Raw genomic sequence first — 60,948 nt, 5'->3', positions numbered from 1 at the left:
AAAAAAACTCAGTGACACTATTTCATGTTTTGCACAAAGATGAAAAAACTATGACATTTCTGAGTAACACTTTTATGGTGACAATTATACAAGATGATTCAAAAATGCAAATGACAGGAACATGCACACCTGGCTAGAGCCATAAGTTTTATCCCAAAAAGATATCTGTGAGTAAAATTATGAAACTTTAACACTTCTACTGACTGGTGTACTACTTCATTTTTTTTTTTTTTTAATTGAGGCATACATGCCAACTACCATGAAACTTGAAAGAAATAAGGTTTTTGGTGTTTGTTGTTGTTTTTTCTTGAGAAGAGCTTTGTCTTTCCAGAGTCCACTGCATGTTTGCAAAATCATAATGCTGGGTTTATAATTCTGCTACTTCTTAGCACATTTTTGCTTCCCATCTCTCCACAATCCCCACCCTCAAAAAACTAAAACACTTCAGAAGTTACCAGTGCAAACACTTTCTATCAGCGTATATTATACATTTGACTTTAAGCCTTTGTGCAATTTATGAATTTCTGTTAAAAACTCTTTAAAAACTCCTTGGCACAAAAGCTGAAAAATATTCTGCTCCATTTGAACTGTCAAATACAAGGTGATGTAGAGTGTAAATCGTGGTAGAATAAAATAATAATAAAAATAATAAAAAAAAACAGAACTGCAGCTTTTATTAGCCAGCTTTACAGTCTCTTGTATACAGTACATTGCACAATTCCGCCTTCACAATAACGCTTCCTGTATTAATATTGTGCCTTCCATGATGCTGTATAATCAAGGCAAGTTACAGAACACTGCTGAGTTTATATCAAAATAAACAGAAGATGTAACTTTGGTTTATAATGAACATCCAAATTACCAAGTACAATTTGCAGTAGACTGTAATGAGCTTGATATATAAGCTAGATGACAGTGAAGGGGGGAAAATAGTTTAAACTATCAAGTTTCCTCTTGAAATGTCTTTTCCCAAGGCACTGTGAACAAGACTGTTAGCAATTATCAATCACTAGAAACACCAATGGGAATATAAATATTTCACACAACAACCACCATCATATCATTCTTTATTCTCTTCTTCTTTTGCTTAAACAACGTCCCTAGAATTTGTTTGGTCCTTTGAGAGGGTAACCAAATTATCTTCTGAAACATCATGTATTTTTATTTAATACGACTATAAATCAAAGCTTTGATAGATTATTTAACCCTTTCACTGTAAAAACCAAAGGTTTTACCTCACTGTTTCTCAATGAATCTGATTTGCAAATTCAACTTGATTGTTTAAAAAAAAAAAAAAAAAAAAAAAAAAAGAAAGGGTTCAAAATCAAGCAAAGCCCTGTATTTTTCAAGAGGAAACCATGCAGGAGTACATAAGAAGGCAAAATTGGCTATTTGAAATCCAAGAATTATTTTTAATGCATTGGCCAAGGAAAATAAATCGCAAAAGTTCTGTGAGGTTTTCTAAAAATTTACAAGAAAAACTGATGGGCAGTTCTAGTCAATCCAGATGTTCTTTTTTCCTGTTTTAAATGACAACGAATACAGTCTCACACAATACAATTTCATCTTGACTGCAAGAGACACTCCTGTGTGAAGCCTTCAGCATGACAAAATTACTGGGCAAAAAGAAAATTGGCATTCATTTCTTCATGGGCTGATAAACGGAGGCATTGGGATCAAGTCCAGAAGGGCTGGTCTCCACAAATTTGGAAGAGTAATGTGGGGAAACAGGACTCAGAGTGCTGGTGGCTGCAGTGTATGTTATGCTGGGCATTACTGCCATAACTTCTGCAATCTTCTGTTTTAGGTCCTTGATTTCCTGATCTTTTTGAATGATTTGCCCTGAAACAACAAATTGCATCACTTAGAACCAGCTGTATGTTTTTGCCCTCCACCATTTATCTAAAACACCCAGAAGACATTCATTTTTTTGATATTATATACCAGTGAAAGCACAACTCTTGCAACTGCCAGTGTGTGTTGGTGAGTTATGTTTAATTATCTCTAGTTACCACATAATGCAAGTAGACACGGCACTTATATTAGATATTGCATTGTTTGGATTCACAGCTGCACAATACCAAAATGTTATTTCTGTGGCTCACTTTTTTCTGCACTTTCCAGTTCATATTTTACAAGCAGAAGCTTATTAAATGTGTTATTTTCCTTATTTTCAAAACTGTCCTATTCTCACCATTTTTCAAAACTCCCTTTGTAGACACTCATAAAATTATTACATCAATTTCTGTAACTATGTAAAGAGAAACACCAATGAAATGAAAACAAAAGACATTCTTACTCTAATCAGATTTTCCTGCAACCAAACAAGCTTCTGCAAGGAAATCAAATGGATGCTAAATCAAAACGTTATTTAATTTTCCTTCAGGGTTTGCACGGCTGAACAAAGGACAGTCTGGCAAGAGCTTTTATACTGGCTTAACGCTCCCTCTGGTGGCTGCAACGGCAGCCAAAGACAGACGCCAGCGTCAGCTGCTTACCCCATGGCATGAAGTGTAAGACACCGTTTTATTTGTGTGTTGTTTTTTTTTTTTTTTCCCCACATTTAGGCTGAATTTATTTCAGGAGTATCAACATGCTATTAAGATTCCATGCAAGGGCTTAATAGATGGCAACTACTGTTTTATCTTCTAGCTCTTTAAAAGAAGTTCTTCAGGCTTTAGGGTTCATGAAAATGCAGAAAAATCATCAAAAAATAAATTAAAACACTGTCTTGATATTTATCAGCCTAGTTCAATAACCTGGGGAAATTAAATCAATTGGAAAGCTTAGGCTCACATTCAAAATGATTTATAAGACAAAATCCCACTGCAAGCTTTCCTGAGTGTGGACTGCAGCACAACCCTACATAAAAAGGCAGGATGTTCTGTCATGTTTTCACCATTCCAGTCTATACTACTGAGTTGAATTAAACTATCCCATATTACCTTGGGCAATCTCCAGCTGCCGTTTTGCATCTCCTAATGCAGAGAACAGATCCAACTTGATTCTTGTCTCTGCGCTCAGGCTGTTCTCTAAGTGCTGTGTTTTATCCTGCATGGCTGAAAGAGCTGACATTAACACCTCCGTATCCTTCTCATTTTCCTTGTACTTCCGCAGTTCCTGTAGGAGTAATTGGGACAAATGTTATTCATATAGACTTCACACATGAGATATACCGAGAAGTCTTTCTCTTCCTCACAGCACACCACTACTGGGCTTGGTATTAATACTGTAAAATTAAGATGACAGTTAATTGAGGACACTGTAATATTACCTCCAGTAACACATGACCATCACATAAGTGATTAAAGCCATATTGTACAAAGAATAATTTCAGCACAGTGATCAAGTACCACTCATTCTGCTTCTCAGCCCTCTATGATCTGTATCATCAAGACACCCCCCCCCCCCGCCCGAAATCCACCTCATCAGTTCCAAGAGCCAGCTGTGAAGCTGTACGGTACTCTCGTGGAAGCACAAAGAGCTAAGTTGTGGAATATGAAAACATTTCACACAAGGAAAATGGCTAGAATGGGGACTAACCTCTTGCTAGAGAGTTAAAAGTGATACTAAACAAGCACCACATTTTAAGCTATTTTGACTGTGTCATGAGAGGCATTTCTTTATCTCAGCATACCTCCCACACTGAACCTAACTGTGCTGAATATCCAAACACCTTCACCAAAAAATCCAAGCCTGGCTAGTGATTATGACTACATTGAGTAAGCAATCCTACTTGCCAACAATGAAATTTATAATGATGTAGACTGGCTACAAGTTCCTCACATTATAGGAAAGATGTTGTGGAAATTACATGTATATTCTCCTCAGTCTATCCAGACCATTGGTTCTGAGAAAAGAAAAATCTAAATCATTCAAATAATTGAGTGGTATGGAAATGAGACGATTAACACTTCTCATACCCATATTCTTACAAACCCTGATGTAAGACAAGGAAGAAAAACATCTGAAGAGATTAATACTTAAAGGTGTTGATTGCCTCTTATGGATATTCACCAGTTTCAGGGGTCTGAAAGCACTCATTGTGAGCTGACCTAAGCCCCTGGTACTTTCTTTTTACCTGAACTTTCATTTCTAGTTCTCGTATCTGATCTTCTTTCAGCTTTATGTCAATTGTTAGCTTCTTGCACTCTGTCTCCAGCTCTCGGATACGATTCCGTAAAGTTTCAGTACATTCTCCTCTGTAGGAAAAACAATAAAAGGGAAGATTGTGAAAAAAAAATAATGTGGCTGACAATCCTGAATTGTTTATAACATGAAAAATTAATATAAATATTGAAGGATAAAAAGAGGAAACGAACTTTGTTATTTTCAGCAAGTGAATTTCCCTTATGGCAACAATGCAACAAGCTGCAAGGAGTTACCTAATGTTATGCCTCAAGTACTAGGAAATTGCTTGGAACATTTATGAACTATGGAGAATAGAAAAGCAGAAATAATTATTTTTAGACATTAGGAACACTGCAGTCATCTGTACTTCTGCCATGCTTTCATCTTGAAAAGCTTTACATCTATGCACCTACATTACTACTGAAACATCACTGTGCTGAGCACTGGTAGTCACTGGCTAGATTAGAATATTTTTGAGATTTGAGATAAAGACAGAATTTTTGCCAAAAGGACACAGCACACAACTTTGATTCACAGTCCCCACGTGAAATGGGATATTCCTCATAAGAGGACTAATCCACAGGGCACAATAGCCCTCTGCTAATACAATCAACGTAGAACCAATAATTTAGAGTGTATTCATCATCCTGCATTTAACGGATATGAGTACTTAGACTGAACTTAATGGAAGGTGACCTCCCCATCCTCCCACTGTCTTAACACAAACAAACCTCAACAAAAATAAAGCTTTTTTTAAAAAAAAAGAAAAAGGTTGAATACAAACTACTCCTTTATGTACACAATGGTAAAAAGTGCATCTTAGTGACAACAGCTCCATTTCAAACATTTTCTGGAGCTGAGGTTGCTTCTACATTAGAACCAACTACCTTGTAGCAGCAGCAAATGCAACAGCACGTGCAGCTGTTGCTTCTTCCAACTTCTTTCTTTTCTTTTCTTCCATTAATTGTTTTTCTACAAAGGCTCTTGCCTCTTGCTCTGCCTTTAGTTTCTTCTCCAACTGGCTGATCATTTGCTTGTCTTTTTGTTTCATTTGTACAGCGTTGTGCAATCTGGAAGGTAGCAGGTATAGAATTTAACAGAGGAGTTCATTTACTAAACATAAATTCCAGTCACTAGTCTCAATTAGGTCTTGCTTTACTTGCAGGCAAGCACCTTAAATTTTGTAGAGTTTTAACATAATACTTCCCTTCTAGTAAACTACAGTCATCAGCAACTAATTTACACAGATTTGCAGAAACACGTACTTGTTCTGGAGCAGTTCATTTTCTTGCCGTAGCTGTCCAATTTCAGACCGAATTCCCCGCTCTGTGTTAGTCAAAGAACTGATCTGACTACGTAGCTCCTGTTCGATCTGCCTGCTTGCTTGCAGGTCAGCCTTTAACTTTTTAATATCTTGTTCCAACCTAAGATAGACAATTTTAGAAGACAATTTCAACTTCCCAGATACACAAAGGTTCAAGCACATTATATAAAAATAAGCGCAGAGTAAACATCATACTATCTGCCTCCCTAAACCCTCCTTACTTGAACAACTAAGAAATTACGTCTCTCTTTGTTGAATAATCTGTGTTACTATATATATATAACTCTATGTACAGCTATACACACAATTTATAACTCCCCACAGGAATTTAGCTTTTCTCCACGCACTGCACTGCAGCATTGTAAAACATCCTATGGAACTACATTTTCCACTCAAAGTAGAAATAAAACTGATAGTAAATTGAAATTGAGAAACTGTAAATGCTGACAGATGAACAGATGAACTCGTTTTACGTTTCTCAAATTGTTAGCAATAGCTGAGCTATGGAGTGCACTTGTGAGTTCTCACTAAACATTTTTGTCTTTCTTGAAGTACAAGATGTACACTTTAAACAAAAAGTACGTGTTAAGTTATCCACAATTCAGGAGTCAGCAAATTTAGTTTTAATTCCTCCTGAACACAGACCATCTGCTACACAGTTATTGTAGCCTTGGAAAGTTTTGAAGACTCATGGAAGCTTATTAATTAAAATATTTTCATCTAGAATTGGTTAAACAAAGCACCAGTTTCTGAAGAGTCACCCAGCTCACCTTCATTTTTCCCCACATTTTTTAAAATGAGATTATTGCTTCTTAGAATTAAAAAAATACATCAATCAAATCATGTTCTGCAAGCACTGTCAATAACTCTTTTTGTGTGCCTCTCAGTCATTCGCGTGCTATCCTCATTTGCCCTGTCAGTTATCAATTTAAGTTTTTAAATGGTTATAAAGAAGAAAGATGTTTTTATTTCCTGAAGTTCCATAGACTTAATGCTAGTTGAACATTACGATTTGGGGAAAATAGTCACAAAAGCCAGAATGAACTGCTCTTAGTGACATTCAATACTCCAGATTAAAGGTTATAGCTCTTTGTCTTCATAATGAGACACTTTACTTTTTTGGGCTTCGATGCAAGAAAATCTCAACCTAAAATGCCAGTGTGCGATGTGACAGCACAAGGCATGATGTCATCCTGTTTGAACAAATCAAGAGGTTAAATGTGGAATCACTGAACTTTTGGAATTTCATAGAAGAGTATCTGTAACAGGCTGAAACTCAACCAAAGAAGTCTACTGGGATGAACTAACAGCAAAAAACTCAGATGCTCAGATCCTACATTCTGCAGCTGTACTACACTGTTCTTTGAGCTTACCTCTAGGGCCGTAGAACTAGAAAGTATAGACAAATTTCTTTTAATATAGTATAAATCAGGGTCAAAGGTATATGTAAAAACCAAACAAACAAAAAAACCTTACTAGGCAAATAGTAATCGTACTAAGCAAATGAACATTTCATAATGAAGACCACAAATCACTTCAACATCTTGCACTCTGTTGTAGGAGAAAAAGAATTTGAAAACATTACCAAAGATTCATTCATCCATTTAACCATCACACACAAGCCAAAAATGGAAAATCCATCAGCAGATGATATTAAGTATGAATTTTCATGGGGGTCTGTGTGTTCAGTGTGTTAGGTGGTAGAGCTGGACAGTCACTGGCTGACAATGTAAGAGTCCAATTAAAATCTTCTAATAAACAGAGACTAAGTGTTTTGCAAAGAGCAAAATTATTAACGTTGTCAGAAGCGTTAACTGTTGCATATCAACAACTGATTGGTTTTAACATACATTTTCATAAATATTAACAACAGTTCATAAAAGCTATGCACATAAATCACATGCACACACTTCATATTGACAAGCATTCATAAACAATTTCAATATACCACTCTACAATAAAGTGGTACCAGTGAAAGAAAGACAGCTGTAAACACTGTTCTGCCTATATCTACAACTATGTTAAACTTGCTCAAATATGATACATCTGGATTTATTACAGATATTTAGAAACCCAGAAAAAGAGGCCCTGATTAAGTAATGCCTGAGTAAGTCAGGAGCTGGCACACTACAAGCTGAATTAGTATTTTTGGTAACAGGGTATTCACAACTATTCCAACTTAAGTCATCTGGTTCACAGCTTTTGTGGCAGTTTCAGCGAGGGCTCTGTACCTGCAAAGCTCGCAGGACTGGTCCAGACTGCACTGTAAAGAAAGTGGAAGCCTCTATGATCTGTGGAGTGCACACAAAGGTGAGCAGAAAGGATGCCTACTCTCAGAAATACAATCCAATACTATAGCAGACATTTTCCTGCAATTTATAGAGCAAACGAATTTTCCTGGCTATCCAAAATGAATTAGGAAGTTAGTAATCCGTCAGAATGTAAGAACCAAATGTGTCCTAGTTGGCTTTTCTCGTCAGGACACCAGACCTGCCAAAATTAGATACAATTTCATTAAAAAAAAGTCGTAATTTCCCCTCCAAAATATGTACTTTTTGCATTCTCTGTACTTTTTACATCTCTAACTGTATGCTCACCCATCTTATGAAGTCTAGGCAAATATTTTTAGCCTAAATTTCTGCTGTAAAAGAGGAGTTAAAAGCTCTTCTCTGTATATAGAGGTCATCCATCATTTTCAGGACAATACAAGGAGATTAAAAGAAAAACAAAACAAAAAAAAGCCACTTCTCTGTTGCCCCATTTCTAAAGTGGAAGTACTTCATCAGAGTAAACCGATACAATTTCTTAAAAAAAAAAAAAAAAAAGCTTTGCTGCTGCAAGCACAGATTGGTGAGAGTTTTCCTTCCTCCTCCCTGTAACGGTCTGTATGACTTGCTATAGTGAGAAATGACACAATAAGTGACACAAAATGACAAAATAATACTATTATTGTTTCTACTATTTCATTTTCTGCTTAAGTCTCTTATTTCCAGGCTTATTGGAAAAATATTTTTTCCTATTTACAAAGGGGGACAATTTGAGTTCTAGAAGAAATTTTCTCTGTTGCTGTACAAACTTCAAGTAATTTTGAAACACAATTGTTTTTAAAATGAAGATTTAGCTGTGGATTATTACATTGGGCTGCTTATACAACCAAGGTCAATTTCTTTCAGTTTGTCATCAGTATAAGCAGAAATTTAGGGATTTTCTTTCTTTTAGCACCACTGCCTACCTTTACTGATCTCAGTAACAGAGAAGATCAATGAACAATCACCTGCAAGACAGAGCATTTTTCCAAGTGCTTCTTGGAAGACTGACAGACCAACTTAGTGACAACTCAGGCTGAGTTAATACTTCTAAGTATTGGTAACTGTTTGATGAATAGCACGCCCTTGCTTACTCAATTAATTCATCTCCATAATCATCTGGTAATTGCACACAAATTAAAAACAATCTATATTATTCACCTAAAGTTTTAAATCACCCAGAGGGCACTTGAGAGCTTCTCCAAGAGACACGTTTTTTTTTAAATTTGTTCTCTTCTTGCCCAATCTGTTGGCATAAGCCACAGGCATCCATCCCCTGAAGGGAACCTACTTCTTTGAAGCTGCCAATGCAATCACACAGCACTGAGGCTCTCCCACTCTCAGTACCAGACTACTGCCAGCAGTTCCGCAGAGCATTTTTTATTACCAAAATGACAATAATGCATAGGCAAGAAGCTGAGTTACTTATTTTTCTTCTGCACAGAATTGTTTGAAGTAGTTGGCATTTTGAAAGGTTACTCTGTTTCTGAACAGTCTATGCACTATATTGACAATGGCCTGAAAAAGGCTTGGAGGAAGAGATCTCACAGATTTCTGCCTTACATTCCCAATGCTTTTTATTTTCTGTTCTCCACTTTCCTCAGTCCCATCGTATCACTTGTAAAATGAAGTGTACTTGTAAAATTAAGATTAAACCAAATGCCAAACACTTCGGAGGGGTAAAACGGCATCACCACCAAAGTAAAAACCAAAACTAGTTCAGGCATGAAAACCCACCGAATTCCCCGGAGATGTAAAGGTCACTCCTAGGAACATTTGTCAAGAACACATCCACTGAGCTCTAAAATAATGATTCTCCATGTTTTTCTCACACCTTCTATCAAATGACTGTCACAGATACTAAGACTCATGACACCCTTGTGAGGTAGGCCAGTATCACACACTGAGGTAGAAAGCAAGCAATTTGCTCAAGGTTGCATAGCAAACCACAGGCAAAAGTCAGGAACAGAACCCAAGAGGACTATCTCCTTGCTATCTTATTTCATTCCTAGAAAATTCTGTTTTCTTTACGAGATCATAAATTACATTTTCCAAAGACAAACAATAAAAAAGCATATCCAATGTACTTGCACCCAGAGAGGTTGAAGAAGGCTGTTATAAAATGCTCAAATCAAACTTACCTCACCAATGCATCTGGTTTGCTTAGCTGGTTATTAGGAATACAATTTTCCATTAAGTCCTTATGTGCACTTGGGCTCTTGCTTGGACATTTCTGTTTTTTCTCATTTTTAGTAGATGATGAAGGGATGCTCCCATTAGTTGCACTGTGACTGCGAGGCGAGGAGTTCACAACTCCACTAACATTTTTGTAATTTTTGGATGAGGCAGTGCATGAGTCCTCTTTTAAGAGGTTTTCTGTACTTCCTACAAGATCATTATTTAATCTTTTACTATTGATATGGTTTTCCATATATTCAATTTCCTGTATTTTAGAGTCTACAGGTTGCAAAATATTATTATTTATTCCAAGGTTGTGTTTCTTAGCATCCTTGTCCTTTTCTTTTCCCTTTTCTCTATATTCTAGCTCTGGCAATGTTGCAGATACTTTTTTATTGGTTGGAATGCCTCCATTGTGCTGCAAAAGTATTGAGGAATCCATCTCAGATAATCCTTTGGCTGTAATACCAAAATAAAAAAATAGTTTATTAGAATCCATCAACATCACGACATAGAAAAATATGCAGATGATAATCATTAGAGTCTATTTAGCAAAACAAAACAAAACAACAACAACAAAAAACAATAGAAGCCATGTGACAATTTCAGATTTTTTTCCACTTTACAGACAGCAAAGAGTAACCTAGATGTTTAATAATAATAATTCCATCTTCATAGAGCGCTGCCTACTAGATTGATGTTGTTCCTAGTAAGAAACTAATTAGAATATAATTCGTTTCTACTGTCATATTAACCACTGCCAAAAGTTTAATTTCTGTCTCCTCTAAACTCACAACACTCACATCATAACAACACGGACTAGAGAAGCTGTTCTTCAGCAGGCTTTTTGTGTTGTTTTTTTTTTTTTAATTGCAGGTGATAATAGCAAATATTAAGTAATAAGTACAGTTTACCTTCCTCTGCCTCCCTCTCTTGCCTTTGTAGCATCTGCTGTTCTGGGGGCAGAGCTTGCTGGAGAAGCTGCATGTAGAACTCATTCTCTTTCTGAACTTCTTTTTGTTTTCTTAAACGCATTTTGTAGCTGACATAACTTTTAAAGCCAAAGCCCAAAGTCACAACAGGGTAGCCAATACTAGGAAAAAGCAACTTTGTTATTCAAAATGTAATCATAATAGCAAATAAACAAACCCAAAAGCTGCGAATACATATGGATTACAACTTTTCATAGGAAGCAATATATGAAACTTTTTTGTTGTACTACAATAAAGATATATTTTAAAGTGTAGAGATGACATTACCAAGATAAAATTATGGTTTGTTACAGACAGCAATTAACTGTAGCATAGATTAAAAGGTTATAACAATGTAGCTGCACTATGCATAGCAAAGACAGCTCTCAGACAAGTACAAATTACACAGCCGTTACGGAGATAACAGCCAACTACAACAGAAGTTCCTAAGTTCCCCTAAAGGGACATTTAATATATATTAAGCTGGGAAATGCATAATAAACATCTAACCAGAAGACTGAAAGGAGAAACTGATTCTTAGTCCCATCCCTTCACACTCGAAATTAAGAACATATATGCCTTTTCCACCGCCCTGTAGAGACAAAGCAATGGTTTTGCAAAAGATTGCTTCTGCAACAGGCCCTGTGATACCTTCTTACTGCAACACAGGCTGAGAAATAGGAGCTGACAAAGATGCTGGAACATACAGCTCTGGGGCTACTGCACTTCTGGTGGGGACCAAGTCTGTGAGCTAGAGCACCCTTCCATCACCCAGCCCTGCCACAGCTAGAAGGATCCCTGGAGGTACAGCCTCAACAACCACCTGGCGCTGTTGAGGGTGACCACAATTAAGACACCTCTTGTGGGCAGTGAATGGCTTTTGAGAATTCCTGGTTTAGAAGACTGACCTTAAAGGTAGAAGTAAACAACTTCTAATCTCTAATTTATTTCTCCCACTTATCTTACTGACAGGTAAGGTATGAAAAAAATCCTCACTTTCAGCCAGGCTCTGCCTTTCCAGTTGTTTACGAGGATGACAGAAGGGTGGCAGAACTTTGGAATTATTTATACCAGCTTCACCACGTAGAATTAAATATTCTTATTTTCTGCAGTTTTCACAAGCAATACAGAATGCCAACAAATCATGCTAGTTTACTTATTAACAGGGATACTTGAGGAGTGAACAACCATCCCTGTATATAAATACATACATCTCTGGCAAATATTTTAACAAAGCACCATGAATTTGCATTCTGAACACTGAAGGTGTCCTAGATCAGGGCAAAACTCAGATGCAGATGACTGTATTAAGTATTGGAGTCTTCTCACTCTTTGCTCAGTATTGGCTTTGTGCAAATTGCATTTCTAAGTATGCTTCCAGAATGCAGGAATCATGTGCACATGCACCTGATATGATCTCTGCAAACACTTCTATGTAATACTGGGTAAAGTCAGCTGCAGCTACGATTTTAAAACACTGATGACAATCCGAAATGTTTGCATCCAGCTCAGCAACAGAAAGACCTTTTTTCACAGTTCCTAAACTGCTTTTGTAGGCTGATATAGAATTAACTTAGTGTTTAAGGGACTTGTTGCGCGATGCAGATAATATAAATTAAAATGACAGATGCCTAATTTATTGAAGACTGTATCACAGCAAACTGGACCGAATGACCCCAAGAACACGTCTTAAACCTAATATGATTGATGCACACTATGTTAAAAACATATGGAGTTAAAAGTGCATTTCTTCTAGGTATGGATACTCTGTAGTTATGTCTTCTGCCTGAAGTCACTCTTTTCAGTTACAAGGAACTATTGTAGTAAGTAGGGTTTCTTTGATTGTTTTGCTTTCTGACAACACTTTCAAGCTGAAGCTTATTCACCTTCTCTGGTAAATTATGAAATTAGACAGTCATGAGAACCATTATCATTGTAGGGGGACAGAGGAGTGCTTTGTCACTGGAAAAAAAATAAAATTCTTAATGGAATGCATAAATTATCAGTGAAATTATTGTTATGCTACTTTTATCATATATTCGTTATCATCTATATAAAATTTATAAATGAATAGCAAGAACTTTCAAAAAATGCTAGGAATATCCATGCTACAAATTCCCTACAGTTCACAAGAACTGTATTTTCAGAACAACTGTGCTTGGTTAGTGTTTACATTTTGCATGGAATATTTAATGACAGCTGTGAGAGGGGTGAATTAAACTGTCAAACCCTGAACATCAAATTTTCTGGCAAAATAAAAGTTAAAAAAAAAAAAAAAAAGGAGAAAAAAAAATACAACTTACCAGTGTGCTGCAAATGGACGACAAAGATCTACATGGAAGTTTTTTAAATCTTTAAATCTAATTGCCGCTTCGATATAAACGAAAAGTATCCACAGTGATACTGTTGGTAAACACACACCCCTCTCTATTGAGCGGAGGGGGGAAGAAGAGGAACATCTTAGTAACATTACAAGCAGCAGATATTTCAAAGTTATTTTTAAAAGATTCCAAAAGTCAAGGAAAATTTCCAGACATATATAAATAGAATTGCAAGAGTTTGTTTTTTTTTGCATAATAAAGTATCTAAGATGTCTTTATTTTAAAACAACTCTAAACTTTTGTCTCCTTATCTTGCTTTATTACTTTTACAAGTCACCAGTGAAAAATAACAGATGTACAGCTAATGAAATAGCTTGGCACAACGCTGTATACAGACAAGGAACACAAGTGGAAGAATCTGCAGAAGATGAGGTAATGTTACAGCTTATGATCTTTGAGTCAGAAGTGGTGTGCTTGGACTACTTTTGCACTCCAAGTTAGGTATAGCTTAGTACCAGCAGCGAGCGAGTCAGCTGAGAAAACAGGAGCGAGGAAGCATGGTACTGGTTACTCCATAAACAGCAGTGCAGACAACGGTATCTGACTCAGACCTCTACAGCACAGAGACACTGAGGACACTACTGATTTCCAGATTTCTCTCTCTAGCACTACTGGTAACAACATAAAACAGTAGCCAAAGCTAAGGTCATAGTCCTCTTGGCCAATGGAAACCAACACTGTTGCCTGTAATATAGCCACTATAAAATTCAACAATTCAATTCCACTTGCATGCCACAAGCTTCAGAAAAATAAATGAAGTCTTTGATTATGCACTGATATCAACATACTTTGTACTTATTTGGAAACAAGTCTCAAATGCAAAAGAGTATTTTTTTGAGGACCTGATGCTTTGGTCTCTCCTGAATAACCTTCTACATGAGTTAGAAACCCATAGTAAAAACTCTCAGCTAATCAGGACTGAATGTTTCAACTAGGTAGACCTACCACCTAAAAAGATCATAACTTCAGTAAAAAAAGAAGACCAAATCCCCCTTAATTTAGATGAGCATTGAAAAAGATTAATTCCTAAGGTTGCAGCAAAATATTAAAAGAGCTAAATAACTAGAGTTAGAACTGGCCCACCACGTTTTTCCCTTATGGTTTCTAAACATCTGCTCTGAGAACAACTTCAGATATCATTTTAATGTCTTAATATAACCCTAAGAAGAACTCCAGGGTTGGTTTGTTGTTGTTGTTTAAATTAAATTTTCTTTATGTTGGACAGCAACTGGTTCATAGTCTCTCCCACTAGCTCCCATGCTGTCATTATTATAAATGACTAACTTGTCAAAAAGATGACTGCTTTCACCTGTAAGCTGAGAAATGATCCATGCTATCCTGCAACTTTTTTTGACCAAGGAAAGACAGATACATAACTCATGTCAAGTACTAACACTCATGTAAACTAAACCATCTCCCAAATCCAACTGCTGCACCAGAACTCCAGGATTTCTAAAAACAATCAACAATGACAACCTTAAGGATGAGAAAAAAAAGTCAGGGAAGAAAATTTCTCCATGTGTCTCAGACTGTTCGAGCAATCATTATCACAACCGCAGTAAGAGTTAATAACAAAATTGGTATTAGAAACCTTTTTGATCTGAAGCTGAATCCACATGGCACAAAGATTTGATAAAGAAGAACTGAAAATGTGGTAATTTTCCTTTATTTGACTAACATGCTGTCTGATTGGAATGAGTGTTACGTCATTTCACTTTTTTTTTTGCATTTGATCAGTATTTGTAGAGCTGCTACAGAAGTGTTTTGAAGTTGGAAAAAAATATTTTTTATTAGTCTGGAATTCCTGCTTCTATACCATCAACTCCATCAGTCAGTCATTAAATGACTTCTAGAAGATGCACCCAGAGAAGTATCAATTGCACATAAGCATACTAAAGATAACAACACCAACAAAATTACTATAACAAAAGTACATTAAAGCAAATGTGTTAACAAATAGAAGAGAGTTTCCACATGCTACTGAAGACTGTAAGATATATATTCAAATTAGTAAATTTTAGTTAAAGAATAGTGACCTACCTGTGTGCCAGACATACTGTACCCATACATACGTGCTGGCAGCAAAAAACAGCCATTGTATTGGTATGAAGAGCAGACATATTATATTTGATGTGAATGCTACACAGACAAAAAATACTGAAAAGGCCTAAAAGAAAGGAAGGGTAGGGGAGAAGAATAGTGTTTCAGTTTATTCCAGCAAACATCATTTTATTTTTTAATGGTGACACCACAGTGATTTCAACATGGAAACACTAGTGTTGTTTATAACTGGGGTAAAGAAGTGGGGCAGTCTAGGTGATGACAATACAAACTTATCCAATGAAAGGACAACATGTAGAACTCGAGAATACTTGTTTCCTGCCTGCTCTTCCAAAAAGTCTCCAAACAGCTATATTCATTCCTTACTACTTCGTTTGAAGACTATATTTACAACTGTTCACGTAGTATTATCGTTACTATAACCTCCTGGCAAAATATTAAATTTAAAAAAAAAAAAAAAAATCAAAATCAGCAGTGTAATTTACTCTCTGAAAGTAATAAGTATTTTAAAAGTCTTTTGTATTCTATTAAAGAAAATCTGTTATACAGGGATCTCAATAAATTCGTTGATCTCATAAATTCAAACAATATTTGCCTATAGCAAGTAGTTTGATAGCTATGTATTTCACTTCCACCTGCCACAGATGAAAAAGGAAGTCTGAGAGAGACAAGAGTTGAGCACAGATCATTTAGTCACTTGAAAATTCCTCTTCTTGTTAAAGTGATCAAAACTACTAATAAGTTAGTTGTGTAACATGGCATTTACGCTGAAACATCACAGTAATTCTACGTTATACTTACCAAACCTTGGTATCTGAAAGAATCATAAACACTCCTGATGAAGAGCCAGAATGGCCACAGATACTCAAATCTGAACTCCAGGACAAAATCTGCTAGCAGTACTAGTGCCCACACTACTAGGAACTTCAGATACAGAAAGGTACTGTAAAGCAAAAGAAAAGTAATTTCAATCAGTGTTTCAATAGAAAGAATAAAACAGAATAACTTTTTTATTATTTTTTTAATTAAATGTTCAGGAATAAGAACTGGAGGCAACTGTAATACAGGTAAGAAAATTTCATTCAAAATTACTTTACAAAACAGGTAGCTTTATTTCGTTAAAATTGAGCCCCGTCTAATGAAGTTATTTATATTTTTATTTTAGAAGAGCCTTTATAGAAGGCTTGTTGCTCTTACAAGACATTCAGCGACAACCTCTCTTTAGCTTTGCACTGTATTTTTACAAAGCAATCCTGCAAATAGGGATGCTGTCACAGCTGAAACACCTCCCTTTCAGTTCGTAGTCTCTTGTACCTGCAGCTTAGAAGATTCTGTATTCCCTTCCTCAGACTATTCATTTTCCACATTTAACATAAACTGCATTATCAACAAATTTGGATATAATCTAAACCTGTAACTATAGCAGTTAGTGTGTTGACACTGAATTGTCAAAGGGTTATATATGACAATATCCATATTCAAGTAGATAGATCCATTTAAAAAAAATGGAGGCACATGAGTCTTGAGACCACTTTTTTGTTTTTCTTTTGATTATTTTAAAGCTACACTCCCTTATTCTTAATCCATGATTATGAACCATTAATGATCTATCTTGGCTACAAAGGTCAAATTATTTTGAGATCATCACTAATACAGGAGCACTTGAGGGATAAGCCCAATCCATTCTGCTACAAAGGAGCAAGCAAAAACCCTTTTCCACCAAAGCCCAGAGACCTAGTGTACCACTGCAGTTCATCAAAAAGCAACCTTCTTGCACTACACTGGCTCATAACAAAGTTATTTTTGCTTTGTTTTTAATATATATATTTAAAACTAAGGACAGTTTTTCCTTTTAGTAACTTATTGTTCCCTCTGTATCACACTTCCAACATAACCAGCAGAACTTTGCCCTGGGACAGTTATTGCTATGTTGCCAAGAGTCAGCACACGCTATGCCAGGTAGGGTCCACGAGGAGCGCAGAAATTTGACGTGGCTTTTTGAGGAAGGAATTCAGAGCATCAGAGAAGATACACAACAGGGGACTTCTGTGAAAAGTGTTCTCTACCTCCCACCAGATCAGGTAGAACAACCTGCTCGATGCACTTCAGATAAAGTTTCGTCTCAAGATGATGAAGGAAAACACAGAAAGAAAGGCTATTATCAGGGAAACTTTTTTTTTTTTTTAATTTTATTTTTACTGGTCTTATTGCTAAACTGTTGCACGTACTTTTGCTCCGTGCATGATGTAGAGCTATTCTGAATGTTTCTCCTTAGGAAACCTTTAATAAGATCCAGTCCTCTCTGTATTTCACAAACCTTTCCAATCCTTCAAATGATAGTGACGAAGTTTCAAACTCATACAACTGATATGATTTTTGCAAGAAGTTGCAATTTATTTTTCATCTGCCAACACCAAGGAAATGCTTGCAAATCATTTCCTCCATCAAAGATTAACTGCATGTCCCTGAAAAAGACATTTATCAACTGACCTGGCCTTACCTCTTTACCCACCAAAAAAAGCTTTTGCTTAGCTACTCTCACTTACTGTGTGCCATCAGGCTGTCCCCCAAAGAGCCCAGTTCCAAGGTTTTCACTGTGACTAGAGCCCCTGAGAAGAATTTCTGAGGTGGAACCTAATATATGCTACAATAACACATACATGCTCTCTGGTGTACTTGCAAGTACACGCTTTAAATTCGTACTAATTCTTAACAACAGTCTAGAGAAAATGCATTTCAGAAGTCTAGGACGCAGTAAGTACATATTCCTACACTTAACCTACCTCTGCCCCCCCCCCCCCCCCCCTTTTTGAAGGTGTTTTCTCCACTTGTAGTGGAACCTGAAAAACAATATATCTGGAGCTTAACATAGTGGGACTGAAATGAATACGCAAAGAAGTTGAAGTGCTTCCTGTAGCCTCTTGAATGGCACGGAAATTAATGACGTGCACACCTAGGAAAGTCAGACTCAGCTTTTTTCAGTGTTTACGGAACCAGTCCCAGGCATTTAGTTGAAAACTGCTCTTGTAGAGGAACGAAGCTACATGAGACTACAACAAGGTATGTATGAAAGCCACAGCAAAAACCCCGTCCCGGTGGGCTGTGCTTGCACACACTGCCGTCCTCCGCCCAGCCAACGCTCCGACTGCGCTGCGGCTTAACCCCGCAGCACCGCACCGCTGGAAGAAAGGCACAGCCCGCGGGCTGAGCAGGGCAGAAAAGGCAGCGGGCTTGCGGCGAGGCCCGCGGCCGGCAGGGGCTGCTGCCGACACAGCCCCCGGGCAGGCTCCGAGCAGCGGCCGCCCCCCAGCGACCTCGTCCCGCTGCGGGCCTGGGGCCCGGCCGCCCCCCGGCACCGGCACCCCCCCGCCTCTCGCTTTGGCCACGTTGCCGAACCGCACGAGTGCGGCTCCGAGCACAAGCAGAAGGGCGGCTCGTGTGGGCAATCACCATTTTGGCTGCTCGGCTGGCAGAGCAGCTGTGCAGGCGCTTTTTCCCGGGTTCAAGTGCTGGCTGTTGCACGCTTTTCTGCCACTGAAATCCGCAGAGACTGGATTTTTCTTAGCAACACAGAATTGTCGGAACTAATTCAGCTGTTAGGTGCCAATCCAAGTTAAAGCACGTGCTGAATAAGATTACGGTTACATTCCACTCCTATCAAACCCAGAGGCCATGCTGAGGCTCCCCCCGTTTCAAAGTGGAATTGTAACAATGCAATGATTGCAGTAAGGCTCGCCCAGCAGTACAGATCCTGCTTCTTGGCCATCTGAAGGGCTCAAAAGCAATGAAGAGTTTCGTGAGAATAAGACTGAAGACGCATGAAAGTTTCTTCCTTTTATAAAAACCTTCATCCACTTCTGTTATCTCAACAATGAAGCTCACTGCTGTGCAAGACATTCTGTTCACGTCTTCACCTGCACGGGCCCGCGTGCAGACACGCACACTAAAACATTTCAAGGGACTGCACTCAGACTACTCCAGTGACTCCTGACAACGGGGCACGCTGCCCCCCGTCCATCCAGAGGGCTGCATCCACATCAGCCTGCAGCCCAGAATTCAACCCAAGCTTTAAACCCGGGACTGGTGGCAGGCTGCAGGCATCAGCTCCCCACTCCGGGTGGGCCAGCTCCGCGAACCGTGCTGAGCTCCGGCACAGCCACCTACACCGCCAGGCTAAAACCAGCTCGGGTGTCCCTGCGGCACACTGGGGGCTGCAGGCAGCAGTGGCTCTTAGGAGGAGGAAGAAAGGAGCAAAAATCTCGACTTCCCTTCTTCTATAAAGGGCTGGTGCACACCAAGACTTGCTGTTACTGACTAGCACGCAGTTTAAAGGTTAATTTACAAGTGCTTAATGAAAAGCCCCCCCTCTGGTGAACACTTCAATTAGTGATAGCTCAGAAACGTCCACCAAGGATGCAACCCTAGAGAAAAACAGGTAGCAAAGCTCTCATTTTGACAGGCTGATCACTCTTCTGTTCTTTTGCTTAATATGACAGACCCTTCAAATGAGATTGCACAAATAAAAGACAAACAATCTAGCCATAGCCCTCTTCCCTTTCTCTGCTTTCTTCTAGCCACTCCTACTTCACCGTTGCTCTTCAGTCTCCCAATTCCTTCCAGACACCATTTCTCCTTTCTCTGCTTTCCTATTGGTATGTAGTCGCTGTCCCCAGTGTGCCTCCCTTCCAACATGCTCATCCTACACCCCAGCCAGCCAGTGCTCCTCTGGAATCCAGCACCAGCCGTTTAGTGCCTGTGAACCTCGGATATTCACTGATCTTTCTGGGCACATCCACACCTTTTTCCAATTTTTATAGCTGCTGTGTCAGTGTCCTCACTGAGAAGCACCATTCGTTAGGTAGAGGTGCCTTCTAACCTCATGAGCCCTCACGCCACTAGGAAGGCTCAAACATATTCCATGATGCCAGTTATAGTTCTGAGTTGGTTCTCAGTACAGGGGGAGGAAGGTTGTACGCCTAAATTGGTTGCAAAGAAATGCCTAAAATCTGGATGATTAATTTTCTGACACATCAAAAAAGCTGATTTCAGTGATCTGTCTGAGGCTTAAGGACAAGGCTTCCCCTATAAAACTAGCATATCGTATCAAGTCTTGTAACGTAATACAAGGTGGGGGCTAAGGGGGAAGGATGAACACATTGATGAGGAGAACAGGGTACTGAACTGGACAGAGCAGTGGTAACAGTACTGCAAATTCCATTAAAAGGTCAATTCTCCCTCTTTGAATTTTCAAATAACTATTTGTCCGCCTTACTTTTCCTCCATCCTCCCCACTCAAGTGCCAGATGGCATTTCCTCTTTATTTTTTTTCCATTCTTCTTGTTCTTTCCTCTCTTTTCACTGCCCCATAGAATTAGATACTGTTCTTGCTGTAATGTCAAAGCATTAAAAAAAAAACAAATGAACAAAAACCAACGATGGAAGTAAAAACAATTAGGTACCCCAAATCCAAACTGATAGCAAATGAAGCCTCTGTTCCATCCCACTAGTATCTGAAGCCCTGCCCCACATACTGCAAAGTGAATCTCAGCTGAGCTGATGGAACACTTCATTTTGCAGCCTGACTCATGATATAATTACAGTGCCGTAGACTGCATCTTGAGACCAGCAGGACACTGAATGCAGAGGCAGACTTTGCAAAGGTGAAGTTTAACACACATATGAAATTACCAAACGGTCAGCAACCACAGTCTCAGGGTTACCGATCCGATGCCAGACAGAACATTTGGGATGCCTGGGATGCTTACTGAACATCCACAGTGAGGGAGGTTCAAGACCACCTAAGGAACCTGAACGTGCACATGTTGATTGAGCCTGATGCGATGCATCCACTGCTCATGAGCGAGCTGGCGGATGTAGTTGCTAAGCCACTGCCCGTCACATTTGAGAAGTTGTGGCAGTCCTGTGAAGTTCCCAGTGACTGGAAAAGAGGAAACACCACCCCCATTTTGAAAAGAGAAAAAGAGAAGACGCAGGGAACTACAGGCCGGGCAGTCTCACCTCTGTGCTGGGCAAGATCAGGGAGCAGATCCTCCTAGAAACAACGCTAAGGCACGTGGAAAATAAGGCTGTGCCCAGTGACAGCCAGCATGGCCTTGCTAAGGGCAGATCATGCCTGACAAATCTGGTGGCCTTCTGTGATGGGGTCACTGCACGGGGATAAGGGGAGAGCAACTGACATCATCTACCTGGACAGGCATAATGGCTTTAAAATAAAAGAGGGTAGGTTTAGATTAGCTATAAGGAAGAAACTCTTCACTATGAGGGCAGTGAGGCCCTGTCCCAGGCTACCCCGAGCTGCTGTGGCTGCCCCACACCTGGCAGTGCCCAAAGCCAAGCTGGTGGGAGGTGTCCCTGCCCACGGCAGGGGCATTGGAACTAGATGGTCTTTAAAGGCCTTCCAACCCAAACCATTCCGTAATTCTATGATGAATACCAGTGGAAATTTTCAAAGGAAAAAGCATTATACATATGCGTGTGTTTACATACACACACAACTATCATTAGTGGATAGAAAAGCAGTGCGGAATGAGCACGGCATGTATGCAAGAGGGAAAACATGACTGCTGGGACGTGGTATGCATACTGGAAACTATTATGCAAAATACTTGCCAAGTCAGTTTTCCAAAAGGAAAGAATCCCAGGAAGTCTCCCCAACTACTTATTCAGTATCTCGATACAGTACAGAACACACAAATCACTGAACCATGGAAATGTAAGTGTTGGTAGACAAAACAGAGAACTCTTTTCAGTAATTCTGGAAGCAAGTGTATCAGTCTGGCTGAACCACATGTATATAATCAGCAATCAGTATTGTAGTGCTGGAACAAGAGAAGCTATCAGCCCACTGTGGTAACTCAGCTGAAAACACCAGTCCAGAACATATGAAATAAATCAAGAGGACCTGCAGTGTGCATGGAATGAAAGTTACTGGCAGAACGAAGAGGTAACACACGTACCATTATGGTTTACATAACAGAATACGTTTAAACGTAAACTAACTTAAATTCAGTTCTCAAGTCTAAAGCCACAAAAGGTAGCGCTGTTTGTTTGTTACAGACCTCAGGGGCAGTTTAGAAATAACTTTTTTTTTTTTTAATAAGCTTTCTACATGAGGGAAAAAAAAAAAAAAAAAAAAAAAAAAAAGTGCCAGAATAAATCAGTAGGAAGAATCATCATGGGTTTAAAAATAAAGCCTAAGAAGAGGCCACGGTTAGTAGTGAACTGTTTCTTCCTTACAGTTTATTTAGCTGTTGGCAGAATCCAAAATCAGGTCCTTGGAAATAAGCTATATCAGAAGTTAGGCAGTATGCAGAACCACGTCAGTATCTTAGCACAGACATCCCGATATCAAGAAATGCCACCCCATTAGATGCTATTAGATGCCCGGGGGCATGAACTGCCCTTATCCCACGAGCAGGTATCTCAGTCACCACTGAGAGATGACAGACACATACACATTCTCCTATGCATTCACTTGGCTGCCAGCCCAGGTAATGCGTGTGATAAAAAGCAATATACATAGGGCTAAAAAAAAATCCCAGCACTAAAGGAACACAGAGCATTTAAGGACCACAGTCTGAAAATCCACGACAGGGAGCAGAAGTCAGCTGATGTGGAAGTTAGGCCAATTGCAAGTGGGATTGCTCTCAAAACGTAATCAGCTACCAAATTGGTACGAACTGCCAACATGACTGTGTAGAGACAAAACAAGCAGCACCAAAATAAAGGCAGAGGATTTCAAATAGATCCGGTATGAGGACTGGGATACATAGAAAGAAGCAGTAACAAGCAAACTTTAATTGCTTAACCGATGACAAGCTGCAATGAACACTTCAATTAACAACTGTAGTATTAATGTGTGAGCAGTGTCAAAGGCATAAGATGTTAGGCACTCACATGTTATAGAACAATAGCAACAGACAGCTTGAGAAGCACAAAGGCAAAATTTTGAACATGAACTAAGGAAACGAAAGATCTGGTGATCCCTGCCTACCAACCATTTGTTACTTCGGGAGATCTACTGAAGGCACAGTAAGGTTTTAATGATAACAACACTCTTTCTGCGGAAAAGTATCACAGTACAGTACAGTATTCCACTGTACAATGCTACAGTTCTCTAGTACTTCTAAACGGCCTAAGTCTTTATCACGGCTGCACATAATATTGTGCAGCTGTTGAAAATTTGATGGAGAAGGTAGAGGTGGGGAACGGAAGATTATTCACAAATAACTTTGGAAGTCTTTATGAAGGGCTGAGGCCATTAAATTTACAGAGTGAACACTGAGGAAAGTAAGAACTACAGCTGTGTAATTCCAAGTAAGAAAGGCAGTGAGCCCTTAGAAAAGCTTGTTTAAAAGGATACAGCAGAAGCTGGTATAAAAGCAATGTGGAAAGAGCCAGGATATTAATTTTTCAATGCAACCCAGTATTTTACGTTTCTGACTGTTTTGTGATTAGAAAATATTTTTCTATCACTTCTTGTACACTGTTACAGATTAGCACCTGTAGTGAAGCCTGCCATCAGAGTCCAGTTCTCTCATTCCTTCAACTGCTCCAAAACTCTCCAGCTTTGCAACTCTGTTACGTTCGCATGTGTCTGCCTGGGACAGTTGTGACTAGCTCTGCACTGAAAGACTGGACCAGGGGAACTGCACCACGGAACAAGGATGGGAAGATTCCTCTTAATTTAAAAAAACAAACAAAAATCCTAAAAGATTCAAGTATCCCAATCATGCTATTTGTTCAGCCTGGCTGTGTTGTTTGTATCACTATGATGCTCCCTACTGATAACTGCATTTACTGGGATTGTACAAACGGAGGGTAGCAATTAAGATAAATTGAGTAAATGGCTATAGTATCTAGAGTAATTTCACTAATTTAGAAATCTATAGGTGCACGGGACGCTACCTGTGCACAACATCTCTGAATTACAGGCTCAAGTTCCCAGCAGCTGCACGGATAACCCAAACTCAAAGCAGAGCGGGGACCCTGTCCTTACCACAGCTGCCAAAGGTCCCCTCGCTGCCCTCCACGGCAACAAACTCCTCGTTCCTCAGAAACGCGTTACGATCGCGTTGCTACCCGACTCGCCCTCCTGGCTCAGGCCGGCAGAGCCCCCGGACAGCCCCCTCACAACCGCCCCGAACGGGCCCACGGGCAGGCAGCGCCGGGGGCCCCGGGCCGGGCTCCGCACGCACGAAGCCGCCGGCCCGGCCCGCTCCGCTCCGCGCCCGGCGAGCCCTCAGCGGCGCCTGGCCCCCGCCCGTGCCAGCGCCACGCCGCCGGGAGCCTCGGCCGAGCGCCTGGGGCTGCCCGCGGGGGCCGCCATAGGGCTCCCGGCCGGCCCGGCGCAGGGCACCGCGGACATGGGGGGGCCCCAGCCCCAGCCCCAGCCCCCCCCCCCCCCCGGGGGCGGCGGCAGGACCCTGGCCAGCAGCTCCGGGCCGCGGCGGGGCGGGGCGCGGGGCGCTGTCCCCCCGCCGCTCGGTACCTGCCGTAGATGCCCTCGGCGATGCGGTTCCGCTTCAGCGGCCGCCGCAGTTTGCTGCACTCGGCGCTGCGCCGCTTCATGCCGCCGGCCCGGGCCCGGCCCCGCTCACGGCTGCAGCATCCGGGCCCCGCGGGGCGCCTCCCTGCGCGGGGTGGGGGCGGGGCGGCTCCGGTTTTTGGTGTTTTTTTTTGTTTGTTTGTTTGTTTTTGCCTTTTTTCTTTTTCTTTTTTTTTTTTTTTTTCTTCCCCCCCTGGAAACAAAGAAATAAAAATAATTCCGGGCCCGTCCCTCCCCGCCGCGTCCCCCCGCGCAGCCGCCGCGCGACGCCCCCACCTCCCCCGCTGCCGTCCAATCGGCGGGCTGACGGCGCCGGAATGACGGCGCGCCCGGCCAATCGGCGGCGGGCAGGGGCAGACGGACGGCCGAAGAGGCCCATCAGAGCGTCAGGAAGTTGGTCCCGCCCCCGCGAGGTCAGGTCGCCCGCCCGCGCGTTTGATTGACGGCCAGGAGAGCCAGTCGCAGAAAAGGGGCTCGCGAACTGATGGCTTTTAGACCAATCCCTGAGCGGGGTTTGTTCTGCTCCCGCCTACTGTCGTCTCGCGCTAGTTCCCGCCCCGCGCCGCGATTGACAGTGGTGCTGCCCAATAGAAAAGAAAAAGAAAAAGAACAGGACAGCTCAGCTATCCAGTCGGAAGCGGAAGAAGGCGGGGCTTAACTCCCTCTGTCAGCGCGACGCCGAAGAGCTCCGCCCTCACTCTCGATTGGCAGCCGCGCCGGCAAATCAGCTGTCGGGAGAGCCGAGTCCCCGGGCGCGCCGTGCGCCCAGCACCGCGCGGCCCCGCCCGGACGCCTCGCGGGGGCCTCCTGCGGCACGCGGGGACGCGCACGCGGCACTGACAGCCGGCGGCCCGGCCGCGGGGCGGGGCGGGGCAGGGGGCTGGACCAATCAGAGCCCGCGGCAGGAGGCGGCCCGGCCAATGAGGGGCTGCGCCCTCCAGGGGTGCCGCCGCCGGCCCCGGGGCCGCTCCTGGGCAGCGCCGCGGTCTCGTTAGGCCCGAGTGGAGCGGCCCCAGGTCGCCTGTGAGGAGAGCCCGAGCGAGCACCGCGACTGCCAGTGTTTCCCGTGCGGCTTGGCAGCCGGGCTGTGGCGTGCTCTGCGCTCTGCAGGAGGGGGGTGGCTCCTGCCTCCTGCCTCAGCTGGGGGAGGCCCCGTGTAGCTGTGACATTCAAACAGCGCCTCCCCGTGCCGGAGCGATGGTGTCTGACAGACCTGGTGCTAGGCCAGGGGCTGGGCCTGGTGACCTTGGAGGTCTCCTCCAACCTGGGTGACTCTGTGAACCCCTCGCTTCTTTGTTTGTTTGTTTTTATGGTTGTGTTGTTTATCCCCCCCCCCCCAGTCTTCACTTTTACATAGTTTCTGCTATCTTGAATTAGGCCTCTTCCTGGGGGAGTTTTTCCTTTTCCCCTTTTCCCACCTGCAGTTACAGACTGTCTGTACCTTTTTTCTGCTGTGTCAAGTTTCCATACTTATTCCTTGATGGGGCTTCAGGCACAGCACTCAGTTTGACACGGCCTCTACGTAGGAAGTCAGAGCCATCACCTCAGGATGTTGGTCTGCGCTACCTGAACAAAGAAGGGTTCCGTTTCCCAGAAGCATAGTGAATACTGAGGAGACAGTAACCAGAAGAATTATAGTTCATAATCTGAAGAAATTCAGATTATGGAGCCGTTAATTGCCTGTCCTCAACAGGGCATACAGCCTTATCTATCAAATTACAGTGACTGTGGATAAGAACACACAATGCACATAGCTAATTTTTACCATATAGCCCTTCTTATGTGCCCAAAATGTTAACTAATGGCTCCTTTTTTTTTAAAAAAAAAAAAAAAAAAAGCCTATGCCAACCAAAGAGCTCACAACCCATAAGGCAACAAGTACCTTGTAGCCACAATGTGGTACTAAAAGTTGATAAATTTCTGGAAGCAGTTTAGATCTGAAAGAAAGAATTGGGAGGGTTTAAAGCCTGCAGTGCATCTGCCTGCAGCTTCCAGGCCCAGGGGTTATCAAGGTTTACTAGAGTATTCACTGTGGCTGCATCCATAGCCGTACTCCTTAAAAAAATAGACCAATATTGCAAGTAGCACAGAAAATGCTGTGTTACTTCTGCTTGTCCAGAGAGTCTCAGTTCCCCGGCACTGGGTTGGGTTCAGTGTGTGTGAGGCTAACCAGCCCAAGAATCACAGTCCGGATCTCAGCGGGACCCTCCCTGATGTTTAGATGGAGGGGTTTGGATCTAGGACGACTAGATGTAAGTAAATAAAGATTTAGCATGAACTTCAACATCCTACTCTTACGAGTCCATTTCTTTACTTGCAATGTAGCTTATCTGTAAGGCACCAGAGCAGCTGTATGGAAGGTGTCCTGGAGCATTACAGCATTGACAGTTTGATATGTGTGTTCATGAACGGTCAGAGCTCTGTGTCAGCTGTGGCGAGCCCGGGCTCCTGACCTGCCACAGATAAGGAACTGTTCCTTGCTGACGCCTCTTAGGCTTTTTATCTCCTTTATTCCTGCCCCTCCTCCCTCTCCTCTCTGCCTTTTCTATTGGGTTGAGGTTACTGGAACATTTTTATAGAAAAAATATTAATACGTTTGTGCTTATATATGGTCTAGTGCTAGTGCACAATGCCTTCGAATTACTGCAGCTTCCGAAAAAGCGTGCCGTGGCTAATCCTTTTTCTGGAAACTGTTTTCATCATCCTCTTCTACTTTTTGGTCCCACATTATGGTTATGATGCCTTCATCAGAAACATTTCCTACACAGGTAAGACTGCTGGTTTAGCTGTGAAAGGAAGGGTTGAATGTGTGCTTTTATTTTGCAGTGCAGCAGAGTTGGGATTCAGCAGTTTTGTTTTTGTTACTGAGTAGAATGTTTTTACTGACCTTTAAGTACTCTTCTTTGTTATGTGTTATATTTATTCATATCAAAGCAAAGACAGTGAACAAAGACGTGATACCAACTGCCTTGCTTATCTGTTTCTGCTGTCTGTTGGTGGTAATCCTGATTCCTGTAAGCATAAACTTCTGAGGGCAGGTACTGCACTGAGCTAGGGGCCCAAGCTTCATGCAGTGTTGGCATGCAAGGCGGCGTGCCACAAAGCAGAAGTTCAGGATGGCAGTGTTCTCCAACTGAATGCTTGCTCCAAATACGTGAAGCTATTACAGTGGAATTAAGGGCTTAAATATATTTTGGAAATGTGTTTTGTGCATTGATTAAAGGAATGTATGAGCAGAGTATGCTATAGCCATAGTGTATAAAGTATTCACAGTGCTGGGCAGAAGTGAGTTGGTTAATCCTCATGACATTCTGGTATTGCCCTCCCTGTTTTATAGCCAGGAAAAATGAGACCTGCTTACAAGCAGCTTAATATTTTGCCATACGTAGAGGTCTGCGCAACCATATGAGACTATGACTGTTAGCATGTCCTGGGGGATACTTCCAGGCCTACAGATACAAGGCCTTGTACCTTGGACAGCCTCTTCTTTTTATGCAATGGTTTCCATGTTCATCTGTTCTGAGGTCGCTTTGTAAAATTAAATGCAGGGCCAACGGTATTGTCTTTCTGGTTGCTTATGGATCAGAAAGAAAGCTTTGGGAATCTTTAAAAAATAATATTGACACCCAATTTTTTATCTAAAGGCTTCTTAGTTAATTGTAATTTTATTTATTTATTTATTTATTTTTAAACCAGAAATTCAGTCTGCATTAACCACTTGACTGTTCTCTTGGTCTTTTCTGTCATGCAGATTTTCAAGATGTCAACAACATGGTGATTTTTGGATTTGGCTTTTTCCTGGCATTTCTGAAAAGATACAGCTTTAGCAGCACAGGATTCAACCTCCTCATTATTGTACTTGGTGTCCAGTGCTCCATTCTGATGGAAGGTTTATTATTTCTCAAAGACCCAAACGAACATGATCCTAAAATGTAATTATTCCAGTTCTCACAAGAACTGATCTGGACCTGCTGACTGCTTTCTGTCAAGGACAATGCCTTGTTTTATTGACCTGATTGTTAATTAGCATGGTCATTTGCAGACTTTTTTGGAGGGCTTTGGAGTGTTAAGTACATTTGGCCATCTGTCATTCTTTCATTGCCCCTGGTGTGGTCCCAATATGAAATTATTTTCTTTCTTTCATTACAGCATAACAATGGCTGCTGTGAGTATGACTGCTGTGGCCATCTCTAGTGGAGCAGTTCTTGGGAAAACGAACCCTTTACAATTAATTGTGATGACAGTTGTAGAGATAATAATTTTCCATGTGAGCAGATGGATCAACAAGCGATTCCTGCAGGTACAGTAGTATGATTTCTAGTAACAGAGGGTAAAGTTTCACATGGACTGTGGAAGTGTTGCTTTTTGGTGATTCCTTAGTGCTATGCTGATGGGAACATCAGTGTATTTTATCTCATTCAGTTAGATTGTGGCTATGATTTCACTGAGATATGACGTCTGATCCTGAGAGTACACTTAAGCATCAACCTCTAAATGCTGAGTATTCTGCACCGGTATAATTGGCTGATTCTTGATCTTGAAGGATAAGCTGATCTGATGGATTGGGATGTAGTGCATTTGACCTTACCCATGCCCTGACCCACCCCCAACACATGAATAAAAGCTTTGACCTTTGCTAAAGTACTGATTATCCTAAACCTTTGCTCCCTCTCTGTTGGTTCAATCTGGGAGATTAACAGCATGAATGACAGACAAGCCCAGCCTGGACAGCACAGAAAGACCTGCTTTTAATGTACAATGCCAACGTACTTCAGGCTCTCTGTAGATGTATTGTGTTTATGAGCTACACTGAGCTCATAAATTAATGTGGCATTAATAACTCGTGCTTAAACTGAGTGACTGTGCTAACAAATAGTCCATAGGGAGGTTGTATGAGTAACTATATCAGGGTCTTCATCACAGGGTTTCTGTGGCATAAAATGTTACAAAAGTATTCCGATGATACAGGTTCAAGACAATATCAGCATGAAGCACGTTCACCTGTTTGGAGCCTACTTTGGTCTGGCAGTCTCTTCACGTTTCTCTGAGCCATCACCGAGGTCTGAGAAGAATGCAAGTACCCCGAAGTCGGATTTATTGTCAATGTTGGGTAAGACATTTGGTTTAATGCCTCAGACGGAAGAAGAGATTGCAGTGAGAGCAAGAAGGAGGTTTTGGGGAACAGGCCATGGCACACTGAAGCTTTTGCATTCAAAGTACAGGTCTGAGTGCTGTCCAGCACAGAATGCTGCTGTGGTTCATGGTTTCTGACAATGAGTTGGTGAGTCTCAGCAGGTTTCCTACCAGGCATGTAGGGCACTCTCGCAAAGGCAGTTTGCTTGTGTCAGTCTCAGCTTAAAGTCTACAGCAAATTAGCTGTTCCCTCTCCCAACTAACTTCTCTCTTTTGGCCTTGTATAGGCAGATCAGTAAGGGACATGTGCACTGAGGTTATTACTTGTATTTCAGTAGTGTTTAGAGTTCCAGCTGGGCTGAGGCTCAGTTTTTCTTCGCAAGGTGCTGTACAGAGATATAAAAATACAGTCCCTGCCTAGTAACGTAAATGAGAAGATAAAAACCCACTGAAGGGAGGGGAATATGATACAGACATGCGCATGAGAAAGGATCTGAGTAATGACAGGCTGAACATATGGGAGTTCCATTTTTTTCTTAAAGAAGCAATTTATTTTCCTCATTATTGTGACTTCTGTTATGTAACTGTCACCAGCTGAACTAACATCTTTGCAATTCTCAATTGTCTTCACTTGACAAAAGACTTGACAAAAGAAAACTTAAAATTTTACGGTCAGGTGAAGTGCTCAGGGACTGGTACCTCTCTGGTTCAGTTATGGAGACATGAACGTTAGCTATGGAAGCTGAACAACAACAATTAATGTCTAGACAAAGCGAAATAAACTGCAGCTTGTCTGTGATGTCATCTGTGCACTTACGTACATCTGTGCAAAAACATCGGTGCAAGCTCCTGGATTTTCAAAGTTTCTTCTGTTCAGCAGTGCTTAATAGTCCTGGATGTCGTTATTTTTGGTACCATTGAAAGTCTGTTTTCAAATGCCTGTGCAGAACAAGCATAATGCTTATTGTTTGGAAATGAATGGTGAAATTGTTCCCACTTGTATTTAAACCTCTGTTTAAGGGGACTGTATATAAGAAAGTTGTTTTTAAAGGTGTTCTTGAAAAGCATTAAGTACATCCTGGCTTGAGCTCCATGAAAGACCAGCCAGCTCCCAGTAGAGCCTTGAGTTGGCTGAATGTATGACGTTACCAAGTTTCTGGGAAGGTGTTGGAATAGCAGTCAGCTCCCAGGGCTGTCTGTGCTGTAAAGTGCTGCTGTCCTCTGTTCACAACAAGGGAATTGCAGAATTGCAGCAAATGTAAAAATGTGGGCTGGAGCCTTCCAGAAACAGCCTATGATAGATTTGCTGTGTTTTAGAGCAAGTAATGATAGTTGCTTGTCTTTGTCTCCAAGGTACTCTCTTTCTTTGGGTATTCTGGCCAAGCTTCAATTCTGTACTAGCTGATAGGGACAAGACCAAAGCCATCTACAACACCTACTTTGCACTTGCAGTGAGTGCTGTAACTGCCTTCACGTTGTCTGTTCTGACCACAAAGGATGGAAAATTCAGAATGGTAAGACAAGAGAGAAAACTGCTGTGTGGCAAAGCTATTTTTCTGTTACTTTCTGTAAAGCACCAAAGGTATAATAGCTATTAAGTAAAAACAGCTCCAAAGTTTCAGCTTCACATTTGTCATTAGCCTGCCAAGCAGAAGTCTTTAAATGTAACTTAGAAATTATATTCTCAGATGGTAATTCACAGTATACAGAATCACAAATTAATGCAAAAGACATTCTACTTGCATAAGATTAGTGTTCTGTGATATTGTACAGCTATAAGACAAGCAATGCCTGAATTCTCACTCCATGTTTTTGTTATTTTATTTTACAGATTCATGTCCACAGTGCAGCACTAGCGGGTGGGGTTACTGTTTGTTACACAGCAGAAAGTATTGACTATCCCTGGATTGCGATGATTTTGGGTCTGCTTGCCAGTGTGATAACCATATTAGGATCTTTCTGTTTAAAGGTAATGCTCAAAACCTGAAATTCATTTTTGTATAAGCTGTATAAACTTCTTTTCCAGCGTAGGATACCTCAGAGTAAACCTCTCTTTCAAAGAAATTAAAGCCAGGAAACGAAGACTTGACTGGAGTGCAGGATTGCAAGTTAAAAGACCAAAATTATTTTTCAAAGATATGCAATGTGCTGTAATTGACTTGAGGTTTTGTCTGTCAGTTAAACTTTTTCCTCTTTCCAGAGATGCTTGAATCCTGCGCTCAAGATTCATGATACATCTGGAGTTCATTTCACTTTTGGCTTGCCTGGTTTACTTGGAGCTGTTGCCCAGGTTGTTCTCTCAGTAATAAAAAAATGGACTGTTTTACCAAGGTACGTCATTTTTTGCTATTAATAAGTTTAATGATTATTGTAGGGTACCCTGAGTAGAGTTCTCATACATACAGAAAGCCTGAAAGTCATCACAGATAAATCAGATTTTACCAGATAACCTCAGATCGTCTCTGAAGTCCAAAAAAGTTAGCATAAAGACTTTCTGAGCTGAGCAGGCTTTGGATCAAAACTTTAATGTTATATTTTGGTTCCATTTTCTCTCCCTTTTCATTTCATATTAAATACAGCAGACATGGGAGATGAAGGATGGAGAAGCACATCCTTCCAAGACTCATTTTGACTTTTGTGTTTTGGCAAAGCTTTATATGCTAATACAGCATGCAGAAAAAAAAAATAATCATCATTTCTGTCTGAAAAAGGCTTTGCCCTTAATCAGGGGCAAAAATGCCAGCCTGGACTACAGCCACTCTGGACACCCAACTGGAAATTGTACTTGGGGAGATATCCTGCAAAAGGGTCAGTGAAGTATAGGTCTTTGTAGGATTTTTTTGATTTGGCACTGGCACCTCATTTTCACAAATCAAGCCCATGTCGCATCATATAAGAAGTTCTCTGTTTAAGTTTCTCAGCTTACATAAGAATGAATCACGGTGCCATATCAGTCTGTATTAGGCTTCTGCTACGATCTCTTAAAACATCTAATTGCAGCTATATAAAGATTCTAAAATAATCATTTGAGGTTTTGACAGGAAACGTGCACGTGCACCACTTGAGGCAGATTAATTCACATTCTGTTAAAATCAAACTGTCAAAGGTGAAACACTTGTTTTGCTTTTCAGCCTGGGTTATATGGTCATGATTTACATCGGTGCTTTCTGCCTGACCATCAGTGTTGCCTTGATAACAGGTTTTATTACAGGTAAGTATCAAAAAACGTTTCAGTAATATCTTCCTCATTTTCCTTGTGGGCAAAGGGTATGTCTTCCTACTATACCTGTTACCATGTCAGTGCAAGTCTTTGTAGAAAGATGCCAGTGTAACTGGGGTGTTAAAGTGTATAAATGTACATGTATGAATGATTTGTTCATATAGAAGGAAACTGTTTGACACATTAACACCAGGAACTCTTCATAGGTGGGCTATGAAGAAGAGATGTATTCAACATAACCTGCTAGCACCATTCATTTGTTGGTGACATTTATTTAAACAGATGCTTAACAGCCTCCTTCAGATTTCATACAGGAGATGTGTGAGGATGAAAATATTTCTACATTTTGGTATTGTCTTACTGACAGAAAAATGCTATCTTAGAGTTTCTCATTTTTTAGGCCTGTTGATATAAATCTGCAAAGTTCCACTAATGTCAGAGGTTTGCTTACATAAGCCAAATATTAGGCCTTTGATCACTAATGGTTTGGGGTCATTGGGGCTCATGTGTTCCTCATATGACATTCTGCTATTTTATGGCAGCTACAGTTTTTGTATTAATTCTGGTATGAGTGGAAGAGAAATGGTAGTTAAAAGTTCCTGTGAAATATACTTTAAAATTATTTTTTGTGCTTTAATTGATCTGCAACCCTTGCATTAGCTCGGGGGTAGTTAAAGAGGTTGAACTAATCAAGCAGTTTTTACAAAAAAACAGCTTAAACAATCATTCGGTCATTAAGTTTTAAAATCTATGTTTCCACCTGAAATCTCAAGCTAACAGTGCCGATAAGCCTGTTTGCTTTAAAAACTCAGGCAGTTTTCAAGCAAGAAATTAATGACTTTTATTAATGATCTTTAGAATCTGGCAGACTGTTTAATGGCTTTACCTGTACAAATTAAGCTTTTATAATACAGGCCTTAATCCTGGCAAGCTTCTCTGTACTTAAAGTCAACTTGAGTCAAGGGGCTCCCATGAAGCATTTTGTTCCCCTTTTGTATTTTGGTGTTATGTTTGCATGTGTGTTACTAAGAAACTTTCAGTTATACACAGACATCCCCTTTCTGTGATACATGTATATGTTTTTACAAATAGGTTTAATCTTAAACTTCAAACTGTTGAAGATCATCCCTGTATCAAAGTATTTTGAAGACCAGTTTTATTGGGAGGTAAGTTTCAGGGTAAAGTTAACCATGTAGGAGTATATATAGCACCAAGCAATCATTTCATAGTCCACTTTGAATGCCGTTTGATGAACTGTTTAGAGCCTGCATATTGTAAATGTATGTATCCTTCAGCTAGGACTCTCAGAGCTGTTGGTGGGCACAGAGCTAAATCTGAGATGATCTTGTCTGTTGTAATGCATAATCTTACGTGCTCTGACATCCTGTGCTTCATATACCATCCTTGAGGAAATCTGAGCACCTACGAGTGGGATTTTTAGAAGCCAGTAAGCAGACCAAGTCTCCTGGCCTTCACTGGGCGTAGAGTGGCTTTTAAAGCTGATGCATAAACACAGGCTTTGTGCACATTTAGGTGCTGAATGTGACCCTATGTCTGAATCACAGAAATTAGAATAAGCTTCTAATAAGGCTCTCCATTACCTTTTTCATATGATGACTTGATGCATAAAATATTCTGATACAAGAATATTTGTCTTGCAGTTTCCCCATTTGGCTGTTGGATTTTGAATGGATGAACCCACATGAAAGATCAACCAAGAAAAGGTCACTTGATAAAATGAGTAACTATGATGGGATGAAAGAGCACTTAATTATCAATTCTCATACTCAAAAAAGCCTTCCCACACAAAAGTTTGGTAACAATCTTTTCTAGTTATTCTTGAAAGACCAGGCTGTAAATTTACAGATGTAAAAGTTATTATGCATTTAGCTTTTCTGCTTTAATGGTCTTGCCTTAACTAGTTCGTAGAACATGTACAAAAAAGTTCACCACATTCATCGCTGTAACAGCTTATCAGTGAAAATGCTTAGAAATTTTTAGAAAGCTATTTTTAACTCCCCACTTTAAAAGCCAAAATATGTTTTAATATTATGTGTGCAGGGAGTACACTTACTCTGATGTAGTGAAGTGTTAAAGTGCTTGTTTTTAAGCTAAATTTTTTTAGAGGCCTTGTAAAGCGGGGATTTAATGACCGAGCTGGATCTGGGCCAGAACTCTGCATCTTGCCAGACTGAATTCTTGAGTTATCTGACTGCCTGAAGAAAAACCTACACTTGGGTGGCTCAGGCTAGCTCTCTGGATTTTCAAACGGCAAGAAATTAAATTGTTCTGCTTGTGGATGGTGTCACTGAAATTAACAGCATCGTTACTCATTACTTCAGGAACAAGCCTTAGAACACTATTCTTGAGCAGTGACAGTCTGCACATGGCCAGCTATCCAAAAGGCTCCAGGTGCTGTAAAGGCGTGAATGTCAGTCAGAGAAGGAGGGAACAGTCCTTTCTTGGATATTCCCCTTTGTTTGGACAGGACTGGTTATACAATAAATTTAACCGGACTGGGCTTAATTTTGTGCAACAAGCTTCATGGTACCAATCCTAAAACCCAATTTCTAAAGTGTCTCATGCTGAATTTTGATGTTTTATTTTTTCATATTTTAACAAAGTGGTTTGGTTTTTAAACATTTTAAGAAACATTGTATAGAGCTTCTACACTGTAGATACAAGAATAGGTAATAGCACATTTTATTTTTTTTTTTAATTTTTTGTACTGGGTGGATGATCAACTTGGAAAATTAAAAGATTTTAAAATTTTTTGATTTAGGACTGCCAGTAATATCTTTTAAAGGCCTTAGTTTTGATTTGAATGGAACACAGCACATACCTGTTTGCAAAGGACTCCAGCTGAGACAAGCAGGGGCTTTGGTCCATGAGCTACAGCCTCACTGTGCAGAAGATTCTGTGTAAACAAGCCCCTTTTTTATGGATTACGATCCTGTGTTTCTTCATTTTTTCCAAATAGTTGATATGCAAGTTCTTACATAATTAAAAAAGTCAAGCTTTGATTGTTTTTATTTACTCAACACACTTGCTTAAAAATGAAGTAATGAGGGGAAAATTGCAACACTGAAAACAAAGGGTAAGTTCTTTGTTCACTGTAGCAATGTATGCTGACCTCAACTCATTCACTAGAGAATAAACAAAGTAGATCACTGCAATTAAAGGAAGTGTGAGACAGGTTTCAAAGTTACTCAGAGAGGAAGTGCCAGATTTTCTTAATTCCAGCCCACAAAATAGCCAGTGATCTTTCTTACTTTACCAACTGCATGCAGCTTCCATCAGCTTACAGTGCTATTCGGCTTGATACATATGCACTCACACACTTGCCTTATCTCACAGTTAGTGCACTCCTGCCTTTGTAATCCTGCAATCCAAGCTGAACTTGTATATTCAGTCTCTTACTTTTCAGCAATGAAACAAACATAACTTCTGCAACACAAAATTCTTCTGATGTTTTCTGTAAAATGACTTCTGCTAGAATCAGATTTTATCCCTCCCTTTCCTCCACATCTTTTTGCTCAGTGATTTCTTGAGCAAGTAGCCAAAATGTATGTAGAGGAAGGGGTAAAACAGCTCTTCCTGTATCTCACTGTTCACGTGAGTATACTTATGGGATCAGAATTCTCCCTGGTAGTGACTGTCCCTGGTCTAACTCCCAGCTGAAGAGTATTCTTCCCTCGTTTTTATTGTTGTTAGGAAATATCTTACAGCAAGCTTTGCGGATGAACTACTTACAGCTAGAGCAACTATATAATTTGTACTTGTGTAATCCACAGCAACAGTAAATTATTTACCAGTGACTCTCTCAGTATCACCATAGAATAAATGAAATACTCAGGGGAAAAAAAGTCTAAAGCAGCGCTGTTCTATTTAATACAAGAAAAGCCACGTACCAGTAAATTTTGAAATTGAGGAACTGTTTATATTGTCTGGACATAGGAAATATTTAATAAATATGTTAAAAATTGTTTTAAAGCATTTTAGTAGGTTTTGGATTGTAAATATTATAGAAACAGTTGGTTAAATACATCAGTTTTCCACTATTCTATTTACTTACAGCAAACGTATAAAAGTGACTTCCATTGTTACTTGTAGCAGTTTTACATTTGTCAAAAACATTACATTTAAATCAGAAGAAGAAAACAGAATTTTTAGTGCTATGATTTAATTTTTCCTTGTTTTATCTTCAGACACAATTGAAGGTCACCGTATACAAAATGGCTTTACAAAATTTTTGGAGTTATGCAGTTAAAAAAAAAAAAAAAAAAGACATGGCCAACACACTTCCATAGGCACGTTCATTGCCACAAATCTTCTGTGCGACCAAATTTGAAGACCAGTCCTCTGTTTAAAACAATAAAGGTACATAAGTATGTAAGGGAGAATATTAAATACCTAATATTTTAAATACATGATTTCAGGGAGCAAGCTGAAGTATTTGTAAATCCGTGTCCTGGTCCTGCAACAAGACCTATGCAGACAGATCACAGAGTGCCTTTACCAACAGTTTATTCACCCATATCCAATTGCAAAACAATAGAGCTGAAGTAAAAAACAGATTACAGCAAATTCCAGTTTTAATGAACAAAAACAAACAGTAAGAAACAAACAAAGACCAATAGGCTTACCCAAAAAAGATGAATGCATTCTGGAAAAACACAGCTATTCCTGGGTATACTACTGTTTTTTCTAAAGGAAAACAGAAATCTCCATTAGTTCTTCAGAAGTACTTCTCAAGAATACTCCATCTCACAACAAACTTCTAGCGCTGTTACTACTAGTAACAAATCCACCTAAGGCAGATTGTTCTCTCATGGAATTAAGATAGAACTGTACATCTGGTATAACCCTTTTCGTTCTCTGACAAGATGGTTTTCTCTAATTTCTGTTACTCACCTGTGCAAAACAAGGATGAGCACAAAGCTTACCCCACTAGAAAATAATTTCAGTGACTTCTGTGCTCCGCAAAATCAATTAGCTTTCCTAATAAAAGAAATCTGTCTTGTTCTATAACCCAAAATGTGCATTCATATAAGGGGATCCCCATTGTTTCCCCTAGCAAAATGTGTCTCCCCAGGTATCTGGAATTCACTCAAAAGAGTCAACTATTTAAAGCAGTGAGAATTTAATGGTACCCATGTATCAGCTCGAGCTGGATGCCTCCAAGGAAGGACCCCACTGAAAACTTTCTGTGGGTTCCTATACCTGTACAATCTTTGTTTCATCCACTGTGGTGCAATCAGTTCTGGACACATAGAAGTTATATTCCTTCAAATCAGCCATTCTTTGCTGTGGGGCAGGTTCTCATCTGGCACTGTCCTTGGTCAGCACATCCCCCCTTCCCCATCACTGCCACCCAGGCCCCCTGCACAGCGTGGCTTGCTGTGACTGACACCACTGCATACCAGGTTACAGGGAGCTCATGCTGCGGCCTAAGGCTTTGCTAATTTTACTCCACTGACATCAAGCAATAGCTACCCAAATTCCTTACATATGGGCAAGGCAGCTTGTTTCCCTTTCACAACAGAAAAAGGGAAAGTAGGGGTGTTCAGGAAACCAAAATATTGAAACTGGACCTCATTAGAAACTATCTAAAAATAAGCTGCAAAAATTCTGTAGTCATTTAAAATATTTGAACTTTTCAAAAATGGATCAAATCACATTCCATGTTGTGTCTTACCTTTAACAACATAGCCTCCAAAAAGGATCCACATAGAAGCAATCAGAGATCCAAAAGCCATCATAAAACCAATGAACAGCCAAATCCGAGCACCTTAAAAAAGACGTATGGATGTTTTGTGCCTGTGTCTGAGTACAGACACCCATAACTTTGAACACGCTTTAGTTTCAGAGCATGTTTTGTGACACATCAGACATATGCAGATAAACACAACGTGTACACTGGTATAGTTGTTACAACTCTTCCAAGAATTATGGACTTCACACAGATCCCTGCATGATAACCTGCACCACTTTACCTGTTTGTCCTAGACAGCCTTCACTGTAACTGTCACCCCGAACTTGTCCATTAGACACCGCATTGATCCTGTATGTGGAAAACAGGATGGAAGTGGGTAAACATTGGTAAAGCAAGAAAAAAATGTTTATAAAACAATAGGAGAAACTTCTCAGAAACCCATTTAAACAGAGGTGCACTTCTTACACTTTTTTTTTTGAAAGTGGAGAACAACGCTAAAACCTAAAAAAAAATAAATCTCAAAATACTACTAACATGTGGGTCTGTACGATGTCCAGTTTTTCAGATGGTTACTATACTTACTATAAACAAATATAAGACATATTATCCTGGCTTGCTTCACAAGAAGGTTCACAACAGCAGGTTGAGAGAGGTGATTTTTCCTCCTCTAATCTGCTCTTACATATCTGCAGTACCTCCACTCAGTATACTGTATTCAGCTCTAGGACCACCAGCATAAGGGGAACATGGACCTGTTAGAGCAGGTCCAGAGGAGGGTGATCAGAAGGCTGGAGCACCTCTCCTATGAAGAGATGCTGAGAAGGCTGGGGTTGTTCAGCCTAAAGAAGAGAAGGCTCCGGGGAGATCCTACAGTGACCTGCCAGTACCTAGAAGTGGCCTATCGGAAAGCTGAGGGGGAGGGAGGGACGACTCTTTATCAGGGAGTATAATAATAGGACAAGGGGTAATGGCTTTAAACTAACAGGGTAGTTTTAGAATAGATATTAGGAAGAAATTCTTTACTTTCAGGGTGGTGAGGCACTAGAACAGGTTGCCCAGAGCAGCTGTGGCTGCCCCACCCCTGGCAGTGCCAAAGGCCAGGCTGGAAGGGGCTTTGGGCAGCCTGGGGCTGGTGGAAGGTGTCCCTGTCCACGGCAAGGGCATTGGAACTAGATAGTTTCTAATGTCCCTTCCAACCCAAACCATTCTCAGATGTTACTAATAATCAGATATTACCTTGATTTGTTATTCTCAGTTACTTCTCAATTTAAAGCCTATGCTCTTTTTTAAATTCGTAACAGCACAGAAATTCTATGAGTGGGTAGCTCTGATGAAAAAGTTATGCTTACATCAGGAATGCAATTGTGGCTATAACTCCGCAAGCATGGTAAGAATGGTTGAAGTCTTCCATTTTAGGGTACTTCACAGCTGCATCTATGATTATCCACCAACCAGTAAAGAACTATTAAAAAAAGAAAGCATAATAGTTTAAAATACAGATGCAAGCCTTTTAACGATACAAAAGATTGCTTTAGGAAAAAAATGCCAGCTTACAAAAACATAGTTGCAGAGCTTGTTTATAGCACGGCTAGCTTTGTTTTCAGTTTAGTCCAGTAACAGTTAAGAGCAAAACCCGTGATTTATCTACTCCAATAGTAATCACGTGAATAGAAACCGAAAAACTCGCGCGGCTGCAAGCACCCAGAGCACATCCCAGAACTAACCCTGCTTGCTAACCCCCCCCCCCTCCGTGGCCTCCTTTTGCTTCCCAGCGGCTCCCTCTCAGCTCGGGGGCAGCGCGGCACCTACCAGCACTCCCGCAGCCACCGACGCGATCGCGTTCCGCTTTTCTCCCCAGTCAACGCACTCCGAGCACCTCACGCTCTCGAGCAGCCCTGACATGGCGCAGCGCCCTGAGGAGCTGGGGAGACAGACAGAGGCGTTTCTCTCACGTCACAGCGCCCCCCCCACCCCCCCCACGGCTCGGTTCGGCGCCCCGCCCGCCCCCGGCGCCCCCCGTCAGGGGCCGAGGCCTCGCGGGCACCGACGGACAGCGCTGCCCAGGCGGCCGCGGGGCCTCGGGGGGCCCGGCCGCGCTCCCGAGCCCGAGACTCTCGGGCGGCGCTGCGGGACGCGAAGGAGGCGGCGGCGAACGGCCCCGGCCCGCCCGCCCCAGGGCCCGGAGCGGCGGCCGGGCCCCCTCACCGGCAGCAGGCGGCAGCGAGGGCGCGCGGCCGGCCCGGGGCGCTCTGTGCGCACGCGCGGCCCCTCGCGCTCCCCGGGCCGAGGACGGGGCCGCCGCGCGCAGGCGCACCAGCGCCAGGAGTGCGCAGAGCTGCATCGCTTTGCGCATGCGCCTGAGCGAGCGCGGGGCGGGGCGCTGGCGTCCAATACGCACGCGCGCCTCGTCAGCCGGCGAGCGGCCTTGGGCGCGTGCGCACTGCCGGCCTCGGCGCGTCAGCGGGGGGCGGGTTCTGGAAGCTTCGGTCGGGGCCGGGGCCGGGGCCGCTCGTCTCGGGGGGCAGCAGCGCTGAGTGCCCGCAGGCAGCGTCTGGCGCCGGACCTCCCGCTGCGGCTCGGAGCCTGCGGGGACCGGGGTAGGGCGGCGGAACCGGGCCGGGCCCGGCGCGGGGTGCCGCTGGTGCGAGGGCCGGGCGCTGCCGCTCTGCGCCCGCCGTGCTGGGAGCGCCGCGGGGCGCGGTCAGGCGGCTGCGGGCGGTTCCCTCAGCGGCATCGCGCGGCGGCCATCTGGGCCCTGCTGCCGGGGAGAAGCGGCGCGGGTTGCCCGCGGTAGTAGCGGGGAGAACGCTTCTTACGGTGAGCGTGGAACTCGACAGGTTTTGGTGAGGCCGGGGGAGTTGTTCGGTAGCTCTGGTTTGCAGCGAGCACCGAATACACGCGGTGTGACGGAAGCCGCCGTCCGGGCTCTGTGGGGCGGCGACACGGCCGTAAGGAGTGGGGCGGGCTGGTTACGCCGCAGTGCAGGAACTGGGGCCGTGAAATGGCTGCCGCCGGGCGGGGGCGGCCATTTTAACGCCTTACCGTAACGGGGCACGTCCAGGGACATGAGCTCTGTCTTTTTTTTTTTTTTTTTTTTTTTTTTTTTTTTTTACCGCTTATCTACAGTATTTTTAACAGGGATTTGCTGCGTATGCTGCTGGGATGTGTGGAGGGTTGTGCAGAGGCACTTTTGTAGTGCGTTTCAGTCAAGATCTTGAAGTGATTGCTGAACCTTCAGAATGTTTTTTTTTTCCTGTGTAAGGAAAATACCAACTTGTATCTCTTTCACAAAAGGTGTGTGTTTACACTGAGTGAAGGGTATTAAAACCTACACAAACTTATTAAAGTTCCAGAGACCTCTTCATGGTTCAAACTGGAGCAATTTTTAAATTTCACATAGAAGACTGACTACAGAAGAGGAAATGATGAAATTTAAAGTCGTCACGCATAAAACATGCTAATAATCTGGATTGAAAAATAGTCTGTGTGTTTAATTATCCTTGAACTTTTGGCCTGTGTTGTAATGTTTAATTGATGTATAACTGACTTGCTCCATACAAATGATTTTGCTTCTCTTCTCCCCACCCCTCAGGAATGGAGACTGGGTATTACAGAACAACAATAAAAACAGAATCAGATTCTGAAAGTATCTGCATGGAAGAAGTGATGGTTAAGAAGACCAATGATATGGCAGATTTCATGGATGACTTGAAACTCAGCTCACCAAAGAAAAGATACTCTTGTTTGAGATCTGAGAGAAGTTGTGATAGGTCATCAAGAAGGTCATCTAGTAGATCCTCTTGCAGTTTGCAGTCTAGTTCAAGTACATCCTCTTCAGCTTCCTCCAGGAGTTGGAGCCGGTCCAGATCCAAATCACGGGTTCGACGAAATAGTTCCCGGAGGTACAGGAGATACTCTCGTTCCTATTCCAGAAGCCGTTCAACGTCACGTGGCTACATGAGTTACAGAGGAAGGTACCGTGCCAGACACTCCAGGAGGTACCACCGTTCCCCAAGGTCTAGGTCACGCAGTAGGTCGTGGTCTCGTGGAAGATCCTATTACAGAAGGTCCTATTCAAGAAGCAGATCGCGTTCAAGAGGCCGAAGATACTATGGATTTGGGCGAACCGTATATCCTGAAGTTTACAGGAACTGGAGAAGCAGGTCACAAACGAGATCTCGTAGTAGGTCACCTCTGCATTTGAGCGAAAAAGGTACAGTGAGACTTGCATCGCGCATGAGGCAAAAAGTGTGCACTTTATAGAGATCTGAGTTTGTCTGGTTAATAAGTATAGTTGCTTTATAGAGAATAATTGATAATTAGAATTTGGAAGAAAATCTTGGCATGGCTAGAAAAATACATTAAAACAAAAACCAGTTAGTTTAGAGGATATTTTTTTGTATTTCAACTGAAGCTAAATTTTCAAAGTTAAGATGAAAATTAATCAGAGTTGATGCTTGCTTAAGTGCAGTGGCTATATATGTTCAGTTTTTAGGATTGCATGAACGGGTACATTTTGATCTTAAACATATGAGAATGGCACTTCTTGTTTTTCTTGCAGAAAAGAGGGAACTTCTGGAAATTGCGAAAGCTAATGCTGCAAAAGCTCTGGGAACAGATAACATAGTCTTGCCTGCAAGTTTGAAGATCCTTACTCCTTCCAAGGAGACAAATAATATAAAACAAGAGCATGAAGATTCTGGGGAGTCAGATGAGGTAAGTGTGAACTGTAATATTCTTGATTAAAAGGTAAATGTTTTTAAAATCTTTTGATCTGCGTGGATGTTACGGTATTTTTCAGCTGCGGAGTTTGTAGTTACAAGTTCAAACTCTTGAACAAAAAAATGACTTAATGTTTAAAAGTGATGTAGAAACCACTGTAGACTTGACTTTACACTGAAAATACAGTGGGCTTTGAGAAGCTATTGATTCACATACAGGCTTTTGGTTGGTGTTAGGTTAGGGAGGAGTGCGAAATGTAGCTCTTCCAAGTTTTTATTCTAATACAGTACTGCCTGTTATGTTGACTAGCCTCTTTTTGAGCTAAGACAAGGAGTCTCTGTACCAAGCCTGTTGAAGTTTTTAGTAAAGGTTGATTTTGCTACCTTTTTAACTGTTACAAGTTTTTCGTATGCAACAAACTGTTTCCCAGAAATTACATACCCAAACACGCAATGCATTTTACATGCTTTATTTCTGTCTTATAGAAATCATGACTATGGTTCCAGACATGATGAAGAAAATCTGTTGGTAATTAAGGGACTTGTGGGCTATAGTTGCTGTAAACTTAAGGGAGGGAGAAACTTGAGCAGCTTTAACTGAACTGTAGTTTGGCTCTGTTATGATGCGTTAATCTGATTCATGATAAATAGAAAATTGCACTAATTGTTAAATCTGTCAGATGCTGCTATTTCATATTGCTAAGGGTTTTAGACAAATGGTACAGGCATCCTGTTCATAATATATGCAATATATTCCAGATGTTGAGAGATTACAGAAGAGGAGGCTTGCATCACTTGCAGATAAGTTTATTGTTGTTATCCAAAGCTCTGGAGGATTAATATGCAGAACATCATGCAACTTAATCTAACACTACATTTCATTGTATAGCATTCCATGCTTTGATCATTTGAATTCTCTTTAAGACTTAACCGGGGCATGGATGTCAGGTCACATGTGAATTGGCACAAGGACATTGATAAAGATAATACATGTTTTTCAAACCGACCTCAACACGGATCTGTTTGCCTATGGAAAAAAAAAAAGCATCAAGTACAAAAAATATGATTTAAAAAAAAAAGTATCAAAAAGCATCAAAAGAAGCTCACAGCTACTTTTGATGTAAAGAACTGAAACAACAATACTGGAAAACTGATAACCTGTAACAACTGCCTTAACTTGCATAGAATGTTGTATCTTCCCACTTAGGCTTTGTGTGCTTTTCTCTAGCAACCCAGAAGACTAACAGAAGATAGAACCAAAAGTGGAATGGAGAGAGCAATCACACAGAGGAGCATTTCTTTCAGCCCTAATGTAAGTAAACTTCCCAAAAATGGAAGTCCAGTAATTCATCACTCTTGTATTACATTCCACAGCATTGGATGCCAAATTAAGTTTCTTAAATAACGATAACAACTGAACTTGATGGTTTCACAATTACTTTACTAGAGGGGTTAGATCAGTATTTTAGCAGTACTGTAAACATAAAACAGCAGCGTGTTTACAATCCATGTTTACATTTCAACACTTAATGTTGAGTGTCTGTACTACAAACTTAAAAGTGTATGTGAGAAACAATTTACACCAAAACTTAATAAATGTTAGTAATGCACAACTATGGGGAAAAAACTTTCCTGAATCCCATGTCAATTAAGTGTACGTAGTTGATGCCTAGTAGTCCTTGGGTCTCCTGTGAGCTGGAAAGAAAACAGTCTGACTTAAATGCAAATAAACCCCTTGGATCCAGTAGGTTTTGGTATATTCCTTATCTTTCTAGCACTTTCAAAGGTAATTTATTTTCCAGAATACAATGGCAAAACCAGTGCTACAGAGGCCAGCAAGTCATGTTGTTAAAGAACCATCAATTTCTCCAGGAAGAGAAGATGACAAAAAGGGAAGTCCCTATGGGCAATGGGTTCCTGTCAAGAAGGAGGAGAAGAAAACATTTGTGAACTTCTCACCTAAATGTGCACTGTTCCGGGCACGCTAATGACTTACTGTTTCTCAGACTGTAGTATTATGCATACCCCAATGGTGAGGTCTAAAGTTTTCTGATCAGGTTGAAGACCTGTTAATATTGGGTATTTATTTTGAGGTCTTTAATTTTGAAATCTTAGGTTTCTCTTTCAGATACAAAGCACGGTGATCCAGAAGCCACAGATGGGAATCTTGTGTATATCTGTAAATATTTTTGTATTGCTTTAATGACCTAGAACTTACAGGTGGGTAACTTTTTCTAAAGAATAGTTTAGTAGCTGTTACTTTGAGCACTTGAATTACCTGTGTAACTGTTGACGCAAGTAAATAAATCTTAGTTTTGCACTGGCTTCTCAATGTGTCAAGTATTTGGAGTTTTGTTTAGTAGTAATTTGACATACATCCCGTAAGTGGTTATTTCCAGGTTCATATGCATATTCTTGAAGTGTTTTTACCTTCTTGCTAAACAGATATTTTTCAGGGACTTTGCCCTTCTTTACATACTGACATGCTTTATTCTCAATCATGTGGCAAGAGCTTATTTATTTATTTAGAATGTGAAACAGGAGGTGGCTACTTCTGCAAGTAAAAGCTCTCTACAGCTGTGCTATATACTGCGTACACTACAGCTACTGCATTAAATACACTACTGATTGTACAAGTTACTTCAAGGTCCACCAAGTATATTTCTGATACAGTATAAAAGTGCATGCAAAATATCCACATCAAACTTTAATAAGCATGGAGAGGCAGCAGGATGTACTTTGTATGTCCGTTCAGACAGCTGTTCCTCTCTCCAAGTTCTGTTTAATTTCAGCTGTGTACTTCCCATAAAACCTCTCTGCCTTCTTATTGAACTTGGCATTTCTCTCATTAATGTAGTCAATGTCCGCATCATCGTTGTAAGGACGTCTTCTGCTGTATTTTTCACGTTTTTCAATTCTGTAAGACAAGTGTCAGTGTGTGAAGATGTAGAGGAATCATGTGGACATCATTACACAATTCCTACACACCACGCTTTTCTTAATTTTATCTTATTTACTTACTGTTTTTCAAGATCTGCAACCATTCTATCAATCCCCTCCTTAGTTGGCATGTGAGTTCCATGGAGAAGGCTGTCAGATGTTGGGTACAATGCTTCACCACTGCGCAAGGGGAACAGACGGGCACCAGTTTACACAACTATTGACTGAAATTCCACTGTTCCTGTTTGAGTTTTTAATATTGTAAGGCATTAACTCATGTCTAACTGCAGGAATTGAAGATGCAGTGGTAACTGCTAGTATTGGAGACAAACTATGAGACAATATCACATGCCCATACAAGACAGAAAAATCAGCACTGAAACTAATTCTAAACTTTAGAACTTCATTTAAAATTTCAGACTTCCACAAAAAAAAAAAAACAGAACTTAAAAAACCCATAACTGACTCCAAGAAATAGAGTAATTCACTTGCACGTCTGAATATTTTCCAATATACAAAATACTGCTTCAAACTCAGTAATACTGAATTTGAAGGAAAAAAAAACCATCAATTACAATGCTACCTTTTCTCTATCAAAGTAGAGATTAGAAGGAGGATGATCAGGTAGGCTATGCATTTCAAAATGCTAATATTACAGTGCTTAAGAGAATTCATAGAAATCCCTGAAAGGGTTAGTTTTTTAAGTCTTTAGTATTCATTACAAAATTAAAAACCTGGGAGATAGATGACTGAAGTTACACTTACTACTGTTCCTTCAGCTTCTCGTACTGCTCCAGATCAGGTTTGATCTGCCTGGTTAGTCTCTGGTATTGGCGCAACTGAGCCGCTGCGTAATCTTTGGAAGAAAATCACTGTTAAGGTGAAGGTTTTTATTTCATGATTCAGTTTGCAACTGAAATATTAACAAGGTGTTCATTAGGAATATGGATAATTATATAGTTAAATTGTTACCTGAAAATCCTAGATCGGGATTTTTCCTCTTCTTTTTCCTTTCCCATCTCTCAGCATCCTCAGCACTGATCTCTAGAAGTTTAACTCGCTCATAGTCTTCTCCTCTTGCTGCACACTCCTAATACAGCACAAGTAATATTCAACAACAATACAGTGTCCAAGGAATAACCCCCCTGTAAAAGCTCTCTCGACTCCTGCAGGTGTTAAGGGGGAGCTTCACTGCACCTCACGGAAAGCCACAGCTTTGTTTACCTTCTTTTTTTCCTCCACCTTCAGTTCCCATTCCAGGCGCGCTTTTTTGGCTTCCCAGTTCGGGGGTAACTTCAGCCTTTTGTCTTCTTCCACCACTTCTTGGTGGTTCAGCTTGCGAGCCTCGTTCTGGGAACAAAGCGGTTCACAAAGCTCTGCAGACGCGTCAAACTCCACCCCCCAAAGCCCCGGGTACTCGCGGCAGCGGGGGCCGGCTGTGCGTGGGTCCCGACCCCGGGCCCCACGCGAGGCCGCCCACGCCCCCCCCCGGCCGGCCGCACTCCCCCCCCCGCCGCCGCGCACCCGCTTCATGTGGAGCTCGCGGAACTTGCGCAGCCACCGCTCCCGCTTCTGCGCCGCCGCCGCCGGGCTGGGCCGTGCCTCGTCCTCCGAGCCCGAGGAGCCCTGGAACAAAGCGCACTGAGCCGTGGGGCGCCGCGGGAAGCGGGGCCGGGCCGGGCCGGGTCCCCCCGCGGCCGCCTCACCCCATCGGGAGCCTCGGGGCAGCCCCGCGCCGCCGCCGCCGCCACCTCCGCCACCTCCGCCATCAGTGCCGCCGACGCTTCCGCTTCCGCTGCTGCCGACGCACTTCCGGCCCGGCCCGTGCCGCGGCCTCGGCCGCCCCCTGGCGGGGTGGGGGGGGGGGGGCGCCGGGGCTCGGGGAGCGCCGCCGGGAGCCGGGGCGGGGAGCGCGGAAGGGAAGCGGCCAAAAAGCCAAAAATCAGCCCCCGCCGCGAGACCGGGGGCAGGAGCCGGGTGCCGGCCCCCCACGGCTGCTCCTTGTCCGGGAGGCTCCGCAGCGCCCGCCGCGGGGTCGCTCGGGGAGAGCAGCGCGGGGAGGTTTTGGCCGCGGCGGCTGAGCCGGGGGAGCGAAACCTCCCGCGGTGTGCCTGGGGCGGCCGGGGTTGTCCGGCTGCAGCGCTGGTTATAAGCTTATAAATTGATTACCAGGGTGTAAGGGTTTGTCTCGGGGGTTCACGCAGCTGCCTCTCCGCGTGTAAGAGGTGTGCGGCGGCGCGCAGCGGAGGAGGGCTGGGGGCTGAGGGCTGGGGGCTGGGGGCTGGGGGCTGTGCGGGCACGAGGCGGGCCCCAGGAGGGTGAGAGCTGCTGCAGGATCCCACGCGGCCGGCCTCAGCTCGCGCCTTTCCAGCAGAGGGAAACGCAGCACAAGCGCTGAGGGGCTGTGACAGTGGCAGCGAGCCCTGGCTGAGGCGAACTCTCTCTGTTCTTTTTTAACTTCACTTTCTTCCACTGCCAAACTCTGATGCATGCTGAGTGATTAAAAATATCAAATACAGCATCACCCAGCAAGGAGTCAAGTCAGAGGGAAAAAAAAAAAAAAAGAAAGAAAAAAGAAAGCCAAACCTAGTGGAACTAGCGCTGTGAAACAGAGCACGCTGGGGCAAAGAATGGGAGGCAGAAGGCACTTACATAGCCCCGTTGACAATATCTCAAGAAAGAGGAGAGGATTTTCTCCTTTTTTTTTTTTTTTTTGGTGGAGGAGTCTCCCGTCACCTGCCTTCTCTGTACCCTTGCAGTTGGTTGGGAAGCATCAAATTTTCATGCCTGTGAGGCACCTGAGGCTGGCCACGCAAGGGTTGCCAGCACACTCAAGGATGGGGCTCGCCAGGGCTGGAGGAGGGGAGATTTCACCTGGCTGCTGAGGAAAGCAGCCGGCTGCGTGCTTGTCCGGGCTGTGCAGTGAGCTGGGCGGTGTGCTGTCGGGCTGAGGTACCGCGCACTGTGGTTGTACCAGTGCTCGCTGCTTCTGAGCACTTTGCAGCAAGGGTGTCCTCGCCTTCTGCACAGGCGGCCCCGTGGAAATCTTCATTAGTGGAGGCAATCAGCGCATGACAGGAGCCAAGGAAAGCCGAAAGAAACATCTTGCTGCTGCAGCAGCAGCAGCCCTGGCTATGTCCTGGCAAGTCTTGATGCTTGTAAAGAAGAATATCAGGATTTGGCCCTGCTCACATGCCCTAAAACAGTGCTTGACTTCAGGGGCCATCTTCACCATGTGTGGGACGAGGTCACCAGCACACATGGAACACCGCATAAGCTGTGCCCCTCCTGCCTTCAGTCCCTCAGCTGCCCTTGCATTTTCTGGAGTATCCAGGCAATGTCCTGGGACACCTGAGCACGGGGTTGCTCCGAACACAAGTTAGGAGATACCGGGGGAGTGACAGGGAAGGAAGGTGGCCTCAGCAGAGGCTGCTGGATATCGGCTCCGTTCCCTGACAAAGTTCCATTCCAAGAGGCCGCAGCTCAGCTGTCCCTCTGCAGAGTGGGGCCATCGGCTGCTTGTGTACGTGCTGCCCTTTTATTTAATCGTGGGAAGCTGGATGGTTTTTATGGCTTTCTATGATGCCTTGGCCCAGCCTAGCACCAAGCTTGGTGGAGCCTCTTTTCCCTTCTCACTACCATAATGCAGTTATAAAAACCCAAGAGGTTTTCCTGGCTTCTGTGGATTTGCTTCTGGGTCTGATGCCAACTCGGTGAGCCCAGTTCCTCATGCAGGTGCCGAGTGCATTACCTGCTTGGTGGTACTGCTGCAAATCACAGCCTGACCTGGAAGAGCAGGGAATTCACCCAGTCCTCCCTCATGCCAAGGAGTGAGGACTGGTCCTGCGCAGGCTGACAGTGAGTACATGCAGATCTGCTCTTGCTGTCATTTACAGTTAGTTTATTTTTAGATTTAAAAATGTTTTTATTTCTCATGCACACAGAATTGGCACTGCTTTTTTGGGTTGTAGCTGACTCCATTGTCTTCTCCAGTTATGCCTCCCCTGCAGTGCCGAAATGAAAAATTCCAGTTACATATTGTACAGGGGATGGGAGCTTGGAGGAACTGACTCATCTCAGTTATATTTGTCTCTCAAAAGGGAAGATCCTGGTTGAGGGTTGGTGAGGGAACAGCATCAGTTATCTCCCAGCCAGTACAGCAAATGTGACGCTGTTATCGGGGGTCCGCAGGGTACAGGTCTGAGTGCCCTCTGCAGAGGCACCAGGCATCCTTGCAGCATGAAGCTCCTTGTGTTGATCAGACAATCTGGGCAGCAGCGAATGGCATGGGTTGTGCTGTTCCTCAGAAAAATAAATGACTGTGGCTCCAGCGTGACAGAGGCCACAGTGTGCCCCCCCATGATGAAGGCCAAGCCTTGGTAGGTAATGAGCCCTGGCCCTGAAGACATTTCCCACCCACAGGGCTTCGCTGAGCCCTTGGAGGCGCTGGTGTTGGTCCTGACGTTGGTGTCCTGCTCCCTGCTCCTGGCCATGGGAGGCTGATGCAGGCAGGGCAGTGTCCCCTGTGGTCAGAGTGGGTCCTGCTCCAGTGAGCAGCAGCCACAGCCAATGGTGCCTGGTGGAACGTGGCTGCAGCCTTGCGGGACTCCCAGAACCCTCCTTTGTCAGTGATTTTGAGCATTTAGTCTGAACTATTTGCCAGGCAGAGTGTCCCAGCTGGAGCACAGTGCTTCCCTGGCACTGCCCGGGGAGGTGCTGCGCTGTCTGCCTGGGACAGACCTTGGGAGAGCACCGTGGGGCATGAGGAGAGGGCGGCTGAACAGGGAGGTCAGTGCTCCGCCAGGGTTTGTGCCATTCACCCTCATGCTGGGGCCATGATGAGGCAGAAAGGGAAGATGCCGCAGGTTCGCGATGCAGCAGCTCTTTGTGCAGGGAGAGAAAGCACAATTTGTGCTGTACGTGAGCTTCTGCACCACCCCCAGCTTGCTCTGCACAGAGGTGGTGCTTAAAACAACAGCCGGGACAGGGGGCCGGCCAGCCCCTCACCCCGAGCCAGGACACTGCTGCGTCAGCCGGCCTCCGTGCTTGGTGCCCGGTGCCGTGGCTCAGTGCGCGGCGTCGCTGTGTCTGTGGCCCCACACAAACCTGCGCAGTGCCACAGCCGGGCTCTGCGATGCCGTGGGTCAGGGTTGCTGTGCCGGGAGCAGGCACTGCTGGAGGAGGCGTGAAGGAGCTGTGCTGCGCCACGGCCAAGGGCAGCTTTCCTCCCCTGGGCACCTGCGGGGTGCAGCTGCCCCCTGCACAGCCGCTGCACGTCACATTGGCGCTGTCATGTGCAGCCTGCCACATGGGCTCCTTGCGTGTCAGAAGGGAGCTGGGAGCATGCCGAGGGATGTGATAAGGCTCCAGCACGCGGTGGCGTGAGGACGGTTCTCCTGCGCCGTCCCAGCAGCTGCAGGAGCCGCTTCCACTTCCTGCCCGGCCCTGCCTGTGCTGCACCGCTCCGTGCTGTTCAGCAGCTGCCGCCCTCCATCCTGCTTCGTGATGAAAGGTGCTTTATAAGCGGAAGAACGTTATTATGATCAGGAGCAGTAATGTACAGTCAGGGCTGGTGACAGGGCTCATCCCAGCCCCAGCCTGGGGGTGGGTGGCAGCAGCGGGGGGAAGGATGTCCTCGGGGTGAGAACCCTTCCCTGCCGCCGGCCTGGGGGAGCTGCGGGGCTGAAACACGCAGGGGGTGTTTGCTGTGTTATTGCCGGCCAGCTCAGAGCAGTCCCTTCCCAGCAGCATGCTGACATCTGTGACCCTGACAGGGCCAAATCCCCTCTGCCAGTGGGGCTGGGGGCCTGGGGGAGGCTGGGCTGGTGGGGGTGCTGGGGGTGACCCCTGCTCTCCTGTGTGAGGTGGGGGTCCCTGCTCCAGTCACGCTAGAAAGCCCTTTGCAAGCAGAAGCGTCAGGTAAAGGGAAGGAAGCCCAGGCCTACAACTTGCATAGGAGCAAATCAAACTTGCAGTAAAGGCATTAATCCAGTGAGGCTGCAGACATGCCAGCATATTGAAGATAAGATTATTCAGGACATATTTACTGATTGGAACAGATCTCCTACACTGCCATATTGCATTTAGAAACCACCACAACCATGGAGACGTTTGGAGAGAGGGAAAAATGAAGATTGTCTGCTTTTGTTTGTTTGTTTGTTTGTTTTTTTTAGGTAGAAGAGAAGCTGCTTTTCTTTCAATCCTGTTCCTTTCAATCATAGACTACAGTTTGTGTCCTGTTGGGTTGCAATTATAATCTTTCAGATCAGACACATAATCATTGGGCTGGAGAGCAAAAAGTACCTGGGTAATGTGCTTAACAGAAATTAACCTGGTTACGTTCATACTCTATTGAAAATGAGAAAGTGCTGATGGTCAAAATCAATTCCTCCACAGCCAAATTACTGCAGGACTGGCTTAGGGTTTCAGCTAAATGCTCAACCCTCAAACAATGATCCTAATTGTATTGAATTAGGCTCCTGATCACATAGTTGAAATGATGGCAACGGCTTGTGTTTAATGCTAGTAGTGGGTGGTGGGCAAAATGGCAAATTCACCCCATTTCTCCCTGAGACTGCTCAGGGGTCCCGCTGGGTGTCCCCGGTCCCAGCCCTGCCGTGGGGCAGGCAGTGGGGTGGGGGGGATCCCACAGTTTTGCCAGATGAGGGACAATGGGTGAGCTTTGCCCAAGCCTTTCCTCTCCATGTTACACCCTATCAGTCCAGTATCGTAGCTCAGGCTGGGATGATAGGCTGGGGGCTGCATGGGGGGGTTACTTGGGATTTGCAGCCCTAGGGGTGAGGGGAGGAAGCAGCAACATGTCCAGACACAGCTCCTGCCACTGCTGACCCCACACAGCCCACTGTGACCCCAAAGTGGCACACAGAAGGAATTTCATCGCTTCCTCCCAGAGCGATGTGCCCAAAGCCTCAGTCCTGCAGAGGTGACAGCCTGGGCACCCCGAGAAGCTCTTCCCTAGCCCCCTCCTTGCTGAAGATCACAGCCGTCCCTTGGGGGTGAGGTTTCTTTTGGAGACTTCTTAAGTGCCTGGAGAGCGGGGCAGCTCTCTGCAGTGCTTGTCAACTCCTGCCTGGTTACATCTTTTCCCTTAAAAGCCGGAACCTCACAGAGTTTCCTGGATGAGAGCAACTCGGTCATTAACTATGAATTTCAAATGAAGCAGATTTACAGTATATATCACAGAAATATGCTGCTGTGAGACAGCGGGCGAGCAGCCTGGGGTGCTCACCTCGGAGTTTCTCACTGTCCAGGCCCTGGCTGATGTGCAAGTTCGCCCCTGAGCATCACCCGCTGGCCTTCACCACCCCGTGGCATGGGGCCATGCCCGTGTGCAGCCGATTTGGGAGGTGCCAGCCTGGTTCTCTGCGATGGGCCCTGCCGGTCCTGGTGGGCTGGGGATGTCTCTGAGGCCCCTCAAATCCAGCAGCAGCAGAGATTGATTGGTGGGGGCAGATGCTTCCCCAGGGGAATGTGACAAGTGGCAATTAATTAGCTGCCAATAACCAGGAAGGACGGGACCCGTGGTCCCCCTGTCGCGATTATGAGGGAGGAGGCTGGTGGGAAGCTGCCACGAGCTGGGCAGCATGGAGGCGACACCACTGGTCCTGGCACGAGTCACATCGACTCTGCAGCACTGTGGGGCCTAGGGCCTGCCCTGAACACCAGGGGTTTGCTCCCCTCCCTGCTGGGGCTGCTTCGCCCTCCATTCCACAGGAACCACTCCTGCTGTGGAGCACGAGCTGCAGCCCCTTGGGCAGATGCTGCAGATTCACCTCTTACTGCCGTGGGCAGTAGGCAAAACCAAACATACACCAAAATCTGCTTTTGGAATCACCCTTGCAGGAGGCTAAGCCCTGGCTGGCACTGAGGTGGCTTTGGAAACGTTCCCCAAGATCTCATTTTTGAGAAGCACCCCAAGGATTTGGGATCCTGAAGATCCTCATCTTCCCTCTGCCCTGGATGAAGCCCAAGCCTGGCCCCAGGGATCCTCTCTGCTGAGGGGCTGAGCCTGTGGCACCCTGTCCCAGAAAATGGGGCCCGTGGCAAGGGTGTCGTGCTGGGCGCGTCCCAAAGGACATACTGGGACGGACACATCCCCAGTGGGCAGTGAAGCAGGGGGTGCTGCAAGGGAGATGCCTCTCCAGGCACAGGGGGCTGATAACATGACATTTTTCCCGATCGATGAAGATTTTGGTTTGTGAGTTATTAGCCCAGTGTCATAAACTATCTCAAAGCCGCAATGGTAAAATACTAAACCTCCATGTTTACCTCCTGTGCGTTGTTTTTAGTACCAAAGTCCCTCCAGTCACCTCTTCGATATTGCATTGGCCAAACTTAAATACAAATCACAAAGACAATGCTGTATTTTGGAGAATATTAGTCAATCTCTGCTGTTTTTCAGCACTTGATGGCATCCAAGACCACTCCTGTGGCATGAAACTGCCAGAGCTGTGGGGCAAACATCGACCTCATAGCGAGGCTTAGTGGGGACAGGGAAGCGCTGAGCGAGGACAGCGCCGCAAAAGCTCCTGGGGTGGCATCCAGGTCCCCTCAGGTGCTTTGGGTACCACTGCCCCTGATTTGTTGTTCTCCCCCTGCCCCCCACAGCAAACCAGGCAGGGTGGAGCAAGAAATTTCATTTTGATGCTTTTTTGCCACCACTGAGATTGAGCAATTCCAGTCTGAGTATCACTTTCTTGTAACCCCGCATTGAACCCCCCCGTGTGGGAAGCACACTTTAGCTGTCATTAAATATTAAAGGACCGCCGGTGCTCGTAAACAGCAGGCACCTTACCCCCAAGCTGCGCTTCATCATCAATGCAGGGTGGGGACAGGGGCCAGATCTCCCCAGTGCTCCCAGTACACTGCCCTAGGTGCATATCCAGAGGTGCTGTGGGTCTGTGGGGTGCCCACTGCCAGCAGAGGGGCTATGCCCCTCTTACCCCCATCCTCTTCCCAGTGTCCTGGGGAGCCCAGAGGTGCCAGGGTGTCTCCTGATCCCTCCCAGCCTCAATACTTCTCCTGCCAGCCACAGGTTTTCTTTTTAAAGATGCCTCTGCTGGCTCTTCCCAGTATTTTTGTCTCCTGGTTGCAGCCGCTGCATCCTCCCTCGTCATTAACTGGCTGGGTTGGGTTGCTCTGTGGTTTTCCCCTATCCCAGTGATCTCCCCCTCATTACCCACCAGAATAAACCTTTTAAAGAGGAAAAAATAACAGTAAAGGCTATTTCAGGCAGAGCCAGAGGGTTCCCCTCCGCAGCGCTGGGAGCTAGATCCAGGCAAAATTCCCAGCTGTAGGGAGGAACCTGCCTGGTTGCATTTGGGACCTGGGAGGGAGAAACGAACTGCAAGGACAGCAGAGGCCGGTCGGGGACATGTGAGCTTGCCCCAGCACACTGTGTGGCTTTGGGAAGGGAATGCTGGAAACCACGTCTGTAACCTAGGTGTGAAGCAATTAGGGCTGAAGTTTGCCAGCTTTTATGAAGGAAGTTCAGAGAGGAGTGATGGGGCCGCTGGCTGCCTTTTCCAGGGACACACGAGGTGTGCACTGTGGCCCACGGCAGAGCAGGGAGCAGCCCCCAGGGGGGCACACTGCGTTGTGGCACGGGGCTGTACGGGCACTGCTGCCCAGCACCTCTGCTAACAGGGCCCTGTCTGCAGCCCTGGGAAGGAGCTGGGGCACAGGCTGCTCTCCGGAGCTGCCCAGCAGCCTCCCAGCCCCGCTCGCAGACACTCCTTGCAGAGCAGCAGTTTTAAACACACGGTTTCCCGTCTCAGCACCTGGTTTTCAGCAACCCCCCATGCTGTTCAAAGCCAGAGGGGGAGAGGAAGCTGCCCCTGTGCGGGCCATGCCCTTCTCCACCTGCAGAGACCCCGCCAGGGCCAGCCTCTGCTGCCCACCCACGCCCCCAGCCATGCATGTCCTGCAGAGCCACCCCACGGACAGTGCAGGATTCAGAGGCCTGGGAAAACAAAATGGAAAACAAGTGAGAGCATTTCCAGAGCACAGAGCTGAGGTCCCCAGGCTCCCTGACCCCCAGCTGTTCCCTGTGGTCTCCCCAGCCACTGGAGGCATCTCCTAGCAGCAGGATGCAGGCTTGTGTCTGAGGCACTGCAGCACGGTCCTGCTACTACAAGGAGCTTTTTTTTTTTTGTGGTTGCAGAGTTGGATTCTGCTCTGATGCAAACAGGTGCAGCTTATTGGATTTCTTCTGAGGGATGATTTTGGCCTCTAAAGTGTTAAGTGAGTGCTAAGCCTTATAAAATTACCCTTTCAGCTACTATTTCTGCACGAAAGGCTTTCAGCGACAAGATATGCCAAAGCATCTGATGAAGTAATATGTCTATTCTCATTTGTGACATTTATTATTAACAGGAAAAAAAAAAAAAAAGAAAGAAAAAAAAAAAAAACAAAAAAAAAAACAGAAAGAACTCTTAATTGAAGGACTATTGTGCCGTGGTAACTGCTATTAAATTAATCTGATGCATTCCTTTCCACCCACACACTTTAAAACTTCCTGGTTATAATTAGAACCATTTAAAACCAATTTGACACTCCTTGGATGATGCAGTTCAGCTGCTTAATATGGTGAAGCTTTGGTGAAAGGAGCAGAGAGGGGCTGTGAGCAAGCTGGATTTGTTTGACTCTTGCAGAAAATCAAACCTGGGAGCTGTTTCTTGTGTGTGGGGAGGTTTTGTCCTTCAGGAAAATGCAAGCTCAGGTCTGATCTTCTCCAGTGCTTCAAGTCTCCCAGACCGTAACCTGTCTTAAATCTTCTGCAGTCATCCTGTAGGAAGTGCTCCTGTGAGAGTTGCTGAGAGCATCCTTTACCCCAGGCACCCATGGGTCCTTGGCAGGCTCGGCAGCACTGGTTTCTGCTGGGGGGATGCAAATTTTTCCTGCTGTTTTGGGAGGTACCTGGAGTGGTCACTTCCTCCTTTGTGCATGATAACAAATGCACCAAAACAGAAAACGCAGTGATGCAAAAACATTTGGTCATTTAACTGCAGGAGGCCTTAGAGGCATGCTGATAGCACGCACCTTGCACCAGCACTCTGCCCTCCTCAAACCCTTGGCCTGGGCCAGGAAGCCCTCAGAGGGTGCTAATCCCAGGCGGGAGTCAGGAGCCGCTCCCAGTGTGAGCCCTCTGGCTGTGCAGGAGCAGGGGCATCTCTGGTGGGAGAAAAACTGAGAAACCATGAGGCCAAGCCGACAACCAGTGCTGAGCCCCAGAGGGTGTCACTTCTGCAAATATGTTCCTGCTCTGCTGCCTTTATCTGTCATTCTTGTAACCACCTGGGTGGCATTTTGATGGTATCTGTGGGGCTGTGCACAGCGCTCCAGCACATCCCCGACCACCTCAAGGCAAAGCCAGTTCCTCTAACCAGCCCTGGAAGATCCCTTTAGTCACGGTATCTTTACTGTCACCTTCTGTTTCCTTCTCCATTTGGCTTTCAGTTTTGCGACATGTGTTAACCAGGACTGCATGCCGGATCCCAGCCCAGCCCCGCAGCTTCCTCGCATGCCGCTGGGACGATTTCCTCCTTCTGTGGTACCGGGCGCCCACCTTGTGCCGAGGGGTGCCGAGCCCCACACCTAAACTTCCTGTGCACCAACAGCTTAAATTCTCACATTTTGAGTGAAAGCAGCATTTTGTGCTCTGTGCCCTCTGTTGTTACGTGTGTTTTTCCCGTCAGGAAGGGCCGTGATTGGAACCTCATGGGCTTGAGCACTGCCCCTGGCTTCCCTCTGCTGCAGCTCGGTTTTGGATCCCATGCCCAGCAGCTTCCCCGGTGTCCCCAGTGGTTCCCCAGACCTCGTCTTCCATGGGGACAGGTGGCAGCTCCTTGTTCCACTCGCTGCTGTCACAGCTTTCCCTGGGCTGTTTGAGCAAGTGCCCTATGGGCTTCTGCACTGACCACAGCTCCAAGCCCTCACTTGCTGGCCAGCCTTACTTGCCCTCCTTTGGTGCCAGTTCCCTTCCTTTCCATGACAGTACTTTTCCTTTAAATACACCTCATTGCTTTCCCTCTCACTAACATTTTACATCTCTCCCAGATGCCCTTAACTGTTCTCAGTTCATCCTCATTTCCTTGCTCCCTTTGCTGCCTACTTGGGACTTGGCACAATGGCATGAGGTGAAGATGTGTGCTTGCCTGGCTGAGACCCGTGCTGAGGGAGCTGGCAGGGAGCAGATCTGTCAGGAAAGACGAGCAGAAGATGTGTATTTGTTCATCCAAGTGGACCCCAGCTGCGGGGCAGGGCTCCTGGCTGGGACTGGCAATGAGGAGCTGCTGCCAACGGCCCATCTCCATAGGGCTGCTGCATGATGGGCTGGCGTCACTGCTTTTGTGTTTGTTTTTTGGTTTGTTTATTTTTTCTTTAAAAAAAAAAGTACTCTAATATTCTGGATTTTGATTTTTTTCCATCTTTCTGTCCTCTCCTTTCTGCTCTGGAGTGTGATCAACCCCCAAAATCAGAGTTTATTTATGTGTTTGTCTAATATGTGTTTTTTTTTCCTCTCTTGCTACTTCATAATTTTTTTCCCAACTTTGGAAGCACAACAGAGTGGCCAAAGGAAAAACAAAACGAGTATATTTCTGCTACCCTGTAACTTTGCAAAAATGCTGCGTGCTTGCGCTGCTGCTCTGCAGGAGGCGTAACAAGAACCAGTGGCTGCGAGCTCCGGCCAGACAGAGTAAAATTAGCAGGCAATGCCACGCCGCCAGGAGGAGGTGGGAGAGGGGGAAACAAATATGGCCCTGGAAGCTTTTGGAGCCCAAGGGGGCTTATGTGGAGGGGACTGAAGGGGAGGGGAGGGGAGTGCCTGGGGCAGTGTGCAGTAGGCAGAGCACCCCGGGGAGCGTTGCACCCTCTGCACTCATCCCTCATGGGGCTGAGCTGAGCCTGAGGTGAGCAACAAGTCCCTGCTGAGCGGTTAAATGTGCTCGTTGAAACATCCCCACCTGTCAGCATTCGCTATCCCTCCTCCCTTCAGAACCAGAGCGTCTCCTGTTTCCTTCCAGGCCCAGGCTTTTCTGTGGTTTCCTGACGACGCCGGGAGGAGCGGGGCTTGCACGTGGCCCTCGCCGCAGTGGTGCCCGGACAATTTCCTGCTCCCGAGGTCCTGGAACGAGCTGCGCGTGGAGCAGCCACCCGGCCCGGCTCCTGGCCTGCTGCAGGCCGTGGGGACACCGTGTGCCTCCCCGCTGCTCCGGGCAGAGCTTTCGCCTGCCGCTCGCAAGCCGCCTCTTGGCAGGAGGTGTCGGCAGCGATCTGGGGTTGTCGACACGCCTGTGCCCACAGCTCTGTGCAGCCGGCAGCGCTGCTCCCACAGCCGTCCCTCTGTGTCCGTATGTGCCTGTAAAACAGAATGAAGCACCTTGAATTGTGCTCTTCAGGAAAAAAAAAAAAAAAAAAAGAGAGAGAGAGAAAAAAAAAAAGTAATCCAGGCAACATTTTTAGGTGTAGAAAGCCAAGCATGGGGCTGCACTGGTCCCTGGTGCTTGCTGGGTGCCCTCTAAGTATTTCTGAGAAACATCACGGGCTGGACTATAATTCATGTACATAAGCATCCATTAAAGTAACTGTAGAGATCAGGACATGGACAAACGTGATTAAGGAATCGATGCTGCCAGATCAGAGGTCCTGGCAGAGGACTTGGCTCGAACTTGATTTAGGCATCAAAGGGGATAATTTGATAGAATAAAAAGCCAATGCTTATTAGCAGGAGAATGGTAATGAAGACACACGGGTCCTCAGGCCAGCACAGGGCTGGCACCACATCTGCTTTGATGGCAGCTTCTTGCAGACATCCTTGAATCAGCCATCCATGTGCACAGCTGTGATTTAGGAAGGCATCATCCAGCAGGCTCTTTGGGGACAGTACAGGGCTTGGTGCAACAGTTAGCACTGTTGTCGTGGCAGTAGCATCCTTTCGTGATGTGGCATAAGAACTTTTAAGAAAAATTATTTTTTTGAGCTGAGGAGTTGCTGGGCTCAGCTCCCCTACACCTGTTGAACAATGGACCCAGTGTGTACGAGTACATTAGGAGGAAATATCAACCTGGCAAGATATGAGCACAAAAGTAGGAGCAACAGAGAGTCGCTTCACTTGAAAGCTTGAAATGCTGACAGCAGCTTCTTGATAAGTCAGCAAGCTGGGTGCAGATGTGGCAGCAGAAGCAGCGCAGGCATAGCACAACTCTAGCTTCCTTCCTGGGAATGGAAAAGAGGGGTTGGTTGAAATCAAGAGGGGTGTAACAAGGGACAAATCTC

General features: G+C 44.2%; 5 protein-coding genes across 11 annotated transcripts; 2 read left to right on the top strand and 3 right to left on the bottom strand.

The window, feature by feature from the left end:
* Positions 1-1,320: 1,320 nt before the first annotated feature.
* Positions 1,321-25,087, bottom strand: MACO1 (macoilin 1). 2 transcript variants are annotated; one of them, XM_032202176.1, is made up of 11 exons: positions 24,864-25,087; positions 16,154-16,295; positions 15,332-15,458; positions 13,214-13,337; positions 10,854-11,032; positions 9,903-10,398; positions 5,397-5,555; positions 5,019-5,201; positions 4,082-4,202; positions 2,946-3,120; positions 1,321-1,842 (listed from the first exon to the last, which is right to left on the bottom strand). In XM_032202176.1, exons 1-11 carry the CDS (start codon positions 24,941-24,943, stop codon positions 1,640-1,642), a joined length of 1,989 nt encoding a protein of 662 aa, XP_032058067.1. In that variant the 5' UTR covers positions 24,944-25,087; the 3' UTR covers positions 1,321-1,639. The 2 variants fall into 2 exon arrangements, with proteins under 2 accessions (XP_032058067.1, XP_032058068.1); XM_032202177.1 differs by lacking the exon at positions 24,864-25,087 and adding an exon at positions 23,876-24,363.
* Positions 25,088-26,120: 1,033 nt separating this feature from the next.
* On the top strand, positions 26,121-36,276 carry RHCE (Rh blood group CcEe antigens). Of its 5 annotated transcripts, XM_032202078.1 has the most exons (12): positions 26,121-26,188; positions 27,538-27,688; positions 28,672-28,852; positions 29,070-29,220; positions 29,889-30,030; positions 31,407-31,567; positions 31,885-32,022; positions 32,254-32,384; positions 33,185-33,264; positions 34,366-34,439; positions 34,935-34,997; positions 36,056-36,276. In XM_032202078.1, exons 2-11 carry the CDS (start codon positions 27,550-27,552, stop codon positions 34,959-34,961), a joined length of 1,224 nt encoding a protein of 407 aa, XP_032057969.1. In that variant the 5' UTR covers positions 26,121-26,188; positions 27,538-27,549; the 3' UTR covers positions 34,962-34,997; positions 36,056-36,276. The 5 variants fall into 5 exon arrangements, with proteins under 5 accessions (XP_032057969.1, XP_032057965.1, XP_032057968.1 ...); XM_032202074.1 differs by lacking the exon at positions 36,056-36,276 and having other exon boundaries at positions 34,935-36,050; XM_032202077.1 differs by lacking the exon at positions 36,056-36,276 and having other exon boundaries at positions 26,123-26,172; positions 34,935-36,050.
* Positions 36,277-37,140: 864 nt separating this feature from the next.
* TMEM50A (transmembrane protein 50A) lies at positions 37,141-41,822 on the bottom strand. Of its 2 annotated transcripts, none has more exons than XM_032202109.1 (7): positions 41,806-41,822; positions 40,799-40,910; positions 40,339-40,451; positions 39,270-39,337; positions 38,972-39,064; positions 37,920-37,980; positions 37,141-37,635 (listed from the first exon to the last, which is right to left on the bottom strand). In XM_032202109.1, exons 2-7 carry the CDS (start codon positions 40,889-40,891, stop codon positions 37,590-37,592), a joined length of 474 nt encoding a protein of 157 aa, XP_032058000.1. In that variant the 5' UTR covers positions 40,892-40,910; positions 41,806-41,822; the 3' UTR covers positions 37,141-37,589. The 2 variants fall into 2 exon arrangements, with proteins under 2 accessions (XP_032058000.1, XP_032057999.1); XM_032202108.1 differs by lacking the exon at positions 41,806-41,822 and adding an exon at positions 41,195-41,265.
* Positions 41,597-46,035, top strand: RSRP1 (arginine and serine rich protein 1). The gene is made up of 5 exons (XM_032202107.1): positions 41,597-41,806; positions 42,582-43,202; positions 43,551-43,705; positions 44,939-45,022; positions 45,513-46,035. Exons 2-5 carry the CDS (start codon positions 42,584-42,586, stop codon positions 45,696-45,698), a joined length of 1,044 nt encoding a protein of 347 aa, XP_032057998.1. The 5' UTR covers positions 41,597-41,806; positions 42,582-42,583; the 3' UTR covers positions 45,699-46,035.
* SYF2 (SYF2 pre-mRNA splicing factor) lies at positions 45,131-48,419 on the bottom strand. The gene is made up of 7 exons (XM_032202494.1): positions 48,357-48,419; positions 48,175-48,276; positions 47,875-48,000; positions 47,623-47,740; positions 47,416-47,506; positions 46,732-46,830; positions 45,131-46,627 (listed from the first exon to the last, which is right to left on the bottom strand). The coding sequence occupies exons 1-7, from the start codon at positions 48,417-48,419 to the stop codon at positions 46,462-46,464; spliced, it is 765 nt and encodes a 254-aa protein (XP_032058385.1). The 3' UTR covers positions 45,131-46,461.
* Between the last annotated feature and the right edge of the window lie 12,529 nt (positions 48,420-60,948).

Source organism: Aythya fuligula, chromosome 23 (assembly GCF_009819795.1).
Source record: "Aythya fuligula isolate bAytFul2 chromosome 23, bAytFul2.pri, whole genome shotgun sequence".
In the NCBI taxonomy this organism is placed as follows: domain Eukaryota; kingdom Metazoa; phylum Chordata; class Aves; order Anseriformes; family Anatidae; genus Aythya; species Aythya fuligula.
Note: the sequence above shows the minus strand (reverse complement) of the source record. Positions and strands in the feature narration are given on the sequence as shown.

Bases quoted from the DNA above. Each gene is read 5' to 3' on its own strand.
- MACO1 (XM_032202176.1), bottom strand. From the start codon at position 24,943: ATGAAGCGGCGCAGCGCCGAGTGCAGCAAACTGCGGCGGCCGCTGAAG. The intron at 13,338-15,331 runs GTAGGTCACTAT...TCCGCTCAATAG, and splicing joins ACAGTATGTCTGGCACACAG to AGAGGGGTGTGTGTTTACCA. The intron at 3,121-4,081 runs GTAAAAAGAAAG...TTACTCCTACAG, and splicing joins AACTAGAAATGAAAGTTCAG to GAACTGCGGAAGTACAAGGA.
- RHCE (XM_032202078.1), top strand. From the start codon at position 27,550: ATGCCTTCGAATTACTGCAGCTTCCGAAAAAGCGTGCCGTGGCTAATC. The intron at 28,853-29,069 runs GTAATTATTCCA...CTTTCATTACAG, and splicing joins AACGAACATGATCCTAAAAT to CATAACAATGGCTGCTGTGA. The intron at 34,440-34,934 runs GTAAGTTTCAGG...TTTGTCTTGCAG, and splicing joins AAGACCAGTTTTATTGGGAG to TTTCCCCATTTGGCTGTTGG.
- TMEM50A (XM_032202109.1), bottom strand. From the start codon at position 40,891: ATGTCAGGGCTGCTCGAGAGCGTGAGGTGCTCGGAGTGCGTTGACTGG. The intron at 37,981-38,971 runs GTAAGACACAAC...GTTTTCCTTTAG, and splicing joins TGGAGGCTATGTTGTTAAAG to AAAAAACAGTAGTATACCCA. The intron at 37,636-37,919 runs GTAAGCCTATTG...TGTTTTAAACAG, and splicing joins AATGCATTCATCTTTTTTGG to AGGACTGGTCTTCAAATTTG.
- RSRP1 (XM_032202107.1), top strand. From the start codon at position 42,584: ATGGAGACTGGGTATTACAGAACAACAATAAAAACAGAATCAGATTCT. The intron at 43,203-43,550 runs GTACAGTGAGAC...TTTTTCTTGCAG, and splicing joins TCTGCATTTGAGCGAAAAAG to AAAAGAGGGAACTTCTGGAA. The intron at 43,706-44,938 runs GTAAGTGTGAAC...GCTTTTCTCTAG, and splicing joins ATTCTGGGGAGTCAGATGAG to CAACCCAGAAGACTAACAGA.
- SYF2 (XM_032202494.1), bottom strand. From the start codon at position 48,419: ATGGCGGAGGTGGCGGAGGTGGCGGCGGCGGCGGCGCGGGGCTGCCCC. The intron at 48,001-48,174 runs GTGCGCGGCGGC...CTTTGTTCCCAG, and splicing joins GCGAGCTCCACATGAAGCGG to AACGAGGCTCGCAAGCTGAA. The intron at 46,831-47,415 runs GTAAGTGTAACT...CCCCTTGCGCAG, and splicing joins GAGAAGCTGAAGGAACAGTA to TGGTGAAGCATTGTACCCAA.